The following is a 72,089-nucleotide window of genomic DNA, read 5'->3' as shown; positions in this document are numbered from 1 at the left end:
TTGTTTCATCCCAGATACTGTGAATAGTAAGATGACTGTATACAGATACGCTCCATCTTCCTTCAAGATATTCAGTGAATTCCAACTTCATGACTCAGTGAACTCGGTCTTGTTCTCATGAATAATACAGATTCAGAGTCATCTGAATGCTTAAGATGTGGAAATGGTTTGTTATTTAGCAGCAAGAAATAAGTATTAAATAATAAATCTTAGCATTACAGGGTTACAAAGGGAGCCCTGATTCCCTTACTAAAAGAATGATATTTAAAAACCAAGATCTAGATGCTAAGTGTGCTTATTGCTAGAGGGGAATAACTGCTTCTATTCTCTTTCAGAAGACAGACATACATATATATATATATATATATATATAAAATACATATTTATATATATATATATAAATATCTATTGTATATTTATTTCTGTATGTATGTATGTATATAGCTGTCTATCTATCTTCATATTGATACCTTCAATCTAATACAGTATAACATCTAAAGTATATGTGCCAATTTGTTCAACCCTAGTATACATGTAGTTTAAAACATGCTAAGTCATAACCCTGTAGGAAACAAACTGCCAACAAGAAAACATCATTTGGGTGCTTTTCCTCTTTTAGCTTTACAGTATGCAGCTAAACACTATTTTCAAAAGTTAGGGCATGTCCCTTCTCCCAACCTACTCTACTGTGGTTATGAGATTCATTTATAATATGCGCATAGACAAATTTGTTCACTAGAGTCTGTGCTCCCTGTTGGGTTCTCTCTACATCATAGTTGATTCTGTTAATTTAAAAGTACAAGTGGTAAATATGCTTTTTGTGGTATACAGTTGTATGAGTTTTGAGCGTCATTTCTAATAACACATTGCCTTATAGAAGACTTCCATCGACTAAAAATTCTTCCATACTTCCCATTTATAGTTAACCATGTCCCCAACACTCATTTCTATAGTTCTGTAGTTCTACCTTTCCCAGATTGTCATATAAATTGAATCACAGACTATAAAACCTTTTGGAAATGGCTCTTTTTACTTCATACAAGGCATTTAATATGTATCCAAGTCTTTGAATGAATAGTTCTGTCTTTTTATTGCTGAATAGTATTTTGCATGATGTACCACAATTTGTTCATTCAGTTTAAAAGGCATCTGGGTTGTTTCCAACATTTAGAAAATACAAATAAGCTTTTATCAACACTCAAGTGAAGGTTTTTGAGTGGAGATAAGTTTCCAAGTTTTTGAACAAATATCTAGGAGAGGGATCGCCAGGTACTATATACCAAGCGTCTGTTTAATTTCATAGGAAACTGCCAAACTGTTTTTTCAAAGTGGCTGTACAATGTTCAGTTCCAACCAACAACATGTCACACTATCTCACTGTAGTTTTACTTTGCATTTCTTTATATATAACAATGTTGATAGTTTTTCATATGCTTATTTACCATACCTTCACTGGGAATATGTCTATTTATAATGCTTACTTATTTTTAGTCAGGTGTTTATTATTTTTTCCATTGTCCTTTATATATTCTGGATTAAAAATCTCCATGAGAAATGTAATTTACAAATATCTGTTACCCATTCTGTGACTTCTCTTTTCATTCTTTTAGCAGTATCTTTTACAGAGCAAATTTTCAGTTTTGATAAAGTCCAATTTATCTATTTTTTCCTTATAGATACTTTTGTTGTCATCTAAAAATTCTTTGACTAACCCAAAGACACACATATTTTCTCCTATATTTTCTTCCAGATACTTCATATGCTTCATTTCTATTTAGGTGTACAATCAATTTGGGATTAATTTTTGTATAAGGTATGAGGTATAGGTAAAGCTTAATTTTTCTTCATGTGGATGTCCAGTTTTTACAGCATCATTTCCTGGAAAAACTATTTTTTCTCCATTGAATTGCTTTTACAACTTTGTCAAAAATTATTTGTCTGTATTTATGTGGATCTATTGATAGATTCTCTATTTTATTACATTGATCTGTTTTTCTAGAATGTCAGGCCATTTCACACTCTCGTTATTACTGTGACTTCATAATAATTCTTAAAATCAATTAGCATTATTCCTCCATTTTTTTTTCAATCTGTTTCAGCTTTCTAGGTCGTTTGCATTTCCACAGGTATTTTGGAATCAAATTGTACAAAGCTATACAAATTCTGTTTTCCAACAATGAAAACTGTATATATATCTATTTATTTAGGTCCTCTTTAATTATTGCCAGCACTGTTTTCTTTCTCTGTTCCAATACATGCGCCTTTCATTTCTTTTGATTTCCTTATAGCACTATGATTTTCAGTAAGGATGCTGAAGACTTACTGGGTAAAGACAGCCTTGCTTTGCTCCCATTATGGGGTGGCAGTGATGGGGGCAATGAGGTGGAGAAACATTCAATATTTCACCATTAAGTATAATGTTGTATAATTAAGTATAGTGGCAAAGTTTTCGTAGATGTCTTTAATCGGATTTTATATCTGCCTTCTCTTCTAACTTTGCTGAGAGTTTTTAACATGAATGGATGCTATACTTGCCAAGAGCTTTTCCTGCATCGTACGTTGATGATCATATGAGTTTTTAATTTATGAACGATGAAACAAATTGATTGGTTTTTAAATGTCAAATCAAATTGCATTCTTGGGATAAACCTCACTTGGCCATGCTACATTATTGTTTTTACATATTGCTTTATTGGATTTTCTTATATGAGGTTGGGCATTTTTGTATCTATGTTCATTAGGATTACTGCTCTATAATACTCTTTTCTTGTAACGTTGGTGTTGTTTTAGTATTACTGTAATTCTGGATCCATCAAATTGAGTTAGAAAGTGTTCTCTTTTATTTTCTCTGAGATTCTGTAAAATTGGTAATTTTTCCTTGAATGGTTGGTAGAAATTCCCAATAAAACTACATAACTAAAGTTCTCTTTGTTGACATATTTCTAACTACAAATTCAATTTTCTTAATAAATATCAGGGTACTCTTGTTATTTGATTTTTGATAGTTTTTGTCTCTCAAGGAATTTAAATAATCATATTCATGGGCATAAAATTGTTCATAGCATTTCTTGTGGTAGTGATGTCCTCAGTTATTTTCACATTTATAGTTTGTATTCTCTCAGGTTTTCTGTCAGTCTGGCTAGAGTTTTATCAATTTTATTGTTGTTCAAATAAACTTATGATTTTATTTTTCTATTTTTAATTTTATTGATTTCCACTCTTGTCTTTATTACTTTCTACCTTTGCTTGCATAAAGTGTAATTTTCTGTTATTTTTCTAATTTGTTATGGTAAAAGCTTAAATTGTTTGAGAAGTTTCTTTTGTTCTAACATATGCAATTAATGCTATAAATTTTTCTCAAAGCACTGAAAGAAATTGAATATTTTAAGTTCCAAAATTGCAATGGTAAATGTAAATGTTGACTTTATTTCTTGTGTCTGGTTTTGATCAGAAAAAATCCATATAATCTTGAAAGCAGGTATGACCATTGACCAACTTTGTAATTTTGCAGAGTATAAACAATTTTAGATCAACAACATTTTAAAGCAGTTATTATGAATTTCTAAGATCTATTGTATGAGAAACGGAAAAATATAAACATATCTGTGAATATCTAATTTTACAACTCAATTAATTTTAATTTTACAACTCAATTAAGTTAGCACTCATAATTTATATCAATGATTCTTGAAAATGATAGTGTACTATGGAACTGTCAGAAGAATAATCAAAACCTAAGTGTGATTACAATGTGAAGCAGATTATGGTAATGAGGAAGAGGAAGAGAAGGAATAGGATCAATAATAAATACTATCCATTGAAATATACATCTCATTAACTGTCATAACTGAAGTATACAAAATACCCATGACTATAACGCCACAAAGTGTAAGTCAGAAGAGTTTAAGTAATTAAGTGCTACACTGTCCAGTAAGGAACAAAGATGATTTGAAACTAAGTCAGCCATACTACAGTGAAATGTATATGTTCATTAACAAGGGAAATGGAGAGAAGGTCCTAAATTTTACTGGCTACCCTTTATATTTTACAATGCAGAGAGAGCTAATTATCAGCTGTTTCCTGGTTATACATGTCATGATATTTGCTCCAAATTTTCACTTATTTGTTCTTTTTTTTTAAAAAGATTTTTATTGGAGAATTGGGGGATGGGAACAGTGCTGGGGAATTGGGAAAAGGGGAGCAGACAAGTTGCTGTCCTTTTGTTCTTCAGTCTAGTTGTGGAGGACGTTGCTTCACTGGCCCAAGTTGGCACCATCATTGCGCTCTTCCCGGGCGAGGNCTGGCCGCTCACGCTGGCTGCTGGCTACACACAGTAGCCCATGGCAACCCACTGCCACAGGGACTGCAGCCTACGCCGTCGCGCCGATGACTCATGGCAGCCCAGCTCCAGGTTGAGCTGTTGTTCAGCATCTTAGCTGTAGAGGGCAGTGTCACTGGCCCTCATATGTGGGATCCAAACCGAAGCCCTCTGGTGTCCCAAGCCAGCTCTTAACCACCGCTCCACTCGGCCGGCCCTCATTTATTTCATAGATAGATGTACATTTCTTTTCATGTCCCTCCGCTAATCAGGAACATAGTATTAATAAACCAAAGAGAATAAAGATGCATTAGATACAAAGATAGAGGAATTTAAGTCAGTGCCATAAAGCATCAAGAACTCCATAGAGACCCTAGGAATAGTTACTCCAACATTAGGTGGGGGGACCTCTTTTCTTTTCCTTGAGGGGTCTAAAGATTAAAATATACCATGAAATCACCATATCAATATTCATTTCATACGGACCCCATTGACAGTGGTATAATCAGACCAATCAAAAAGAAAGTATAGATTTACTTGATTACAAATCAAACATGGAATAATTCAGTTTAGTGTAAAATAAATTGGAAGCAAAATCACAGAAGGCCTCCCTCTCACTGTGTCTTCACATGGCAGAGAGGCCCAGCTCTGGTCGCTTAGTCTTCTTATAAGGATATTAATCCCTATGGATCATAGGGCCCTACGCTCATGACCTCATGCAAATTTAATTACCTCCCAAAGGCTCCACCTACAAATACCATCACACTGGAGATTAGGCTTCATTATATGAATTTGGGGGACACAAACATTCAGTTTATAAGAGATCTCATGACGTGTGCATTACTCTCATCTAATTAAATATTCATGGATCACTTCCACTCACAAAAATTTATAGAAATTAAAAATATCTACATTTATGCAAGGTAAAAATTTTGAACACTTATTAAAGCTTCTCTCCGTCACCTGCTCCTGCCAGATTCAGGTCAAAATCTTTCATTAGTAAGGAAAGCAAGGTTGACTTTTTTATCCTTCTTCAGGTCAATCCCTCACACTTGAGAGTGGCCTGACTGAGGCTTCGAAAAATCAGGAAGGTCTTTGGCTTTATTTAACAAGTATTTTAGTCATATCACACTGATGCTCTATGGCCATGGAAGATGTTTCTTTGGGAACCACTGTAGGTTCTTAAAATACCTCTCATTGCCAGTAATCTTCTCCTGAAGGCTATATATGTCTGTTCTCAGAGTTCCTATTACTCCTCCTGAAGGAAGATTTGGAGCTAAATCCCTGCAAAAATGACTTATGACTAACTCTTCCTACATTGTTGCTCTCCATTGGTCCATGGCAAAAACTCACACATCCTATGTCCCAACAAACTCTGAAAGTGCCACAGACTCTGGAAGTGCAATAAATTCTTGGAGTTCAGGCATTACTAGTGAAGCCACCTCTCCTCATTTAATGCAGCTAGTAAGCTACGCAATCTCCTCTTCCTCTTTAGCTTTTTTTCAGTGTGAGTCCACTGGGTTCCCCAAAATCAATGAGTATATATTAAGTTGTCTGGTTAGTCTCCTTGATGATGATATCAGCACCCTCCATGTTTCACTTCTTATGGCAGGAAGGTCTCACAGAACACTATGACACCTATACAAAGAAATCACATTTTCAATTGTAAATAGAGCTGCTTCAACTCTTCCAAGTTAGTGAGTGGCTAAGAATTACAAAACTTGTTTCCAGACTTTTTTTTTTGCAAGCCCCCCACCTCCCAGGTGGTCTATCCTTCACTTTGGAATGTGGATGTACTTGGCAGCTACTGTTTTGTCAGGTTATAGCCTCAGAAAACGGAATTATAAAAGACCAAAGTTAAAATCATATTCTAGTGTTTTATAAACAGCTTGACAGTTTGCCACATTTTTTTCTATGTATCTATCAAATAAACATTTCTAACAACTCTCACTTTCCAGAAAGGAGATTGATATATGTCTTTTGTGTAATAATCCATAACTGGTTCCTATCCAACACAACATATTTATTTGGCAAAATTTGTTCCTTTCACATTAGACACCATATGACTGTTGATGGATTTTAGTGCCTTTTGGCATATGTCCTCATTTTTTGTAAATTATGTAAATACAAGTACTGTTTTAACTCTTTTTTTATTACTTTCAGGTGTACAAAGCAACATAATAGTTAGACATTTATACCTCTTACATGGTGATAACCCCCCCAATCTACTATCCCTCTGGCATCATACATACTGTTACAATGCCATTAACTATCTTCCCTATGTTGTACTCCGCATCCCATGACCATATATGGTCATGGGATGCGGAGTACAACATATATAGTTGACATTCAATATTATTCTATTTCAGCTTCAGGTGTACAGTGCAGTGGTAAGGCATTTACACAGTCTATGAAGTGATCCCCTTGATAAGTCCAGTACCCCTATGGCACCCTACATAATCTTTATAACATTATTGATTATATTTCCCATACTGTATTTCATATCCCTGTGACTATATTGTGACTATTAATTTGCACTTTCTAATCCCTTCCCCTTCTCCCCCACCCCCACACCCCTCCCATCTAGCAACCATCAGGTTTTTTTTTCCCTGTATCTCTGAGTCTATTTCTGTTGTTTCCTCATTTATTCTGTTCTTTAGATTCCACATATAAGTGAGATCATGTGGTATTTGTCTCTCTCAGTCTGACTTATTTCACTTAGCATAATATTCTCTAGGTCCATCCATGTTGTTGCAAATGGTAAGATTTCATTCTTTTTTATGGCTGAGTAATACTCCATTGTATAAATGTACCACAGTTTCTTTATCCAATCATCTATCGATTGGCATTTTGGTTGTTTTCATATCTTGGCTACTGTGAATAGTGCTGCAATAAACATAGGTGTGCATATATTTTTTTGAATTAGTGCTTTGGATTTCTTTGGATACTTAACGTGGAAATGATGGGTCATAACGTAGTTCCATTTTTGAGGAACCTCCATTCTGTTTTCCACAGTGGCTGCACCAATATGCAATCCCACCAACAGTGCACCAGGGTTCCCTTTTCCCCATAACCTCGCCAGCATTTGTTTGTTGATTTATTGATAGCCATTCTGATAGGAGTGAGGTGGTATCTCATTGTGGTTTTTGTTTGCATTTCTCTAATGATTAGTGAGGTTGAGCATTTTTTCATATGCTTGTTGGCCATCTGTATGTCTTCTTTAGAGAAATGTCTCTTCATGTCCTCTGCCCATTTTTAATTGGATGTTTGTTTTTTTGTATTGAGTTGAATGAGTTTTTTATAAATTTTGGATATTAACTCATTAGCAGATGTATCATTGGCAAATATCTTCTCCCATTTGGTAGGATGCCTTCTTGCTTTATTGATGGTGTCCTTTGCTGTGAAAAAACTTTTTAGTTTGATGTAATATCACAATATTTTTCTTTTGCTACTCTTGCCTGAGGGGATATATCAGTAAAAATATTATTAAGAGTACTGTCTGTGAATTTACTTCCTATATTTTCTTCTAGGAGTTTTATGGTTTTGGGTCTTACATTTAAGTCTTCCATCCATTTTGAATTTATTCTTGTATATGGAGTAAGGAGGTAGCCCAGTTTCATTTTTTGCATGTGTCTGTCCAGTTTTCCCAGCACCATTTGTTAAATAGACTATCTTTACCCCAATGTAAATTTTTGGTTCCATTGTCATAGGTTAAATGACCATATAAGCATGGACTTATTTCTGGGCTCTCTATTCTGTTCCATTGATTCATGCATCTGTTTTTATGCCAATACCCTGCTGCTTTGATTACTATAGCCTTGTAGTATGATTTGATTTTGGGTAGCATAATACCTCCCACTTTGTTCTTATTTCTCAAGATTGCCATGGCTATTTGGGGTCTTTTATGGTTCCATATAGATTTTAGGATTATTTGTTCCAGTTCTTTGAAAAATGTCATTGGTAACTTGATAAGGATTGTATTGATACTGCTTTAACTCTTACTCTGTCCATCTCTGTAGCTATTACATTTTTTTAATGGAGAAACACATTATAGAAACATGCCAAATGTAATTTAGAGCAGAAAATGAAATACTTGAGTACATATTAGAAATATTTTAGGTACATTACCAATGTTTCAAAGTGTGAAAATAACCAATTGAGTAGTACTTTAAAAAATAAAATATTATTGGATTCCTCCTTTGGGTGGGTGACTATCTTGATATTATTGTGTAGTTTGGCAAATGGCTGACAGATTACTTTCATGATGAATAAAAAAGGGGAGCTACTTCACCATATAATTTGGTGAGCATCAATATTTTCTGAATTATTTTTATTTTTAAACATTTGCTGACTTGTGAAATATATGTTACACAATGAGATCACTTATTAATTGCTATTTACCAGAAAATCAATCACCTTTTACAAGCAAAAGCACAACAATATTAAATCCAATGTCCTTATAAAACCAGATACTCTTGAGAAATTTAAAAATTACCTTCAAATAGTTCAAACATTTAAAAAGAATATCAGCTATTTGTAAAGTTAACTAAGATATCTGAAATTCCTTATGATAATGCAATCATTGCATTTCATGAAAGAAGTAGAAAGCTGTGAACCAATTGATATAAAACCAATCAAGATATAATGTGTTCCTTTGGTGTCTTTCATCCCCAGGGCAAATTATGGCTTGATATACAACTAATGTCTATAAAGAAAACTTATAAGGAATGCCTTCTACCTTTAGTATGATACCATATTTTTTTTTCTTCAGTATAATTCTTTTTTTTTTTTTTGAGATTTGTACATCTTCACTCACTGAATAGAATAGAAATGCTATGCAGAATATTTATTTAAAGCAGTTCAAGGCAAAAATTACCCTAAGCAAACTGGCCACTCACTCTGTAGTATGTTAGTCATATATCTATCAAGATTAATTTCAAAATTCTAAAGCATTTGTTGGGGTTAAATTCCCTTTAATACAGAAATATAAAGTTTCTGTATTATATAGCTAAATAACTTATTTATGGATTACTCAGATTTTACTGAGCTGACATCTAATTTTTCTGTAACATAACATTCTCTTGCTTTAGTTAATATGAACCCAGACAATGGAAAAATGTAAAACCAGCTAGAACCAAGCATTATTATAAAAGTAAAATCTGTTGGGAATAAAGCATCACGGTATTTTTCCACAGTAGTCTTTCAGTGCTAAAAGGAAGGATAATGGTAGGCAAAGGAGGCCATTATTTTCCTCATTAACATCTCAAGAACATACACTTCACTAGATAACATTATCATTGATTTCTGTTATTAAAAGCTAAGGAATTTTTAATCACCAGGAGCCTATTTCTATTTGTGAAATAAAGTACTATGCTTTCAGAGTGCTGGTTACTAACCTCCCTAACAATATCAAATTAGGGGAAAGTTGCTGAGATTTTAGAGTCACCATCTAAGAGCTGCAACATCACTTTGTAGAAATTGTTCTAATAAACCCATGAAATGCAATTCTTCACACAATAAATTTCAGCATAATCTCTATTCTCAAGTGTGAAATTCAAGACTGCATGTGTTCCTTGAGCATGAGTGATCGCGTAGATCCTATATTAAATTTGCTTCTCACTTAACCTTTTAAAAATGTTGTTATTATATGTTTTATCCCCTCAAGATTACATTATGTGCATTAGGATTTTTTAACCATTTTATAAGAGACATAAACAAATACAAAAGTAGTATTAATTCTTTGAAAAATGAGAATAATAACAGTAAAAAAGAAGAGGGTTGAGAATTAAGATATATGGGGAAAGCACTGGGTTCAAAGTCAGAACACTATTATTCTAGGTTGCCATTGATTAAGCCAATGGCCTGGTATAAATATTGAGTCATCATTTTGATATGTAATATAAAACTAGGAACCCTTACTTTGCCTGATACAGCCTTGCTGATAACTTCAAATTAAATAAAGAATATAAAGGTGCTGTTTCATTGCAAAGTAAGAAGTATACAGCTTCCTTCACCTCTATCTAGAACACCATGTTTTGCAAAATACATTTACATGCTATTTTATTTGGGACATGGATATGTTCATTAGATTTACATGTTATTTCAGGTCTCTAAATAACATATTATTAGTGAAAATAAAAAGTATTATGGCACCTTATTATTAATTAGACCATTCATAAGAAAGGTTGAGTAGAATTTTTAGATCTGCTCCATGATGTTTTTGTTTTTTTTATCTTCAAAGATAAGAAAATAGCAGGATAGTCTTTAATATATCTCCTATAGAGTGGTACAATCTAACCCAAATATAAGCTGAAGTCATAATGTCTTTTAAGATACATATAAAGTTCACAAAAATCCTATCCCAGTAACTCTGTCTCCATAAAGTCTCTTGTCTGAGGCAAGAACACAGGGAATGAGATGAATGGTTCTCTCTTTCACTGCAATCTATGTTTCCATTTAATTACTTCAGAAAACATCTAGCAAGCCCATGTATATGCTATCCCTTCTCAATGGTTGGTAAACCTATCATGGGCATAATCCTAATTCCTCCACTCCTTCAAAATGCCATCAACAAAAAGCCATCCCAACCAATCTCTACTGGGGGTTCATGATAAGAGTGGGCTTTTTATTGGGAGTTCTGCAAATACCTTGCACTTAAATATTATTCTGTTCTTAAATGCATTTTGGTGATCCAAAACACATTAATTTCTCTTTCTCTTATTCTTTCCTCAATCCCCCCTTGTAACACACACACACACACACACACACACACACACACACCTTTATTTTTTCTCTTAGAACTGACTTGGGAGTAAGAACTTATGCTTTTTGAGTTGTGTTTTGACCTGCAAGATTCTTTGTAAATAGATTTTTTTTTTCTTGAGAAGAAGAAAAAGAGGCCTCAATAGCACATACAATTTTACATCAATTACAACTATACGGACAGGGCACTAGTCATGAAGTTGAATTTGGATTTGAGTGTTGGCTTTATGACACGCTCTCTGTATGGCTTTAAACAATTTAGCCTCATAGTCTCCTCATCTGTGAAATAAGATTAATATTATTAGTTTCACAAGACTGCTGAGGCGATTATCAAGGACATGTAGGTGAAAATGCATAGAGCATAGCCTGCTTATATGAACAATGAACTTAAAAAACTACTGAATAAACTAAAGAGGTCACTGTGGTACATGTATTTTTACTTTTATATTTTATAAACATTTTTGAGCCCACATTTTATGTAAGGCACTGCCCTAAATGCTTTGAAGAGTAAGAAACTAAATATACCTGCCTTCCATAAGTTTAAAATTTAGAGGAAAAGACAAGTGCACATGAAAGGCTATGTGTAAAAGGCAGACAAAGTAAATTATAAATAATACTTGATAAAATTTAAAAAGACTTTACATAATAGGTGGAATTTGAACTGCGTTTGGAATTTGGGTGGGATATATAATTCACATGGATGGAACAAGTGGAGAAAGAAACAATTTTGTTTTTTTTGACTCTGTGTCTAGAAAGCATGTGGTCACTATTAAACAACCTATTGACAAGTATGAATAAAACCCAAAGACTGAGACTAGAGGTGTGACCAGGGTGGAGATTTTGCATAAAGTCACATTCCAGCTTTCTTTCCCTGCTTCCACCCCTCTGTGTACAGATTACATTTCCAGTATTCCTCCAAGCCAATTATATTGCACATGGTAAGAGGTCAGTGACCATTTACTTTGACAAAAAGTAGAGGTGTCATGTTTACTACTACCTTCTCTATCACCAGAACACCAGGGGGAAAAAAGAGGAAGAAGAAGAATTAGTATCTCCTGATACTCCCCAAAAAGTAACTGCAACTTTCTGTGACTAAGATACTGAATAGAGTATGCCTGAGAATCACATTAACAAATGGCACTATATTTAAATTTCATAGTTTATGTATTATTATTAGAGAGGAAATGTTATTGATTTGCATCTGTGAAATATTCTAATAACTAAGAAAATTTTCATTAAGGTATAATTATATTAGAAACTGATACCATTCTTCATATAGGATAACTACTGACCAGGGCTCGGTAAGGCAAATATTTTTCCAGGAGTTGGAATACGTTTAAGCCAAATCCATCCACATTTTTTTTTTGATCCATGCCTTTTGTAACCTATTAGCTAAGTGAAGTTTGCTTTATTGAAGCTGTAGGGTAATGAAACACTATGCATTTTACTAGCAAAATTTTATTTTTTAATTTAATTTTAGAAATTGTCTCCAGATTCACTAATTTCACATTTTTCACCAAATAAAGGGGGTTATCTAGCTATATTACTTTTCATATCATTAGTCCTGGCTTTGACTAATTAGAAACATTATATTTATTATTCACCGATAACTATGCAAAGCTCTATAAGCAATTCTGAAATGATTTTGCCCAAAATGACGTTTAAACAATTGTAGTAATAGTGTGTCCTCCAAAATAACTTGTTTTAAAAATACTACGATTATTAAGTACATAAACAAATGTTATATTCTTCCAATTTCTAGCAGGAATAAATCACATCGTACCATTGTTTCTTATCGAAGTTTTTGTCTTACCAGCTAAGTACAAAGCTCCTCATGAACAGGAATTGACTCACCTGTTTGTAGGTCTGCCATCGTATTCCAGCTGGAGGCTGTAGCAAAGCTATAAAGAAAAGAAGGGGGGGGATGCACCATTAGTCTTATTAGCATGGAATACTAAAAAACTGAGCTTTCAAAAAGATGAAATAAAAACACAAGTTCCTCTCTTTCAGCTGAAACGATTTTGTAGAGTATCATCTGATGATCAGTCAGTCACACAGTGGTCCCAGCCATGCGGTACTAGTTTGGAGAGGGTGCTATTGTAGCTCTGTTCTTGTTCACTTTAAGTTATGCTGTGCTCTCAGCTCCTGAAACACTCTTTAGACCAATCTGAGGGTGAAGTGATTGTAATGTGATTGCTCTCTCAGCAGGACGGAGTGCATGATGGTACCAAGTTTCTGTTTTTTTCTAATGAGTCATACTAATGAATGGGGAGTTGTTGCCTAAATTATTCAGAATCCAGCTGGTGTTTCACTCAGTGGAAGGTGTTAAGCCTCTTAGAATATATTTTGTGCTATCGAGCATTTCTTCCTCAGAACCATTTCATGGTGTGAAAGGAGATTTTTAGAGTTTTGCCTAAAATATATATGTGTGTGCGTGTGTATGTGTGTGTGTGTGTGTATTTAAGTAAAAAAAACAGTTTTGAAAATATTGTTGAAATGTATAATGACATTATTATGTATAATCTATTATTTATTTGGAGAAAGATACTATGAAGAAGTAAAAACTATTAATCATGGTTTTCTGTATGTCTCTATATTTTATACCATTAATACAACACTATCTAGCTAATACATAATAGTATTTGTGCAAACAATAAGATAGAAACTCTATTAATTGTAAATATTTCATATCTACAATGCTTATTTTTATATTTAATTATGAATAGCTTTATCTTTAGCTAACATTTCCTTAGAAACATTATATATAATATATAATGCTATATGTAACCTTATAAATACAATATATAGTAAAATGTGTATATGGTTCCATGATGTATAAGGCTCTGTATCATGGGTCTTTTGTTCTCTTAGCCAAGCATTTAGTACTTTTTAGATTTCTAATGAGAATATTAGGCTAGAAATAATATGATATCGTGAAAAAGAAACTAATAGTGTCAGCCCTTAAAACTATCTTGGGAAATGAGGTACAACCTCATGAAGAAATTATACTTCCAAGCAATGCAATTCCACTTGTTGAAAACTAATCAAACATGAGATTTTTGTCTCAAATAAAACCTCTTCAAGAAGGTTTCCCTTGGATTCTTTTCTAATTTTCACTTGAAGTTTATCTCTTTTCCTCCAAATTCCATGGTATTTTGTTAGTCTTTTATGATATAACTTACCACTTCTACCTTGAATTATTTGTCCGTATGTATAGTAACACTAACAATAGTATGTAGCACAACCTACTACAACACCTGTTTATTTTCACTTTCTTCAAAGAATAACTTAATAAATTGACAGGGGCTATAATAGACTATTATATGTAAAGCTAAAATCAATTAACATATAAAGTACCTTAAATTATGTAGTAAAAACCTGCATAAAAATAAGAAATTATTTCATCTATAAACATGAAATAACTTATCTAATTTTTCAGTATAAAACCTAGAATATTTAAATTCTATAAAACTTCAGTAAAGGTGACCTACAATTACATCAATTATATACAATTATATTTTTTCAAGTTAATGGTCTCATTCTTTCTTATGATATCAGTCGATTCCAAAATTTGACTTAAAAACCATTATCAATGCATTAAATACCTAGAGTTAAAAATTTGAGAATATTTGCTGTGCTATCGAACTAAATTCCAAATTTAAATCTTTTAGGATATTCATATTCTCATAGTCTACTGTACACACAAAAAACATTGTTTTATTTACTATACAATCTTAAATGTTTCCCCTTGAACATGTTTTCACACAGATACATTCATTTTTGTTGCTCAACTTTTTTATTCTCTATTTTCACCTTCCACTATGAGACCCATTTTCTAAAATCCATTTCAATTGCAGTCTCTTTGAATCAGTGAAATCTGGACATCATTTTCAACATCCTAATCTAACTAGAAATATGAGGGTAATAAGAGGAGGGAGAGACTGTTTCTGATTGAAATCAAGTGATTTCAATAATTTCAAAAAAAAAGTAAATAATTACCTTTTATGGGATCGTCTAGTAAGTAATTTAATGGAGAATTTGCACATAAATTTTAATCCCAGTCATGATTTTATGGTCAAACTAAATTCTAGTTGTGTGACTTTTAAACACTGAGAGGTACTGATATCAAAATATGCTATTTCACCAAATTTCAAGTTAACTTGGTGAAGGAATATGTGTAATAAAAATTCTGACCATCTATTGAAAACTTTAAAAACACTAAATCAGCAATGATTTCAAATCATATCTAGCACCTCTAATAAAATATTAATAACACCACACAATCTATGGCTTCGAGGACTTAGATTCACAAAGCAGCCAGAAGAAACATAGCCAGAATCTGTGTGTGGGGGTGCACACATAAGACTTCCTCAAGTGCTCTGATTATGTGCCGTGAAGCCCAAAGCCTTCCTCAGGCTTTAGGTTCTTTGCATCTTATGCTGCTGTGCTCTTTTCTCCATATGAATCTCTAAAGCAGCAGTTCTCAACCTGTGGGTCGTGACCCCTTTGGTGGTCGAACGACCCTTTCACAGGGGTCGCCTAAGACCATTGGAAAACAAAAAGATATTTACATTACAATTCATAACAGTAGCAAAATTACAGTTATAGAGTAGAAACGAAAATAATTTTATGATTGGGGGTCACCACAACATGAGGAACTGTATTAAGGAGTCACAGCATTAGGAAGGTTGAGAACCGCTGATCTAAAGGTACACATGCTATTTCTTTTTTCACCAAGACACAACCCAAATAACTCATTCTTTTCCCTAGCTTCTGCACACATGCACACACACACAATCCATACACAGTACCTTTGAACAAATATAATGAAAAGTTAATGAATAGTAGAAAGAAATCACAGTGACTAACTCTACCTCACTATTCATTCTTTTTACTTGCCATCTCTCGTCCTAAATTGTTTCTTGGATATCCAAACATTCTTCCTTTATGTATGAGAACAGTTCAATCTCCAAATTTGTACAACCAGTCCTATTCACATTCATGCTTAACAAAGGAAGCCCGGTTAACAGGACTCATGATTCTTAGAAACCTGGTACAATTAGAAATAAATATTTTCTGATGTGCTACTGGTGCTCCAGTAGGATGCGCTACACTTCTGGCCCATCATTGAAAGCATCAGGAAGAGAGAAGACAATTCTACTAGAGGCATCAGAAAGGACTCCCTGTAAAAGATGACACCGGAGCTAAAGTTTGCAAGTTAAATCTTGAACAGATGTTCAGCATAATCATAAGATGGAGTCAAGAGATAGGAGTGTGGAATGGGTGAGGAGGTAGAACTGAATGAAGAATGCCACAGAAGTGAATTTTGTTTGGAGTATATGTCTGTGTGTGTCATGGTTTGGGAGAGAAAATAAGAAATGAACCCACACAGATAGTAAAGGACCAGGTCACGAAAAACACCGTTTACTCTTTTGAAATATTTGATTGAATCTCACAATTCCTAGTCTCAGTCATAGGAATGAGTTGCAGTATGCACCGAAAATACTGCCATTAATACTAATGAGCCAAAATTTGAATGTCTTTTTCTATTCTATAGAATTCATGTGTTGTCTTATAATATGACAGTCTCACTCAGTTTTATTATAATACCATATACTCTGTTGAGTAGGCAAGAATGGAACGTCATTAAGGCTAGCATACTGTGATGTGTTCATAAACCTAGATGTTCTCAGAGAAGTTTCTTTCATGTGAAAATCATGCATCCTGTGGGCTGCAGTAGAAAACAAATATCAAGAAGCATTACTTTGGGCATTAAGGATTTCAGGCATGCAAAGACAAACCATGGGTGTATCTTTTAGAAGGGTCATTGTGGCAATGAAAACAAATTGGACCTACTTAGCAGCTTATTGTATATAACCCAAAGGAAAAGTGGCAAAAGCCTGTACTAAGGTAGTAGTAACAGAAATTAAAAGTAGGGGAATCATATGAAAGCTACTTTAAGGATAGGACTGACAGTGTTGTACTGAAAGACACATTAGTTGTGGAAAGGTAAGAGAGAGCAATAACATGTTTGTTAATCCATCATTTAGTATTGGTTATGTTTAAAGCCATTGAAAACACTTCAAATTAACTTGGATCAGATATGAGCCAGAGGAGATTAGGGTAGCTAAAGACCTTCCTGGGGGAGATTAGGGCATTTGGACCTGAGCCAATGGAGATCCAAGGACTCATGCCCCAAAGATAAGTAAATAGGTGTACCTGGCTCCAGAGACGTGCCCTATGAAAAGAAATCCCAAGATTTCTGTAGAATTTCCTCTCAGGGCTCTAAAAATTCTGAAATAACTGGCTATCTAGCAATCTTCAAGTACACTAAAACTAAAGTTTCAATGACAATGAATTATTCATTAAACAGGCATCAAACAATCAAATTACCAACTCACATGGCTAATATTTCAAAGTCTAAAAGGCTCAAGGCACTCAAGTTGTCAATATGAGTGTGATTCAAAAGCCACTTGAGAAAACTAACTAAAATGGGGGTAGCCTATGAGGGTTGAATTTGGAGGGATATGGGTTTATGGACCCTAGCCACTGGACTAGCTATGAGTAAATGAAATATGATACATGTATTGATGTACCTATTTCTATAAGATTATGAAAATAATTCTATCAACCTTATGAGCAAACTATATATGATTGTCTTCAGTCTGTATTCGGTTCCATATAATAATTTTGAAAATGTTCTGTCAGTTAAAGAAATCTATTCACTATTTACTCAGGGGACATATTCTAGAACCAATTTTAAATCTACAAATTACTCATGCTCTTCTGCATAGTGAGTTTATGAAGCAGTTTATTGTGTCTTTTAAACAGGAGTATTTTTTATTCTTCTGTCAAAACCTAAATTCACAAATGACTAGAAACCAAGATAATATTTTGATTACCTTATAAGAGTTTAAATCAAAATGACAGGCATTGGAATTTATTTTGCCTTAGATGTTATTTCTAAATATGTCAATTTTTAAAGCAATAAAAATAAAGTATTTTTACCATATACACATTATTTTTTATGTCAAATTGGAAAGTGTCCAAATTTTTCCAAAATTTCCAATCTGCTCTAAGACATGAAAAGATCAGGAACATGTACATAAAAAAGAACATTGCTTTAAAAAGTATGTGTGCTAAAAATACACCTGAAATGACAGCCTCTGACTCTTTCAAAAGGTTAAACTACAGTTAGTGGGTTAATTTAAAATATATATCAAAAATTAGTAAGTTAAATGACATTCAGTTAACCAAGCAATCTGTATTTATTAAGAACATACTATTTGTGTTAACTCAAGTGTGCTTTATATCTCCACTAGGTTTCTAAATTAGCCACCCCACAACCTGTATCACTTCTTTTTGTTTCATCCTTTATATTATTATAGCCTGTTACTACTGGAACTCAAATCAGATTATTTCATTTTCTTGCTTAAAAACCTTTAGGTTTCCATTAGTAAGCACGTCTTTGCCATTCCTCACCTCTATCTTTTGCTTCTCAAATAAGTCACATGTCAAGCCTTACTGTATTCCCATTTCTTACTTGTTCACACACATCGTTGGGGAAATTTTGCCCCGTCAACCATGAACATCTCCCCCCATGACACCCTCTTCTCCTGGTTAATTCTTATTTGTGTGTCTGATTTATTTGTCTCTGTTCAAGTTTTCCTAATACAAAATAATAAATATAATGATTAAAAGAATCTGAGTGATTCATGTATGTTCTGTACTTGTAAAAATTAAAAAAAATTATCATGTTAGTTATATATAAAATATAAAGCCAAGCCATTCAGCCAAATATCTCATTAAAAATGTTTTAAAGAAATAATTAACTGAAGTGGCATCACTAGTAAATGAGAACATTTTAAAAAGAGGTCTGACTACTTTGAAAATCATGGTATATATTTGATATGCCTTCTGCAGACAAAGGACATAAAATATAATTAGAAGAATAAGAAATGGAATCATAGAACAACTACTTGGTACAGCAATATATTATTAAACAATAGTATATATGACATAGCCAATTCCCAACTTTAAGAACAGGTATCAAATAGGAAATCATAAGGTACTAATTATAAATAAAAATGCAGTGAGTTCTATTAGTGAAACAAATGCTCAGTATGGACTGATTTTATCAGAGAGACTGGTTTGGGGTATTAAGAAATGCATAGAATATGGCCGAGCACAAATTTTGAAAAGAGAAAAAAAATCCAAAGGAAAGGCCAAATTACCTTAAAATATACGAATATATATTTAGAGCTATATCATAGTCACTTGAAAAGAGCTTAATGGCCGAAAGCAATTAATTTTTTTTTCAAATATTTGTTTAATTCAGGAACAAAGTTAAAACTGGTAACTGTTTCAATAAACTTAACAGGTCAGGTCAGTCAAAATGCTCATTTAAAGATTGGTGGTTGCTAGGGCCTGGGACGGGGGTTGTGGGGATGGCAATTGGGAGATGTTGATTAAAGGGTACCAGTTACAAAATGAATAAGTCCTGGGGATCTAATGTACAACATGGTAATTATAGCTAACAATACTGTATTGTATAGTGTACTTGAAAGTTCCTAAGAGAGTAGGTCTTAAAATGTCCTTAACAGGAAAAAAGAAAAAAAGAAAGAAAACTTTGTGAGATGATGGATGTGTTAACTAAATTTATGTGTCAATAATTCACAATATATACATATATTAAATCATCACAGTGTATACCTTAGACTTACATGCTATTATCTATCAATTATATCTCAATAAAGCTGGAAAATATGATCATTAAAAGATAAATTCAGTATGCCAATGACAAAATAAGTAAAAGGAACACTAAATATGTGCTTTACATGAAATAATGTCAGACTTGAGCTAATTAAAGCGTAATTACTGGCATAAAAATGAATACAATGATTTCATACACTATACAAATGACACAAATAGCAAATGCTTACTAGAATAACCATGTTTTGTGAATTACTAAGCACTCACTATTTTTTATTTTATACCTTTAGTGTTGACTTTCCAAAACATTTTAGTGTATTATTTTAGGGACAAATGACAAGGAGATTAATTTTAAGTGGCAAACAGATGAGAACTATAAAGAAAAAAAAGTAATTTTTACATTATATTGCAAAAAATGAACTGTACTAGCAATTTGTAGAAGGAAAAAACTATGAAGAAAAAAACTGTGGACTCTTCTTTTACCTACAGATTGTGTCTGATGAATCACTATAGATATTTCTAACTTTCCTTATCTATAACTTTCAGAGCTTTTATATATATATATGTAGGTATATATGCACACACACACACACACACACACACACACTAACACAAAGGTATATAGTTTCTTTTTATAGAACTTACTCATATAAAAAATTAGGGGGATCCTAGTCTGGTCATTAACGAAATGTTTTGCAGTGAATATTTATACACTCTGCTTAAAATTGCTTAGATAACTTACACATATTCCACAGTACGTCTTATCGTTTTTGAATATATTTTCTCTTTTGTACTTTAAAACAGCCCCTATGGCTGATAGCACTCAGCAAGAGTAAGGTCACTAAGGGAATAAATGGTACTGTCCACAAAAAAAAATGTGTCCAATTAAGTCTTCTAACTCTTAAAATAGGGGAAATAAAGTTCTCTCTTTTCCATGCCTCAAAAACCTTTCATTTCCCCAATGAAAAAAAAAAAACTGAGAAAGAACTACATAGACAAAAATAATTTAGTAAAAGTCACTGACAGATAAAAGAAAAAACTTAACATTTGATGGTATGGCTGTTATTTCAAAACTTTATCTCTTCAACTCCTCTAGAATTATAAGATTCAAAATAAAACACTTGAGGTAAGGAGAACTCAACTTATGAATTCACATTAGAATCTGCTATTCAAACTTAATAAATAATAAAAAAAATCACAGTATATTTTCCTAATAGAGCCTCACCCAATTGTGACAGTGAATAAAGGAACTAGAACTCATGATGTCTCCCAATAAATAGCTTCTAGAATTGAGAATTGGATCAAGGAAACAATAAATTTGAGAGGGCAGAAGCAAATTGGATTCTTGTTTGTAAATGCATGAACTTTAGCAATATAAGATGCACACTATGTTCTTATTTTAATTATATATGTACACCTGTCCATATAGGCATTTAAGAAGAATGTTTCACTAATACGGTTGTACTTCTAAGTATGAAAATACAGCCATATCGTAATTACTGTATAGTATTCAGTCTAATTCAAATAGACAATTTCATGTTTACTAATATCAGTCAAATGGAATTCAAACTGAATTTAATTCTTAGTTTCAACTCAAGTGAACATTGCTCTAATCCTCCAAAAAACGTTTCATAAATATTTGGTATTGGTACATGTACATTTCTCAGACTAGAAATTAATGTCCAGTCTTCTCATCAATTAATTAATTGTCTATCATTAGAAGTGAGCAATAGAATGCTTCATCTTCAGCTAAAATGTTATTGCCGTAGAAGAGTTCAGTGCATGCCTGAGTTCTCAAGGCCTAGTAGACCTGTTTGCTATGGAAAGGCATTTTTTTCCCCAGTGTTTCTGGGCACAGTGACAGCAAACAGAGGGAGGCCTTCCCTTCTTAATAAATTTTGTTTGACAGTTCTCTTGTGCTGAGTATGGTCATATGGTGCATAGTCCTGGCTGGCTGTGTCTGAAATAATAGACCATGTGGATTCAAAGCCTAACTTAAATGTGCTGCCATTTTATTTTTGGCAAGAGAGAGAATTTAAATGAAATGTCAGTCAGGTTTTCATGTTTTCCTCTGCGGCTGCAAGCTTCAGCTAAAAATTCTCCACCCTATGTATATCATCTAGGTTTTTATGGATCCCATAAACCAAATTCCAATATTTTAATTTTTTCTAATATTTTAGGGCCCCTTATGTATAAAAAAGCTGTGGTGGTGAGTGCCACTTCTAATTAATATAAATGACATGAATTCCCCCATCCAGTTCTCTTTTCAGTTTCTACAAAATAGCCTCCAACTCCTAAGAAAATTCTTGTTTATTAAAAAGATATATATGTATGTGCTTCTCACATTTTTCTACTATAGGTTCTAGTATCTAAATTTCCTACGTGAATGACAGATGCCAATATAGTAGAGGCCAATGGACTTTTTAAACAATCAACCAAATTTGGTCTCTGCAATTAACATACAATTAACGCATTTGTTTAATAGACCTACGTGTATATCTTAGAGTAATTTAAACATATAGAATATACTTTTGTTTTCACTTATCTAAAAAAATGTTGAAATCTTTCATGCAAATTACTGCCATCTCTTCTCATGGACTCTTCTCACCAGGTACAAGGAACCATCTTCCCAGCTCCCAATTTCAATCCCATAATGGATGCCCAAATGCTAGGGGGAGCCCTCCAAGGATTTGGTAAGCCTGATCATTTCTATCATCTTTTATTGTAATTTGTTTATTTATTTATTTTTTGCTTTGCCTTGTTTTAAGACTGTAATATGGATGTGGCTAATGTCTAACAGAAGACAAATGGATTAGTTAAAAGCTGGGCAAAGTAGCATAAGAAGAAACATAATAGAAAAGGACAGTCATGGTGAACAGGTTTGCTTCTCTCAAGTGCAAATTTCACCTTGACATGGTGTTGCCTTAAGTTCTTAAATACCTCACCACTAACTACTAAATGAAATCCCAAACCAAAAAAATCTTCATCTAGGATAAAACATCCTTCTTCGCCCTTGTTTGTTTTCTAGCCAGTTTCTTCTGCTGCTTCCACTTCCAGGAACATCAAACTGCCTGCTGTTCCCCCAAATGGATTTGCTTTTCCAAATCTCTGTAAACTGGCCCAATAATCCCCCTGTCTGTGGTGCTATTTTCTTCTGCTGTCTACTTTGCATCCAAATTCTCTTCCTTCAAGAAGCTCTTCAAATGAACCCACCCTTTCAATCATTCATTGGGCCCTCCTAATTCAACCAGCCATTCCAGATCCTACCCACCATGCTTCTGCCTCCTGTGTCACTGACCTCAGTTTCACTGGGCTGGCCCTTTCTGTCTCCCTTGCTGAGGGCTGTGGGAGGTCCCAGAGCATGGAGTCTGGCATGCAGGTCTTTAATAAGTGGATGTTCAATGAATGAAACCAGAGCTGAGAAAAGCAATATATAAAGAAAGGAGGAAAATGGTTGGGTTCTTTTAAAAAAGGTTGAATCTTTAAGATATGATATGGCACTGTCAAACATCCATATAGTTCCGTTAAGCAAAAGCCATTTTAAGATGACTGCTGGTGAGCACAAAGATCAACAATGACAACATAAAGGAAATGTTTGCCTTAAACGTGCAAAGCCTTTCTTGAGAAAGCAAGCTCTTAACTGGAAAGACAAGGTCGCCTTTATGTGAATGTGTTCAGGCACATGTACACGTACACACACACACACACACACACGCACACACACACACACTTTATTCACTTTGTGTTTTATACACTAACAGAACCCCATAGGAAAACAATAAAGGACTTTAAACATGCTCTCTAAAGTCGACTTCAGGAGTTTACAATGCTTTCATGCCTTTTAAAATATCAACAATCTCTAGCAAAAAAATATAGAGACAAGGTACTAATAAATTATGGATTAAGTTCCTCTTCAGGAGAGAAGTTTTTGTTTTAAAACTGTAGATCAGAGCAATCTATTCACTGAAAAAAATTTTCTTTGCTGCAGTTTCAATGTCCCTATTATAATTTCAGGGACAGAATATAGATTCATTTTGACCACGATAATTTTTTTGTTTGTCAGTATCTTAGGCTGAAGAAATTCAGGAGGTTTTGGGTTTGATTGTACAGTGTACTCTCTAGGATGCCTGAGCAAGAACACAGCTCAAAATGCTTTAAAATCTATCTACCCTGATAACCCTGGTAACGTACAATTGAAAAAGACAACTGCTAATATTTTCCTTGGCAAATGTGATTTTTCCCCATCTTTATCAAGCTATAATTGACATATAACATTGTGTAAGTTTAAGTTAAGCAATGTGATTATTTGATATATGTATATATTGCAAAATGATTAATATAGTAAAGTTTAGTTAACAACCTTCACCTCAACATATTGCTATTTCTGTTGTAGTTATGGTGAGACATTTAGATTTACTCTTAGCAACTTTCAAGTATACAATACAGTATACAATACTCACCATGCTGTGCCTTAGATAGCTAGAATTTATTCCTCTTGTAACTGGAAGTTTGTACCCTTTGACCAAATTCTCCCTATTTCCCCCACCTGGACATTTCTGAGTTCAGCTTTTTCCGATTCTACATAAAAGTGAGATCATACAGCATTTGTCTTTCTCTGTCTGACCCATTTCACTTAGCAAAATGCTTTCAAGACTCATCCATATTGTCACAAATAACAGGATTTCATTCTTCTTTATGACTGAATAATATTCCAGTGTGTGTGTGTGTGTGTGTGTGTGTGTGTGTGTGTGTGTGTGTGTGTGTGTGTCATATTTTCTTTATCCATGTAGCTGATGATGGATACTTAAGGGTACCTAAGTGATTTCCATATCTTGGCAACTCTGAATATTGCTACAATGAACATGGGGAGGTAATATCTCTATAAGATAGTGATTTCATTTCATTTAAATATCCAGAAGCAGGACTGCTATATCATATGGTACTTCTATTTTTATTTTTTAAGGAATCTTTGTTGTTTTCCATAGTGGCCACACCAGTTTACATTCCCACCAACAGTGCATAAAGATTCCTCTTTTTCCACATCTCTTAACTTTTTTGATAATAGCCATTCTAACAGGTGTAAAGTGATATCTCACTGTGGTTTTGATTTTCATTTCCCTGATGATTACTGATGTTGAGTACCTTTTCATGTACCTATTGGCCATTTGTATGTCTTCTTCAGAAAAAATGTCTATTCAGGTCCTGTGCCCATTTTTAGTCAAATTATTTGGGTTTTTTGCCATTGAGTTGTATGAGATATGTATCTATTTTAGTATTAACTCCATATAAGATATACAGTTTGCAAATATTTTCTCTCATTCTGTAGATTGCTTTTACATTTCTGTTGATTATTAAAATAATAGGAAAAGAAAAAGAAGAGAAAATTCACTGATCTGTGTATAAGTCTGTCCAGAAAATGCTAAAGTAACATCTATTCTGTTATAAAGCTATGGAAAAGCAGATAAATTTATGACTTCATGGGATGATAACATGATGATGATGATGATGATGACGATAATAATAATAAAAAAATAGAATGGACTTTCTTTTGAAAGTAGTGCTGGATGGTTTGCATGTTTCAAAAGATGATATAGCATAAAAACTGTTAAACTTTCAGGTGAGAGAAGTCCTGCAGGTCAGGAGGCTACAGAAAAATACCTCCTTAAGGTGTTCTTAAAAGGTGCTTCCTAACTTTTATATAGGAAAAGCAAATGTGGAAGAGAGGATTTTCAATACTTATGAGACTGGCTTGTTTTACAAGGACATTGACAAACAAACATATATAATGTACTGGCATTTATGTTGACAAAAATGTTGTGACCAAAAGGTAGTAGAAACCGAACCCTATATTTCCCCCAGGAGCAATAGTTAAGCATTTACTAATTCAATGCTCATGGTTACTTTGTAGAAGACCACCACAAATAACAGGAATCAACAGTACATCATAAAGGTCTAAAAACTGCTATGGTTCAGGCCTGCAGAGTCATGCTGGGTAAGAGTTGGTTTGGGACGCCAGCTCTGAGCTGTAGAGCTCTGGTTCGGATCCCACATGAGGCCCAGTGACGCTGTGCCCTCTACAGCTAAGATGGTGAACAACAGCTCGACCTGGAGCTGGGCTGCCGTGAGTCGCCGGTGACCGCGTAGGCTGCAGTGAGGGTGCAGTGGGCTGCCATGGGCTACTGTGAGCGACTGGCAGTCAGCATAAGCTGCTAAGAGCCGCTGTGAGCAGCCGTCCAGTGGCTGGCGACCCATCTGCCTCACCCGGGAAGAGCACAATGATAATACCAACATGGGCCAGAGAAGCAACGTCCTCCACAACTAGACTGAAGAACAAAAGGACAGCAACTTGTCTGTTCCCCTTCCCCCAATTCCCCAACGCTTTCTCCTCCCTCAATTACCCAATAAAATCTTTAAAAAAAAATTTTAAAAATAAATAATAAAAACTGCTATGGATCATTATGCCAGAAAATACAAATTATCTACAAATTCCTGTCCTAATATAATAGGGCAAGAGACAGGAAAACATATGGTGATTCTAAAGAAGAAATTAAAATTTTTATTTATAGAGAATATCATCTATCTCGTAATACAAGGTAACTGACCAAAAAGTTATTAAAAATTATGAGTTCAATAATTTTTCTGAATATAAGGTAAACATAAAATTCAGTATCATTTATTTAAGCAATTATATGTTAAAAACAAGATAAAAATAATGTAACTTGAAGTGTCAATAGAAAGGCAAAATGAATAATTTTAGCAAAATAAAGTTCTTTGTCATTTGCAAAAGTTCTTGTCATTGGCGAAAAATCTTTACTGTTTTTTAGAAAAAAACAACACAACTAATTTGGCAGATACATAATGTTAGTGATAGAAAGGCAACTCTTCTAAATTGATTTGTAAGCTTATAGTTAATTTAAACATTTTTAAGTTTTTGAGATCCATATAAAATTTTTCTGAAATATCTCTGGAAGGATAAATGAGCAAGAATTGCAATAAACACTTTGAAAAATAAAGAGTAATTCAGAGAGGTAGGTTGTAGATAATCTCAACAGAACAATAAAAAACAGAAGACTTTAATGATTATATAAATGGGATAACAGTAAAAATAATAATGAATATAATTGAAAATTCTTCTAATTATTATTAAAATATATTAATTTTGGAATGCCCATTCTGCAGCTAACGGACTCCTCTAGAACTGCTTAGTGTCCTTTGAGCCCTGGGTACCAGGCTAGCCCCATGGTACCATGTTGCTCTACGCCTCTTCACTGGAGGTTGCTTTTATCTCACAAACCATAAAGTCAGTCTTTGGAGATGATTCTATGTCTTCCTTTTTCCATTTTACAGCTTTCAGACAATTTTTCTCACCTACAAAGAACACCCTGCTCTTCCTTTTGTTTCTCATTGGTATAGTCATCTATGTAAATCCTAGTCACTTGTCCTTGTTCACTGGATATTTCAGTACCTGACTCATAGCTTCCCTATGATCCTAAGGCCATCCAGGATGGCTTTCATTCCCAAAGATAATCTGCTTAACATCCTAGTCTTTCAATTCATGTTACTCCTCATCTCCATTAACTATCTCCTTTTGTCAAAGAAAAATTGTACCACAGAATTAAACAGGCAAGGAAGACTTTATTCAATTCTATTGCAAATAGGAATCAAGATTTTTGCAACACAGGAAAAAGATTGAACTCAACTCTTCTGAAACAAAAGATGAGAGAGTCTTTAAGCACTAGGGTGAGCTAATGGAAAACTGCTGGAGGACACTGAGGTTTGGGGACATTGATCAATGTGATTAGCCCATCTGTATTTGCTAGTTGGCACTTATGGAAGTTAGGTTTCTACCCTCCAACAGAAACTGAGAGATAGGGATTCTACATTTCTTTTTTTTTAAAGATTTTTATTGGGGAATTGCGGGGATGGGAACAGTGCTGGGGAATTGGGGGAAGGGGAACAGACAAGTTGCTGTCATTTTGTTCTTCAATCTAGTTGTGGAGGATGTTGCTTCACTGGCCCAAGTTGGCACCATCATTGCGCTCTTCTCTGGCAAGGCAGATCAGTCACCGGCTTCTGGACGGCCGCTCACTGCGGCTGCTGGCCGCTCACGCTGGCTGCTGGCTACACACGGTAGCCCATGGCAACCCACTGCCACAGGGGCTGCAGCCTACGCCGCTGCGGGCGACTCATGGCAGCCCAGCTCCAGGTTGAGCTGTTGTTCAGCATCTTAGCTGTGGAGGGCAGTGTCACTGGCCCTCATATGCGGGATCCGAACCGGGGCCCTCTGGCGTCCCAAGCCAGTTCTTAACCATCGCGCCACTCGGCCGGCCGGCCCGGGATTCTACATTTCTTGATGATTATATTTTAAAGAGATGGCTCCCAAGCACTTGGGAAAGATATTTCTGGGTTGTCAAATTGCAAGTGGTTGGGACAAGATTTAAATCTCAAAAGAGTAAAGAAAAAAAATTCACAACTGCAAGTTTTCCAAAGTGAATGCTCTCAGAAAATGGAGATCAAGAGCCTCTAGTCAAGAAGAAACCTGTCTAAATTTGAGTCAAGCTGAGGGAAATACTAAGGCTTTCTTGATCACTCTACTTTGACTACAATTACAGCTAAATTTATCTAAACTAGTTGTGCATTCAGGTGTTATATCAGTTCAATGAGTTGGTATACAAGGAAGTGGAGGCCTCACAGCCCAGAAACAGAGCTTCTATTATGAGAGAGAGGCCATGTTCCATGCAAATCAGGAAAGGTTCACCCCATCCCTGAGAAGGGTGCATATCCCTTGTACTTTCATAATTTTCTTCTCTATTTCTCTTTCTTCTTGTGGAGGTTCTGAACTACAGCAGTTATTTTTGTTTTAATGTATGTTCATTGTAAGTTATATCTTTCTCACTACAAAACAAGAAAGCTATTGTGCCCATTTAAACACTAATCAGCTTAAAGCCTTTTTTCCTTTTTTGGTGGGGTAGGAGAGGTGGTCGAAGAAAAACTATTTTTCTATGTTCCTGTAATTTTATTGGATCTTTTTACAAGAAAATCTGTAGCAATAGCACCAAAATGAGAGACAGGAAGAACCTAGGCTTAATCAAGTGTTATTCTGTAATTTCTCGTCTTAGCTAAAATTGCTCACTGCTTTAAAGTACCATCACGGATACAGCTTGCAATTGGTTTTGATCCTTAGATAATGGATTCTTCTTAACTACGGAGTAGCAACTTCACTAATCTTCAGCGATTATTCTTTTCCAGGCTGTGACAAAGACATGCTGATCAACATTCTAACTCAGCGCTGTAACGCACAAAGACTGATGATTGCTGAGGCATACCAGAGCATGTACGGCCGGGTAAGGTCTCTTCATCTTGACCTGTGTATTTCTAGGGCAAACTCCTGAGAAATGGTAACACTCTTGGAGAACAGGTACTATTCTTCTGTTCTGTCTCACAGATTACAGAGATTTTCAACCTCCCTGTATGTCAGAAACAGTTCCTGTGTCTCTAACATGCTTCAAGGAATATAAGAAAGATATACCATAAAATGTATCTAGGTGCGAGGTATGTTCATACTCACAGGGACTCTACCAGTCCTTTCCCGAAAATCATTCAGCTTCATAAAATGAGAGTTCTGCTAGCCTTACACTGCTGGTTGGTCCAATTAGGCTGAAAAAGTTGCGCTGGCAACACCCCTTGTGTCAAGCGTTAGGGAAGGAATAGAAAGAACTAATGATCACTAGGTCAAAAGTAAGATCTTTTCCTGCAATTCTCCACAGGTCCTCACCTAACTCGCAGCCAAAGTGAATTCTCTACTTGCTTTTCTTTACACAGCATGCAGTTAAATAGACCATTAAAAAAGAATGGCAGTTAAAAATAGTTTAAGGCAATAATAGTATCTATAGTGTTTTAAAGTAATCACATTCTAATTTCAAGCAAGTACCATTAAAGGTCCCTTTCATTTGTTATGCATTTAAACCACAGATTCAGAATAAAAACTCTTCAGGCCAGAAGGGCCTGAAATAGCAATTACTTTCTCAACTGAGCATTATTGATGAAACACTATCACAAAACTCTTCTCTATACAGGTAGTCCATATAAATTTATTTCATCTCTAAACGTCAGTCTCTGAACACCTATAATACATGAAATAAATCATAACTCTCTGTTGTAGAATGAATTATCCAAAAAAAAACATACCACTAGTGAAATTAGTTAAATTAAGCCATAGAAGGAAACAAATTTTACTTTTATTTTTACTTTTTTTAATACAGGTAAAACTGTTATCTTTGCTTACGTTCCTATGACACCAGTGCTAGTTTTCTTTTGAAAGAGAATGTAAAAACTATAAACGTTGTAGCATTAGTAATCTAATATTGTTTTAATATATGTAATGCTATAGGGTGATGATTTTTCAGTAAATTTTTTTTTATCAAAAGGCTTACAGATACCTTTGCTTTTTATACATCAGGTTAATTTAGGTTAAAGCACTACTTCATCAATCTTTACCATATTACACTAAAACATATTAAAACAATTAAGAAATGAAGTACTCCCACTCAAGAAATGTAAAATCCATTAAGCAATTTATACTCTATGAAGCACCGTTCACTATACACAGAAGGTCTCAAAGTTTGCTAAGCTCTCATTTTTGCTGAGTAATCCATATCACGTGGGAAAACGTGGCTACTACACTAAATTTCACCAACTGGAAGATAGGCAGTCCTGCTGACTCCTTTCTTCTGACATACCCTTGTCAGACAATCAGTTATCAAGTCTTGTAAATTATTTTCCTCTCCTATTTCTCTCTTTTGCCCTCCCTTACACAGTCCTGATTCAGGCCTTCATCATTTGCAGCCCAGACGAATGAAGGCTGAAACTCCTAGCTGGTAGCTGCTACGCCCAGCCACTCACCACTCTCGTCTGTCCATACTGTGGCCAGATTGATTCCAAACCTAAATTTCCACTCTCCCACTTTAATCCCTGAATGTTTAATCTTATCTCTCAACTCACAAATATCCATATGTCCATGGAATAAATCCAAATGCCTGCCCAGGGCATCCAGAGCCTTGCTTGCTGTGTTTCTGATCTCCATCGTAAGCCCTCTCTGCTTTCTTCACACGCTACCAACTGCAGTCAAAGGGACCTACTTATAGTTCCACAAAGTAACCCATTCCTGCTTTCTCCCCCATTTAGTCACCGTGTTTTCATCTGTCTTCAAAGGTCTGATTCTCTCTCCACATGCTGCACACTTACACATCTTCCCAGACATTGAACACTTTTCCTGACACCATTACTCCCCCCAAAGAGCGGAACAGACTTGTGCTGCATCCGCATCCTTTACGTCACTTCCCCTTGGTACCTGATGACCTACTAGAGAGCTTTTTACGTTGGTTTCCCTGTACCAGAGTCTAAATTCTTGAAAGCTGGAATGCATCTCATTCATCCCTAGAGTTGAGCACAAATGTCTGTCCCACACACTAAGATTGCTTAATTAATGTTTGTTGAATGGCAATGAGAAGGCATAGCTAAGAGAATCTCCTCCTATAACATGTAGTCAGGTTTGGGCTGTTCCAGGAAACCTTCCTCACTGGTCACACTCACCTGCTCTGGGCTAGATGCTTCCTGTTGGCTTCCCAGAGTTCCCGAGGTATGATGCTACCGTGGCCTTGCCACACTGGGTTGGGTTGGTTTCCCGTTATCTCTTGCTGACTAGACTGTAATCTGGAAAGTCAGGGACTGGGTTATTTGCTGCTGTCCCTCCAGAGATCAGTCCAGAGTCTGACATAGAAGAAGCACTTTATTTATAGAATAAGGGAACCTCAAGAATTATATTATATTTCCTTTTATTTAAAGTGAAAAGGAAAACATCTCTTTATTACCCACTTTATAGTTAAAATGAATTTCTATAAATCGCTTACATTTCTATTTTCCCTCATCCCCTGCTCTAGCTGCTCCCAGGTGAATCTGCCTGACCTTCAGGTAGGGCTTCTTGACCTCCCCTGTACTCACTCTCAGAATTACTTCTTCCATTTCACCAAGGTGTATTTCCTGCTACCTTTCCCTTTCTCTGGCAAGAGTTCACAGATTTCCTGTATCTTAATCATTGATATATTTTTTTATTAACATGGATATTCAAGATTTGACAGAATTATTTTCTTAGCTGCTGAGTAAAGCGCAATGCTAGGCCAGCTCCCTAAATACTTATTACTCGATATTTCACATTAGTGAAGAGCTGCTGAATTTCATCAACTACTGTGCCTCATCCAAAGCAGAAACTAATCCCTAAACACAAATTGGAGTGCCTGGTTGACATATTTATCAATATAATTAATGAGGTCACTCCTGATCTTCCACACCAAAAAGAAAAGAAAAAAAGTGCTATCCTATTGACAGTGCAATGAAAGCAAGGGAACAATGTAATGCTTGTGAGGCTGGGGAGAGAAACCATCTATACCTGATATGGATGGCGATTAGTGATTCCTGAAGGAGCTCAAATTCAGCATTGAAGCAATTTGTTTTCCCAGTTTTCATTTAAAACAGGGATGATCATCTCTGAAATATCCTCACATCTGGAATCCATTAACCCCGTGGGGTTGGTTATGTAATTTAGTATAGATGCTGACTTGCCCAAAATCACACAAAGTTAAAACTTGAACAAGGTTATCTGACCCTTAATCAAGTCTTCCCAAGCTTCTCAATAATGCCTGTTGTTTTCAACTGAATAAACACCAGATTTAACAAGGGCAGATAGCTACACTGCTAATTCCCTCATATCCTTCAAGGCTTTACTCAAAGTCAGCTACTCAAGAGGGCCCAATCTGACTGCCCTATTTGAAACTGTCACACACCCCAAAGCCTATGCTAGCACTCCACACCTCTCACCTACTCTTTTGCTTTTTTTCCATAACACTGATTACTTTCTAACATATTACATCATTTATTACATATTATAATTAATATTGAGTTATCCACTTCCCTCTAGAACACAAGCACCCCAAGAGGAGAAATTGTGTCCCCAGCACTTACAAGAGTGGCAGACACATAGTCGGTGCCACAGACTGAATTGTGTCCCCTCAAAATTTCTGTGTTCAAACCCTAACCCCCAATGTAACTGTTTGGAGATAGGGTGGTTAAGGAGATGATTCAGGTTAAATGAGGTCATAAGGGTGGGGCCCTAATCTGATACAACTGGTATCCTTATAAGAAGAGGAAGAGATACCAGGGGTACTGTGCACAGATTAAAGGCCATGTGAGGACACAGTAAAAACATAGCCAGCTGTAAGCCAGGAAAAGAGGCCTCGCCAGAAACCAACCCTGCTGGTACCTCGGTCTTGGACTTCCAGGCTCCAGACTGTGAGAAAACAAACAAATTTCTGTTGCTTAAACCACCCAGTCTGTAGTATTCTGTTATGGCAACCTAAGCAGACTAATACAGTTGGTATTCAATAAAGAATTGTGAACGTATGAAGAGTTCAAGTTCACTCTTCAATTCATCTTGTTCTCATAACATTTTTTTTTTCCTACCATCTCTCAGCTTCATGGTTAAAAATACTGATTTTTGAAGTATCAACATACCTAGGAGTGCTGGCCATAAAATTAACTTACCTACTTTAGAGGTAAAATTATCACATCATTAGTACCAGCAATAAGTATCATATCTTCTCCTCTATCCTCACTTTTAGTTTAGAAATGAAGGGGCAGACATAGTTTTAACCTCAAAAGCTGCATTTTATTATACAGTTGATCACAGATCAATTTTATAAGCATGAATTAAATAATTTAAAATGGTACAACTATTTTATCTTTCACATATATTATGGGTTAAATATATTCTTTTTGGTGAAACTGGGAACTTAACTACCTAAAAAAATAATAATTTCGAAAAGATTTTCTATAGAATCAATCAAGGTTTTATAGGTTTAGTAAACCCCTTGTATATGTTTATTACAGCCTGAGCAATTATTTCTCTTCGACATCACATGTACAATCTCTGCCAGAGAGGCAGGGAGGAACAGAAAACTGGAGGGAGAGAAGAAAGAAGGGAGGGAAAGAGGGAGAAAGAAAATTGATACTGCTAAATCCAGGCTCATTAAGCTTCAAAACACTCTTTAAAGCACTTTTAAAAATTTATACTCCCACATACAATATATAATGGTTCCCATTTCCCTTAAATTCTCATAAAACTTCTTAGGTTTTGACCAATCTAACAGGTGTAAATGGAATCTCGTTGTGGTTTTAACTTGCATTTACCCTAATTACATGTAATGTTGAGCACCTTTTCAAATGTTTCTTTTATATTCTGGCTCCTACTTCTTTTAAGTTAACTCTTTATACACTTTGTGTATTCTTCTTTCAGTAGCTTGGCATTTATTTATTAGTTTGTAGTTATATAATTTGGACATTAGTTATGTCTTGTGAGTGTAGACTGAAAATATTTTCCCCAAATACATGGATTAATTTGACACTATGTTGTACAAATCTTGTGTCAAGAACCGTGAAGCATATGAGGCTTCAATGTATTTACAAGATAGCAAGTTAACCAGCCAAAATAATACAGACACTGATAGAAGACAGGAGACTCCTGGGTCAAAGACAAAGAGAGTTTACCATTCACAGGAGTGGTGGTAGACAGAGCGTGAGAGTTTTTGCACCAGTTCTCAGTCCCACGAGTTAATGCAAAGATGACCAGATAATACCTGTACATGCAGTGAGTTTCACTGCAGAAGAAAAACCATGAGATTAGAAATCTGAATCACGTATAATGGGCAGAATGCATAGGGAGACGCTATATCTTCTGATGCTATTCACTATACAATCATCCTTGGAAAGGTAGTCCAGAACACAGGGCTGTCAGTGGCTCACTCTACATAACATTTGGAAACATGAAACCTTCAGAAAAATGTCTCCCAACAATATCACCCCTCATTTCTATGCCACTTTCACTACTGACTTTTTTTTTTCCTGTGAGCACACCAATCCCTAAGCCACTTCGGTTATTGTGACCAACAAAAGCTGAGACTAAATCCATCAATTTTGTCTCACACAGTATTTAATTATCAAAGAACACCAAGCTGTAGGGGGAGGTCAATTGCAGCATTGATCCCAACCGTGCCCCCACGGGGTCCTGGATCCAATGAGCTGAACAAATCTCATAAATCATCAGGGCCTATCTTAAAAAGGGGAGTGGATTTCTCTCTAAGTTTCAGTAACGGCCTTTCCACTGAGTTTGAAGTTTCCATGTATTAATGGAATTAATGGAATTAAAGCAGCATGTATTAATGATTGCACAGACTTCACCTTGGCCCACAAGGAGTAAGTCTAGGGCAAGTTTATCATCCATAACAATCTTGGCCAGTGAATTGAGGCTGTTCTGAAAACCTTCTAGGGTCAAAGTGGTGTGATTTGACATTCCATCCTCAGGTGCCAAGGTTGTTGTTCATGCTCCATCACTAAAAAGCTGTCATTATTCTCGTAGCTATAACTTCATCATTGCTCCTAGTATTTCCAACTTACACCCAGAACTTTCTTTGGAAAGGTCAGGTGCAGGAGGGACAATGGCATTTTAATAAAACTTCAAGAAAGTCGTTATGTCCCACACACAGGCAGAGTGCTCAAGTAGTCATTTTCGTAATGATCTAGAACTATGAAAGTCCAGATACAACCTGGGTGCATAAACCAGAATTGCTTGAAGTCCTATGCCTACTTTTGGTACCAGTGCACTCTGAGGTTGACAATGATAGGAGAAAGAAAGCGTCACCATGTCTAGGAATGCTCAGGATAGAATTCCAAATCTTCAAAATATATCTACATAACTTAAAGGAAAACTCCTGTTTCTCTGCAATTACACAATGCAACACTTCACTTCTGATGCCAAATGTGTAGAATTCTTTTCCTCAGATTAAACAATTCTGATACTAACTAGCCAAAGTTACCACAGACACCGCAGGTTAAGGGCTCAGACTCACAAGACTGCCTCCCACTTCAGATGCCAACTACAAGTCCCAGATTGTCACCTGTACTTCTGATAATATGCTAGAATGGCTCGTAGAACTCAGAAATGTGTTGTACTTACCATCACTGGTTTATTATAGAGGATAAAACTCAGGAAGAACTCAGTGGAAGAGGTGCACAGGGCAAGGTATGTGGGAAAGGGGACAGGGTTTTTCTGCCTTCTCCAGGTGTGTCACTTTGATGTGTTCACAAACCTGGTTGCACCCCAAGCCTCTTTAGTTAGAGTTCTTACGGAGACTTCATTACATAGGCATGATCAATTAACTCGTTGGTCCCTGGTGAATCAGTCAGTCTCCAGCTCTTCTCTCCTCCCTAATAATCAGGGATCAAGCTGAGGATTCCAATCCTATAATCACAAGGTTGGTTCCTCTGGCAACCAGCCCCCTTTCCCTAAGATGACCTCATTAGCATAAACTTAGGTATGGTTGAAAGGGGCTTATTATGAACAAGACTCTCCTCTCACTTCTATCACTTAGAAAATTACAAGGTTTTAGAAGCTCTGTGTAAGGAGCTTCTAAATAAATAAATAATGATAATAATAATAATAATATTATTATTATATCACATTCACTCTCCCCCTTTATCATGACCATTATCCAGGAGGGACAACTTCATTCAGTGACCAACCTGCTTTACTAAGCCGTGTACATCAGAAGAAGGTCAAGGAGACAAGGTCAGAAATCTTGATTTGATCTACTCAAATGAGTTGATCATTTATTGCCAATTCCAGAAGCCTCCGGATGCTGGGGAGCATGAAAGATCCAGCAAATACTTGGTCAGTCTACTCTTGAGTGGCTTTTGTAATAAAAAACATAAAGGGTCAGACTGCAAGTAGTCTGCAAAGCCAAATACATGACATAGATTAATGTTAAGGACCATATGGTGTGTCCAGAGATGGCTGACTTCACAAGAACAGCAGCACTGTCACTTGAAAACGTGTCAACTGTTGTGAGGACTCTTAGTAGCTCTATGGGGGGATCAGAGTCCGATTTGGCCCATCCGCCAAGGCTGTGCAGGAGCAAGGCCCTAGGAGCTGTGACTTCCTTCACCATGAACAAAGCAAGGCAACTTGTGACTGCAGTCACAACGCTTTGGACAAGCAGTGGTAACCTTGGCATTAGACACATACACTACGTTATATATACCCAATTTATGATGATTTGTGATGATAGATCCAGGTAACGATATAATCTGCAGGCTTGATCAGCAGCTGGGTGCCAGTTGGTCTCATCAGGGAATACGCCCTTACTGTGGACATCTACAAGAAGGACACGAAAGTCCTCATTGGCAGCCACAGTTTGTTTCCATGGATTCCAGCCCCAACTAAATCCTTTGTTTCATATGCCATCTCTACTTTTCCAAATAGTAGACCAAAAAGATAGTTTTAACAGCCCAAGAGTGGGTTAAACAACAAAAAGTTTATCAAGGGGTGTAAACACTGGCCAGAACTATGAGAACAGACTTGATTCCTGCCCATGGAAGAGAAGTTGTCCATTCTTAGTTCTCCGTGGTTGAACAGCCACAGCTTCCTAGTGGGCACCATCAGGTTTCAGTATGTCTGAACCATCAGTAAACCAGGTCAAGGCATTTAGGGCAACTGATTGAAGTCTTCACTGATTTAGCAGTTGGTTTCAAACAGCAGAGTAGAGGTTAAAGTCTTTCCAAAAGAAACAGCTGCCCTTTTCCATAAAAAGTCAAGATGTTCCTGGGGCCAGGCCAACTGTTTCCTTCGGTGTGACATTTCCATCTGATAAGTGAGGCTTGTTGACTTCTCCCCACCTTGCTAGCCACTAAGCCCCAGTTGTCCCACCAAAACGGGTCTACCAGGCACAAGAGTCACAAGTCTCCATAGACCAGGTATTTAGTTTCTACAAGAGTTCAGGAGCAAGCCAATAGCTGGTTTTCAAAAGTACCTGGAAGCTCCATGAAAAAGACAACTTTAAAACACCAAGAGGTACTTCTGGGACGCTGCCTCCTCTTGCCATATTCTAATCAGCAAAGCACGTGTCACGGATTTGTGGCAGAAAGTGATCATTGGGATTATGGGACCCTCCTCATATATGGCTATAGGAAGAAGCACTTCCCTATATGTGGTTCTTTTCCTATCATGAGCATCCCCTCGGGCACTTATAAACCTTCACAGTAGAAACAAATAAAACGTAAATACTAGCTATATTCAACAATGGAAGTTACGATAATAATGCAGTGAATCAGCCCAAAAAGTCCCAATCTCTTTTTTCCTTTAGCTTCCCTTCTCCCACCGCAAACCTTGCCCACACGCATCATATGAATTTGGGTCTTCCCCAAATTCAACCAATAGGTCCACACAGAATAGTGACTTGGTAGCTGCATTCAACAGATTCATAAAAACTTGAGTCCTTCTACTCCCCAGTCTTCCCTAGTATAGTCAGACAAGTGTGAATGACCTTCAGTTCACAATGAGACAGGGAGACCTTGGCCCCACCCTAATGTTTTCTCTCATAAAAGCAGCAGGGGTTGGGGTAGAAGGGAGGGGAAGACATGAGAGGAGAGAGGGGATCAACATCATTAAGATATTTATTTTCTGTATGTCAGCTGTACACACCTCAATAAAACGAACGTTAATGTTTTTAGCCTATATCATGTGGCAAGTTGATCGCTCTGACACCGTATGTTTCAGCTTTGTACACTTCTGACTCAGTGGTCAGAGCCATGTTTCATTCTGGCCACAGCCATAGAGTCAGCGCCTTTTGACTGATTCGGAGTTAGTTGGCTCACACTTGGCAAGTTTTTTAATGAATTTGTCTTTGAAATGTATTCTGCACCACTTACTGCCTCATCTTCATCATGTTCTCTCTTAAGTTTTTGCCTGGCATTAAGATAAAGGCTAGAGCAATTTTCCAGGCAGCATATTACTATTATCAAATATTTTTATTCTACCTTATTTCATACTCCCCCAAATAATCATTATTTTGCTTTTAAGTTACTCTTTCTTTAATTTTACTCATAATTTTCAACTTCTTTGCTCATTTTTCTTCTAAGATCCAACTCCATGTTTCTGAGGTCAATGTCATTTTTCCAACAGGACATTGCTTCACAGTTTTTGTTTTTTCATCTGTTTTTTCCCCCAGAAATAACAAATAATTGTTAATTATTTCAGACTTTGCCTTAAAAATATCTTTATTTTTTTCTTCAGTGTTGAACATTAGTTTAGATGGCTATAGAATTCTATGCCGCATTCTACACATTTTTCCTTAGGTCTTTGCAGATATTTTTTTTTCCTGATCTCTTTTGATGCCTTTACCTTCTCTCATTAAAAGTTTTCCTTTGTAGTTTCCTTGGTTATTCTTTCTTTGCTTTTAAGATATCTTCTTTATATTTGGCATGCTGCAATTTCACTGTGTTAATCAACAGGTTTGTGTCCTTTTTAGCTAAACAGCTAAGGATGCACATATTACATAGTATTTAAAATAGCCTCCTCTGGCATTGTCTACATTCTCTCCTGCTATAAATTCTATGTGACAAAAGATTGTTCTTGCCACTTCAGTCTTCCAAGTTTCTTAACCTTATGTTCATATCATCTATTTCTTGTCTCTGGAATTTTTATCATGTTTTTCCAGTTATTTTTCCAATGTACTAATTCTGTATTTAGCTGCTTATTAGCTACTCTTCAAAATATATGTTGCATTTATTTTAAATTCAAGAAGTTTTTAATTTCTAAAGTTTTATTTGCTTTATTTTCAATTCTGCTATTTTTTTCATAGTGTTCTTTCAGATTGTTATTAAGTGCCTCAAATTTATGGGGTTTTAATTCTGCTATTTGCAGAGTCTGTCATCCATATTCCTCTGGAAAATTGATTCTAAGTGCATACCATGATTTTTTTTAAAAGATTTTTATTGGGGAATTGGGGGATGGGAACAGTGCTGGGGAATTGGGGGAAGGGGAACAGACAAGTTGCTGTCCTTTTGTTCTTCAGTCTAGTTGTGGAGGACGTTGCTTCACTGGCCCAAGTTGGCACCATCATTGCACTCTTCCCTGGGGAGGCAGATCAGTCGCCGGCTTCTGGACGGCCGCTCACAGTGGCTGCTGGCCGCTGGCTACACACAGTAGCCCATGGCAACCCACTGCCACAGGGGCTGCAGCTTACGCCGTCGCCGGCAACCCATGGCAGCCCAGCTCCAGGTCGAGCTGCCATTCAGCATCTTAGCTGTAGAGGGCAGTGTCACTGGCCCTCATATGTGGGATCCGAACCGGGGCCCTCTGGCGTCCCAAGCCAGCTCTTAACCAATGCGTCACTTGGCCGGCCCCATATCATGATATTTTTGTTGTGAGAACTTTTAAAGTGGGGCTTGTTTTCTTCATATATATATATATATATATATATATATATATATACACACACACACACACATATATATACATATATATATACATATATACACACACATATATATGTGTGTATATATATATATACACACACACACACACATATATACATATATATATATATATATATATATATATATATATATATATATACACCCCCCCCCGGAGAATTAGAATTCCTCTAGATTTATTTTGTATTTGCTTCATCCTGGTGTCCCAAGAGAATCACCAGCTCAGGGTCAACTATCATGATGATTTCTCTTCATAGAGTTCTCAGTTCATTTGGAAATTCAATCCCAAGGGAGATACAGCTCTATTATTTTGAATTCTCATGGAAAATATTCAACTCAAAACCCAGGCAATGAGAGGTGATCTTTCTGCCCATCTTGCAATGCTGAATGGTATGCACTCTCAACCCAAAGTTGAAAATCCACATACAGGAAGGGCCAACTTAAATTATACATGGACTTCCCACTACTCAAAAAGTTGGCTCCCCTAACTGTCCATGCTGTTCAAGGGTCAATTGTATCTTTTTCCTAGCTCACACTGTTATACTGGGGGTATAATCCTTTGAAGGTGTCAACCTCATGCAAGAGGTTTCAGACTTAGTTTCCTTACACTAGCTCCATAAGTGTTCTCTAATCCTCACATAATGTCTCACATTGGGCATTGAAACCCAAAACAAATAGTTCCAAACCAACCCCTACTCTTCCTAGTCACCTGCAAGGTCATCACCAAGGTCAGCTCATTTGGTTATCTTCTGATTTTCATTTATCTCCTGGTTTTTACACCCAGGGATTTTTCTTTCTTCAGAAATCAAGTATAGTTTTGAAGGAATGCTATATTTATGTTTTGGAGGGGGGAAATTTTAGCTTTAATGGACTGATTTTCCCAAAGATTCTCCATTATCATCAGACAAAAATTAACAATTCAAATTTCCACTGAAAAGTGAATCATTAAACTGTGAAAACATCTCTAAAGAGAAGCTGTTCAAAGGAATATTCACTTACCACTGTGAAGTGATAAAGCAGCTTGCACAAATGTTCCCATAATATAAAATTGTGCCAGTATTTACACAGTAAATATTGGGGTGGGTAGAATTAAGACAAATTCTAAGTTACATTTTACACGGGCCTACATCACTGAGTGTTTAAACAGCCAGTATTATTTTTTACGATGATAGAGAAAGGCATATAAGTTAAAAGCATATAAAACTGTTCCCTTGAGCATATCCAGACATGCAATATGTCAGTCATACTTTCACTTCTTGCCCCTGATCACACATAATTAAATAAAGGAAAGAGGAACAAAGAAAAAACTGCCATTTTAATTTTAGTTTTAATGGAGTGGTCAGAAGAGCCGCAACATGGGTAATCTGCAGTTTCATCAGCAGCCTAGAACAGCTCAATTTGAAAAGCAAGTGCTCATTAGCTTAATGCAAGGCCAAGCTGTGATTCCCACAGAGTCCCTTGAAGGCAAGGCTTTGGCAAACAACTCAGAGGCAGTCAGGCTGGAGAAAGTCACACTCCAAAGGTTGCCTCTGTAAAGTTATTTATATAACTCTAAGTGAGAATTTAAGACTCTAATTTGAGACCCTATTGGAAGGCTCCTCTTTGAACTTCCTAAGTTTAGCTATTTAAACATATTATTCAATATTTACCTTCCCAACTGAAAGTAATATCTCCTCTCAATGCCCTGATAATATATTATTAATATTTCCACTGCTATAGCACTTAACACTTTTTTGCATTGCAGGGAAATTTTAATTCCTGTGTTTCCGACCCCTCCACTGAATAAAACTGCTTAAGGATGGGGACTTTTCACTTGTTTATCTTTGAACAGCCAAGAATGACTCCAAAAAAATAACTGTTGAATTTCAAGTGGTTGTCATGCTTTCATTTATTTTATACAGATTTTGCAAGTGCTTACTATGTTGCAGGCACAGTTCTATGGGCCAGAGAAAGAGCCATGAATAAAACAGGCCAAATGCCCTGCCATGATGGAGCTTACATTCTACCTGCATGACACAGATAAAAATTAGCACATGTGTCATGTCAGAGGGTAATAAATGCTGCGGAGGGGGGAAAAAAAGTAGAAGAAGCCTGCTGAGAAACAAAGGAAGTGTTGGGGGACCAGGTATAATTTTAAACAGTGTGACTCAGTCAGGCTTCATGAAGGCAGAGAGAGGTGAGCCATTTGAATATCTGGAGAAAGGACATTCAAGGAAGAGTGACAAGCGAAGGAAAGACCCTGAGATGGGAGCAGGTCTGCTATTCCAGCATCAGTAAGAAGCCCACTGTAGGTGGAGCAGTGATATCAGAAGCAAGGGAAAGGGCAGTAGGAGGTGACTGCAGAACAGGGAGCAACAACATGTCATGTACCTTGTGAGCCACTGTAACGACTTTGATATTTGCATGGAATAAAACACCTGGCATGTTTGCTTTATCCTGAGACCAACTACACAAGAGTCATTGTGGTTTACCCTGGAGTTTAGAGTTGGAAAAAGGGCATTAAGAGCAGAGCGGTGACTAATCTGATCTGTATTTTTACAGATCACACTGTCAGATGTGTTGAGGGGAGCCTGTAGGGTGCAAGGACAGAAGGGAGGCTCATGTGAAGGTTATTACGTTAATATAGGAGAGTTATGGTGGTGGCCTGGACAAGGGCCGAAGCAATAAAAATAGTAAGAAAGTTTCTGGATGTATTTGTAAGTTAGAAGCAATAGAATTTACTGATAATTGGATATTGTAAAAGTTGTGAAAAACACAATATAATTAAATTCTGAGGTGAAGGAGGGAAAGAGACAGGGAGATAATCTAGCTATTTTGAATCTGCAGCAAGTTACTTAATTTTTTTGGAAAAAAAAGAGTGCCTAGTATGTGCCAGAAAATATTTAAAGACTTTCACCTAAGTTAAATATTTTTATACTTAGCTCAAGCCTCTGAGGTAGGTGCTGCTATCATTTTCACTTTGCAGATAGGGAAGCAGACACACAGAGGGGAAGTAACCTACTTGAAATCGCATAGCTGGTATTCTGCAGAGCCAGGATCAAACCTAAGCACTCTACCTCCAGAGCCTGTACACTCTAACGGCATTACGTGATATCTGATACTGTTTCTTTCATTGAAATTATATAATTTCATCGAAATCTTTTATAAAATCAATTTACTATAACCATGTATACACACACACACACACACACACACGCACACGCACACCCACACGCGCACGCGCGCACACCTGAGTTACAAAAAACAAACAAAAAACGATATACCAGCCCCATCTAGTGGCATTGCTAATCTCGGTCTACAGTGCAATACATACAGAGGTGCTCAGTATTAGCACACAAAGTAAATAAAGATTGTTGTCATAAATGTTTGAGAGGGAAGGTCATCAGAGAAATATGACTAAAGATTAGATAAAAGACTTCTGCAATGCCCAGGTAATCTTCAGCTTGAACATGTCCTTTATCTTTTAAATACCAGTAAATTAGGGGTTTTCTCTTTCCACATTCATTCGTTTGTTTATACATTTATGTATTATATATACTTTATACTCTACACACTTTGTATACTCAGCATTGTGCTCGAGCAAAATGATGAATTTAAGAAAATTTATGAGAAAGTCCACATCCTGACAGACTTTTGGGGGAAATAAATGCAAATAATATGGTCATTAAAATCTAGTGTAATAAATGTAAAGATTGAGCCATGCTGGCAGAGAAATAATCAACTTCACTTAGAATTAAAGGAAGGCTCATAAAAGAGATGATAATTCTAATATTTCTACCTTTTCATCAACTGCCAAGTATCATTATTGATCTATTTGCATTTAAACCCTCAAAGTACTGCCACTAAATTAAAATGTCCATAAATGCTACATCTACTACCTATACATTATGTTCATCACATTGTTAATATGTGACTAGTAGCTTTCTATGGCCTACAGAACATATTTTAAAAAGGCTAGAAGGCCTTGATTTAAAATCCAGGCTCCATCAGTTATTTGTTGAATTTTATGAAACTTGCCTCAAACTCTAGTTGCCACAGTTTTCTCATCTATAGAGTGGGGTGGTTACAGTTCTTAATTCATAGGGCTGTTGTAATGAATCATTACAGTTATTCTAATGCTCTGAATCTTGTCTGACAGACAGTAAACAATAAATATGAGTGGTTATTAGTAACATCACACTCTCCTGCCTGACCTGCTTGAATTTCCATTATTAGGATCTTTCACTCTGAACTAGCATGGACATAGGGATACCTGACATCCAAAGTCTCTTTTAAAACACTTAGATTTCAAATCAATTCCGCATTTATTTAGAACTAGCTTATCCCTTTCATACGCACATTCTGTTCTACCCAGACCAACGCCTTCTCTGTTTTTAAATATTGTCTCTTATTGATGTCTCCTATGCTTTGCCTAACTAAATCCCACCTCATCTTTCAAGATTTAGCTCATATCTACATTTTCCATGCACCCTCATTTTATTGATATTATCTCTCTTTTATGAATTTCTATAAGTCTATGAGCCTCAATGCACTTCCCAAAAGAGCCTGACTTTGGCCTTCAATAATATACTAGATTATAGCTTTGCTTAAGTGTGTAAATACTGTTTTATTTTTCCATTTCAGTGATGTTTAGTTGGAGTAAAAGAACAGAAATCCCACCTCCAAACAGGATATCATATTAAACTCACCTGAATAACTTTACAAACTCTTCCTCCCACCTGGAATTCCCACCTGGCCCCCAACCTCAGCCCTATTAAACAAGCATTACTTTATTGCACCAATATTAATGCAGCATGTATAATTTTCCTAAGGTATACTAGTATGGGGGGAAATGCTAAAAATCTACTAAATTAGAAGACATCTGATTCCTTTTAAATAGCTTTTTCAAAAAAGTTTATACTGGAGGGTCCATTAAGAAAAGAAACAGATGTATCCTAGACTTTTAAAACAACAAAGTAACTAACTGGAAATTATTTAAGGAAATCATTCTAAGGGCACAAGTCTTTTCTTATATAAGAGATACCACATTTTGAAATTTTGAAAGGGACATTCAAGTTAAAATAGCTAATATTAATTAAGGCCCATATCTCTTGGTGATGCATATTGAGAATATCATCATTTCAGGAGTCATAATTATTTGCTGAATTAATGGAACATAGGCTTAGTGTTCCTTTGTCACCAAAAGCTGCCCTGGTTCCTGAATTTCCACAGGGACAAAGATCCACAATCCCACACAATTTTGCACCATAAGGCTAATTTAGTGGGGGGTTTTTTGTTTGTTTTGTTTTTTTTAGCTGAGCCATCCTGCCACCTGTTGGCAGCTCAGCTCGGGCCGGGCATGGGACCGCTGTTGCTCAGAGCTCCCCTCTTGAGCAAGCTCTTAACCAACTGAGCCACTTGCCCGGCCCCATAAGGCTAATTTAATATCCATCTTCTCGCCAAATGGATCTTTCAGTCTAACCAGATTGACTTATTAACACAACAAATGCAAACACACAGACACAGGATTACTCCTGACCCCGCACTTTTACCGACTAACTTACCTTCTTGGATGGTGTACACGTCAAGGTTTTCCAGAGAAACGTAACTAAACAGAATATGTACATGTATCTGGACACATTCGCTTGATAGGTGGCGGGAGCCAGACTCCTCCGATGAGTCTGGAACAAACAGCCTGCTCCCTGCGGCACCCAGGTGCTTCCAATCGACAGGAATGCCAGGCAAGTCCCGTAGAACCCCCGAGATCCCACGAGATCGGGCTTCCACCGGGGAGAGTAAAGGGCGGCAGCTGTGCTGCAGGCCAGGTCTGATTCGCGGTTCTCTCAGCTGCTCCTGATTGATGCTCAGTGCATCCCAACCCATCATCCTCTCCCTGCCCCTCCACACACCAAAAAATACATACATACATACATACATACATACATACATACATACATATATACGTACTCTCACTATTTCTCCATTTCTTCTTCTCATATATCTATCTATACTTATCATAGATATAAATATACAGAAGGAGAGATTTTTAAGGAATTAGCTCACGTGATTGTAGAGATCAGAGTGTGGTAGGCTGGCAGACTTGAGACTCAGGGATGAGTCGCCGTTCAGTTCCACAGTCTGTCTGCTGGCAGAAGTCTTCCTTCTTCCATGGAGGTCAGTCTGTTTCTATTGAGGCTTTCAACTGACTACTGAATGAGGCCCACTCACCGTACCGAGAATAATACAGTCAAAGTCTACTGATTTAAATGTTAATCTCATCTAAAAAATACCATCATAGAAACATCTAAAATAATGTTTGACCAAATAGCTGGGTACTATGGCTGTGACCCATAAAATGAACCATCACAAATGGTTTCTCTGTCTCCTATCACAATGCTACTTGTCCTTCCTTGTCTTAAACATATCCCACTCCCCTAATCCTATAAATCTATTCTGATTTCTTAACTGAATTATTTTAACCCTCTTTTATTACTGCTTTAGGATCTTATAATGTAAAAAATAATATTGAGAGTCTTGGAAACTACATTAACTCACACTGTTATGTATGTTATCTCGGGTTTATGCAGTGTGAATCTTGAAAACAGAGACTGTGTTTTATTTCTCCCGCATTTACCACTACGTCTGGGAAACAGTAGTAAATAAATACCTGTTGAGTAACTGCAACCTTTCATTCAAAAGATGTTCAACTCCTGTGTACATGAGAATATAAGCTTTACAAGATCATAAGTTCATATCTGTTTTATTTATTGCTATAGCCCCAGTAACTAGAAGAGTGTCTGGCTCATAATAGGACTTTAACAACTATTTGGTAAAGGACTTAGAAAAAGCCAATGGTAAATAATGAGGGAATTAAGTAGAACATAAGCTCATGAAAGAGGAGGTTTCATGCTTCTTACATATGCTCTTAGCACCTAATACAACTCTGGACATAATTGCTCATTAAATGAATTGCATTGACCCTAGCAAAAATTCAATAGATTCTCTGTATTACCGGTTACCACTATGTGGATGCATGTTTTCATTTGCTGAAAAGGAAAGTTACAGTATAGAAAAGGTGCTGTCAGATTACACTAAATAAAATAAAAATTATAACTATTTTGTTTTTATTCTATTAAAGTGTATTATGCCTCACTGGGATCTTGCACTTGAATTCTATTATTAAACCACCTCAGATCTAAAATATTGCATACATATTTTAAAGTAAAACTGAATATACTCTATACATTTCAGCAAGAAATGATAAATTTTAAACATCTTTCAGATGTTTGTAACTTTACAGAAGATAAATTTAATATATATGTTTTTAAATATTCACTCTAGACTAGTAAAAAAAAGTCAAAATAAAGTTGTCTATTTCATACTTTCGTATCTGTCTTCCAAGGACAAAAATTCAGCATGTTTGTTTTTCTCTAAGAGTGTTTAACTTTCAATATTTTTAATAAATGTATTAATGCGACTATTTGGCTAAAGCACTAAAGTTACTGAAATCATTTACACAAGCTTTTTGGCAATAAGTATAACTAGGAACCCCTTGCTAAGAGAGGCTGCTACAATAATGGAATAAAATAAAATAAAATGCATATTTTATTTAAGGATTAATGTTTCATTAATTCTATACAAAACTAAGTCCTAACTAAAATGTTTTTAGGTTTTAACTTTTATTTATTTTCATAATGGGTCAAAAGAGGGTTGGAGTTGAGATTAAGGAAATAATATTGTTCTATGTTTATGTGACTAAATGTCCACATAGATGACTTCTCATGGAGAGATGTGATTATATCAGCCATTTTCAAACCCTGAAGTCCATCATCTTGTGTGATACATATACATACGTGTGAATCAAAACCAGACTTGTTGTTATGTAAAATGACATAAAAAAGGAAATTTTACTAGAAGACTTTTTGCAGTTATCCTGTTTCTCTTGTAAAATTGGTCCTTGATATAATAAAAGTATTTATTATTTTTTCCCTTCATAGGACCTGATTGGTGACCTGAAAGAGAAGCTTTCAGATCACTTCAAAGATGTTATGGTTGGCCTCATGTACCCACTGCCATCTTATGATGCTCATGAACTCTGGCACGCTATGAAGGTAGTGGTCTGATGCAAAAATATCCCTGTAACAGGTACAGGCTGATATTTCAGCAGAGGGGGAACTGTCCCATGATGTTGCTACATGTAATCAGGGAAGGGGAAGGAATATCTGAACAAAGATAAAACAATGGAAATGCTGTGGTGAGGGAATGTAGCCCTGTTAGGAAGAGGGTGTCTCTAGAGCCCACAGGCTGGGATTAGCCTGTTCTTTGGTTGTACGAACTCAGACTCATTAGTTCAGTTTAGCTACCAAAAGGAAAAAAAGTAAATAAACTTCAAGGGCTATTAAGATTTGTCACTCCCCAATAAGTATTCATATATTAGGGGGAAATGTTATGTCATGTGAACCTCTTTAAATTATCTGTAAAAATTGAGCTCATTAAGTAAAAATAAGATACTGAGTCAGGGAAAAATACATTATAGATGACATCTTTATTTGAATATTTTTCTTATATTAAGTTAGTCCTTCACAAAAATTATTGCTCAAATGTATCAAAATTTTACTTCTGAAAGATTAAAATCATTCTTTCTCACAGCAAAGTCATTTCTATGAAATAAATTGACTACAGATTTGTTAGAGATTTTGTTGGCCAGGGATGGGGGACAAAAGGCTTTTTGCATCTTTCCAAATGTTGATATAAAACACCTTCAGAACTGTTTAAATCAATCCAGTATGATGACTACCAATGACCAGATTACCACAATCTGTGAACAGTGTTTGACAGGAAAGAGGTAAGGAGAAGAAAATTCAGGGAAACTGGATTTTGGTCAACATACATTTGCAAATCAGAATAGCCATTGTATAAAATTTACATGAATTTTAACTAATCGCTTATATTTAAAGTTGCCTAGGTCAGTTCCTACCTCTTGCAAAATTATGTGACTAAAAGCTATAAGAAAGTCGTATGTTACTGTTTAGACAAAACTGTGATATTTTGTCAATATCTGTTAGAATGGTAAGGATTTCTGAAGCTCCCCTGAAAAAGATGTTTGTCTTTAAAACCACTGTTAAAGAAGAATATATGCATATGGTTGTAAGAGACTACAGAAACTACGCAGTCTGAATGTTTAGGCAAGTGGTACAAAATTCTACATCTAGGGAGAGGCAGGGAGAGGTCCCTCAAACATCCTTGAGAAATTAGGAGACTCAGGTTGTAGTTTCAGCTTGCCAAACAATTGATAACTTAGCAGAAAAAAAAATCGGCTTTATAAGCATTGTTTAAACATCTGTTTTTCCACACTAGTTAGTAATGCGTATGCTGTTTTATTCTGAATGAAAGAATAGAGCTTCAGGTAATATTCTCTTCTCACCGTCCAACAGCTGGTAAATAGCAGAGCCAGAACTGAACTGGACCTATCTTGGTCCCAAACACACCTTCTTTCCCCTCTGCCACTTCTCAGAATTCCAGGAATGCTGTATCCCTTTAAGACAACATAAGGTGCACTATTATTCCCAATACAAATGCCTTTATATTTCTATCTTTCTCTGTCTTTCCAGGGGATGGGCACTGAAGAGAATTGCCTCATTGATATATTAGCTTCAAGAACAAATGGAGAAATTTTCCAGATGCGAGAAGCCTACTGTTTTCGTAAGAAAATATACATATGTACATATATCTTACACACATATAAACTTTATATTTTTCAAATAACACACAACATATTCCAGTTTATGTATTTTGATGAATTTTAATGACACTCTTATGTTTCAAATAGCACTCACTCAAGACCAATTAACTCACTAAGCAAAATATATGATTAAAAATAAAACAATTACCCACACAATCAATTAAGCAAAATTTCCAGGAAAATAACTACAAGTTTCTGTCTGGTGAATGTTTACAGTAAGATAGGCAAATGCCCAGCCCAGTGGTTCAGGGACCATTTTATCTCTTACCCAGGAGAGACCAGGTACATAGTCAAAATAAAGCAAAGTGTAATAATCAACGGAATCTACAAATATGGGAATGGCTTCAGTTCACATAAATTTCATAACACTATAATCTAACGCAAAATCAGATATTTACACATTTTAAAAATAGAAAGGTTAATTATTTTCATTTTTAAAAAGGCTTAATGCCGTAAGTTCCATTCCATCATGTATTATGTAACACTGAATGTCAAGAAAATGTTCCAGACAGTCAGCTATATTGCATTTGAACAAAAGTAGGACTTTCTCAAGGGGAATGAAGTAAGAACCTTCACTTAAAATATTAAAATGAGACAAAGCACTTGGAAAAAGCTCTGGGCTGAGCAGCTGTCTATGGAAATAGAATGCCTAATTCTGAATTTTGAGAATCAGAGAACGTAAAATGACTTCTAATGTTGTTTTTCAACTTTGGAATAAAGATAATACTTCTTAAGAAAACAGATCGGTACCTATGTTATTGTTAGGTGTAGGACTGCTTTGGTGAACTGTTTACTGGCTCCATCTGAGTAGAAGGTGGTAAAAGGCAAAGATATATCGCCAACTCATTACATTTCTTGTACTTTTCACTTGCAACTGGAGAAGTAGCATTAACTTATTCAAAGTACATTGCTAGGAGGTTCTATAATAAATCATACCTTTAACATGGATGTTTTCTTCTCCAGAATACAGCAGTAACCTTCAAGAGGACATTTACTCAGTGACTTCAGGACACTTCAGAGATACTCTCATGAACCTGATCCAGGTATGACACTCCAAAATTCACACCATTTTGCACTATTAAAAAAATATATGCATTTATTTTTTTTTAAAAAAGGACAGAATACTCCAGGTTATTCCATTTTAACTGTAAATTCTGTATAATAACATTTATTGAATATCAGCTAAATTCAAAGGATTATAATAGACACATGAGTTGGATATAGAGACAAATATGAGTAATACACCATCTCTGTTAGTGTTTTGCTCTCTTCCTCATTTGAAGTGGATTCACATGTCCAATCAAACATAGGAGGTGTGGTTTCCTGTAATGTGTGTTTAATGTGATTAAAAACTTCATACTCTACACATATTTTCTATGATTTAATTAAAGAATGGATAAATATATTAGCCAGAAGCCAAGTATTAACTCCCCCAGATTGAAGAGAGTAGCAATTTGTGCTGATTAGAGTCCTTCAAATTGTTTAATTGAAATAAGTGGCATAGTAGTAAGCAAATCCATTGAACTTTCCTTTAAAATTTCAAATTTTAAAAACAAAACCAAGAATCTGTTTTTATTGTGTTTGGTTTTGATTTGGTTTGATTTGGATTTGCATAATTTGGTTGCATAGTTCAAAAACTGCCCATATCACCAATTTCAATTAATTAAATTCTATTCTGAGCATTCTAATCTCTAGGATTATAACATTAGTTTATTATTCCAACTATTCTATTACTGCCACTGGCTTGACTATCAAAAAAAAAAAAACATAACCTGAGAGTAGTTTGGGTTTTTTATAGTCCAACTTGAAATTCTGTGTAAAGTGTAGAAATAAGCTTATTTTAATTTGTAAAAGAATTTGAAGTCGTTACAGGAAAAATGTTTTTAAAAAAGTATTGATATTTAAAATTAATCTCACTTAACATGCTAATTGAACATTTTCTAACTTTTAAAAGTCATGAGATTAATTTCAACTAAAACTTTCTCTATTTATAAAGGTCACTATTTTTAAATTTTCATATAATGATGCTATATAATATAAATTAAAATAGCACTTTCCAGTTGGAAATTCATGTTGGTACATGTATTACTCCTAATAGAGGAGTTAGGCAAATAGTCCCATTGTAAATCCATAAGCTGCATTCTATTAACACACAAATTTTTATTTTCTTAATATCCAAATAAAAACTTATTTAATTATTGAAGAAAATATGTTACCTGGTAGGGGGGAAAAATGTATGTATTTCATTAGGACTACTTTGCATTCTATTAGGACTGTGTCGCAATCCAGTTTCTCCTTCTGTCAAATTCTGCTTCTCCTCTCTCTTTCACATAAGTGTTGATCCCAAGCACATTCCATATAAACATGATGCATGCTGATCTCTAGCTCAGAGTCAGCTTCCTAGGGAAACCAACTGGCTGTATCCCTTCCTTGGAGAGATGAGGAAACTGAAGCCCAGAGAGGTTAAATGACTTGCCGAACATGACATATCTACTGAATGAGAGGGCTAATATAAAAATACACCTAATTACCCTATACCTCCATTGTTCAATTTCATTACTCCTACATCCAATTCCATTTGATTCCACTCCAGTTCTACTTCGTTTGGTACAAGGTCAATGACCAATACACAAATAACCTCTTGGAAACTCTGCACCTTTTTAAAGGTTGAGCTATAAACCACCTAAAAGTAACTGATATCCAAGAATCAAGATCACAGTGTATTTTTATAAAGCAAACATTCTTGTATTTCAGAAAAAAATAACACTTCTGAAAATTAAACATAAGAGAAAATAAATCAGAAAGGGAAGTAAATCAATGAACAATGTTTTCCCTTGATGTAATAGAGCAATCTATCTTATTCATAATTAGAGTTCCTTTTTCTTGAAATTAAACAACAATGCATTATTATTGATAGAGTCTATAGGTGAGCATGTGTATTTGTATATATAATACTATCTGTATGCACACACATATTTTAAAATAACACACAACAATTTATTTCATCACTGAGTTTCACCTAATTTGTATTATGACTTTACAGGATACAGTATAACTTCTTACATTCAATTTCTAGAGTGTGAACCTTAAGTGTGTATGTGTGTATATGCGCATGTGTGTGCTTAACCCTGAAATAGCTTTTCGGTGTAGTAAAAGTTTCCTTTCACAGAATATTAAAAATGAGGGTGAATAGAGACCTAGATTTTATTAGGAGCCAAGCAAAATTAATAAGGTTTACTTAAAGATTACATACTTATAAAGTTTCACAGTACATTTCTCTTAAAATTTAAAACACACTTTACGTGTATGAAATACACAGAAATATCATAGAAATTACTCATAATAGAAAATTGAAGTAAAAAGATTGTAAAAAGATACATCTTCATATAATCCCTTTTAATAAGTCTTTTTGAAAATCAAAAGTCCCATGAGAATTCATACTTCTTAGTAAAATGTGCAATTTATCTGAAATTTTTAAATATTTTGAAGATTTCCAATTGTCTCCTGACTTCTACATTAATGGTTCAGTTTGGAACTCCTGACTTAGGATTTGGATCAGTAAATTTAGAAGATTGGAAAAAAAGATATAAAGTTAAATTAGGTAATTGAAAAAACCCATCACTTCTCCGGGCCGCTGTCTGTGTTGTACACCATTTCAGAGAGAATCTGTCTAAACTTTTGGAATTCCTTCCTAAAGGGTTGTGAAACTTAAAACTTATGAGTTCCAACCACAAAACTGAGGGGTGCTACAACGTAACCAAATCTTGTCTACCCTTTACTTGGGATTATTATCTATCTATCTATCTATCTATCTATCTATCTATCTATCTATCTATCATCTATCTAATTTCTGTAACACAGCCAGGTATATACAAGTATCTACATATCGGCTTCTCTTGGCTCTGCTATAAGTCAGTTGTATGTCCTTGGATTTATCATTTAACCTTCTGTGATTCAGATTAGAGAGATTCACTCTGTAAATTAAAGGATGTGAACCCATTCTTCTCTCAATGCCCTCCCATTACAAATATTCTAGTTCTTCAATTGTCATAATTACATTCTCTACCTCCCTCTGCATGGTCACTTTCTGAATCAAAGGAAAGGCTGTTCATGGCTTTCATCTTTTTCACATCATGAAAATTAAGATACACCACTTTTTGTGAATTAATAGAGATTGAGGGAATTAGAGCACTGGGGCCTTAAGGTATTCATGAAGTGGAAAGTGTTGAAAATTACTGTCATATTTTCTGGGACAGAAGATCTTTCACTTAATCTATAAAGTATTTTCCTACAGGGCTATTTCTAATAAGGAAACAGCTCAGCCAGAACACATTCTTCTTGAAAACTAATGCCAATCATTAAACTGGCTTACAATATTTCCTGTGTTTTATTAAACTAGATTTACAGGAGATCTAATTATCTGTCAAATAATGAAAAATTAGTCACTTTGAGATTAATTAATCAATATGTGCAAATCATACTGGAGATGATAAATGTTTTCACAAAAAGAAAAATGGAAACTACCCAACTGGATGCTTCCTCCTCATCTTGGCTGTCAGGATTCTCCTTATGACAATTTCTCAGACTTGTACAGAAAGGCCTCTGAGGATGTTATTGCCAACAGCTCTCAGTGATCATCTGTAGTCTACTTACCTGCTCCAAATATTTTCAGCTAGATTTTAATTTCCTTAATTTCTTCTTGCCACATTTTTATTTTGCCAATTCTGTACTCATTTAAGCCATTTCTCTGGCATGTACATCAATTACACATGCCTTGCTGCTATTTTAGGCTTTTTATAAGCCAATTCAGCTAGATTCTGCCTTGGTGGAAAAAGCTAAATCACAAACATGCTTATTCACATTCTTTTAATTTACCAATCTGCTTTAAGTGCTCTTAGCAATTACGTACTTCACAACGAAGTAAATAGATGGACACCATTTCAAGCTAAATGTCAAAAAATCTTATTTTTCAAAAAAATTTCAGATGCACAGAACTGCAGATACTTCTTAAACAGTTTTCACAAACTTTGCAAGGGTACATGTTCACTTAGCTGTATAGTTTGATTGGAAACCACTAACAGGGAAAGCACTATAGATGCAGACAAGAATAAAACCAATATTGGGAAGTACTACAACTTCCCAATATTAAGAGATTGAAATGTAATAGGGAACCAGTACATAAGATTGAGAAGGACTAACCAATGAAGTAGAAAGAAACAAAAAGAGACTTCAGGATCCTGGAAGCCCAGTGATGAATGTATAGCAAGGATGAGAGAGTGATCAGCTGGTTCAAATCCTACCAATAGGTCAAACAAGATGAAGACTAAGAATTACAGTGATAAGCTTATGTTATAAAATAAATGGCATGTATCCATAGAAGACATAGGATATGAATTGCTTTCAGTCATTTGTTTCTTTAAATTAAAACCATAAGAGTGTGGCCAGAGAAGATTGTCTGAAAATAATGAGTTCTTTAGGCTAGGAGCATAGTAACCGAATCTTAGGGACAGAAATAGCACTGAAATCAAATAATCATCCTTTCTAACAATCAGATCTTGGGTAATTCACTTTATATATGTAAGCCAATGTATTTTTTTATCTTCAATGGGTAAAAATATACAACCACTAAGGTCCCTGCACATCAATACTTCTGTAATTTGAAAATAAAATAACACCCATAATCCTACCACTCAATAAAAGCATGTTCACTCTAAATGTTGTCTTTCACTCCTTGGTCATACTCGTATATATAATATATATACAGTTTTTAAAAGAATTCCATGTGTAAATTCTCAGTCACCTGATATTTTAAGCAAATGAAACAAAACAGAAGAAATATGTCTAATAGGCTTAAATCAACTTCCCCTTAGCTGTACACCCTTAGATGATACACAACTTCTGAGTTGTGGTTAAACTTATTTAATTTTCCAGGGCTACAAATTTAGTCACAAGAAAACATAGTTTATTTCTCTATTAATATATTGATCTTTCACATATGCTTCCAGCTTTTGATTAGGAAGGGGAAAAAGCCAATATTTAATCTAATATGGCAAATTTAATCTGTACACTATGTGGAACAGTCCATGTGAGAGTACATGGTCAATTTCATTTACAAGTTTATTGAGTTAAAAACTCAACTGTCAGATTTCTGGCCCTGCCCATTCCTTCTCTCTAAGAGGGCACTTGGTGGAGAGGTGTGTATATATGTGGTTTATGTGATGTCTTGGCAACAGGAGAATGATAGTATGCTCAGGTCTTTAAGATATTTTCTGCATCCTTGTGCATCATGGCTATGGAATGACAGCTCTAGGCAACTCTGGACATGTAACAATGAGGCATAGATGTCTAGGATATGAGCATTTTTCAGTGTCAGCTGTCAAACCATATGGCTAGTGAATTTATGATCCTTTTTCTGTCTCCATTTGGTCAGAGCCAAGTAACCTTTCATGATGGTTTAGCCTTACGTTTGTTCTCACTGGAGCTGAAGAATCCCCCTAAGGCCTAGCTGTGTCTCTCACACAGTTCCAGCCAATGTGGGCTACCTAGTAGCCCTTGGCTACTGAAACGATTTGTCCCTGCCATCATCATAAACAACTCCATCAGTCAAGCTCCCCAACTAGGTTCTCAGCTACCATACCAGTTCCTCTGTCAGAAGCAGATAAAAAATTGGGGGCCCATTTATGCTACTTAGGGATTGAGATTTACTCAAGAGAGTTATATTCAGAACTTCCCTCTGCCCAATCTTGCTTATTACTGAGTTCATTGCAGTAGGGGTATTTCCAATCTAAAAAGATGATAGGATCAGAAAGCACTTCATTTTCAATGTTGTCTAAACATAGTTTGATATATAAAGCCTACCCTCCAGATCTTGATATAAAGGAAAAGTTAAATAAACTGACCACATGTCTCTCCTACCTCTTTCTCCCCTCTTGTCCTCATAATCCTTGGGGACCAGAGGGTCTTGCATTGGTTAGCTACCCTTCTACTGTTTCAATGGACATTTCTTAGGTCAATTTGGCCATGTCTGTTCTTTCTATGATAAAGGAATGGGGGTAAAACAAATTTACAAAATATAATCATTCCACAAAATCTGGATTTCATGATTTTAGTTTTGCATATATGCTATTTTATGTCACAGACTGAATGTTAATCATTCGTTCTGTCTGCATTTTTACTCTAATAATGTTAAATCTTATCTCTACTACTCACAACCAGGCAGTGGATGGGAGAGAAGATACTACACAGAGATTTGGAAAAGTGAAAAAACATTTCAACATCTTGAAGTAATACCACTGCTGCTAAGAAAAAATAAAAAGAACCCACATTAAAAAAAAAGACATTTCATAAAGTATCCAATATATGTAGACTAACTCAATAATAGTAAATGATAGAACTTTCTTAGGAATTACCAATGTGTTTGGTGGTTCAAAGACTTTTGTCCCAATACTTCTATATGGGTTGTCAGTTAAGAACAGTTACAAAGGGAAATCTGTGCTTATTTTACAGGGAACCAGAGAGGAAGGATATGCAGACCCTGCTATGGCTGCTCAGGATGCAATGGTAACTAGAACCAGCTCTCAAAATGACTGTAGAGAACGTTTATTAAACTGGCCTAGGATGGTCATGGTGCTACCTCCTGCATGTATGATGTTTCAGGTCCTGTGGGAAGCCTGTCAACAGAAGACAGGGGAACACAAAACCATGCTGCAAATGATCCTGTGTAACAAGAGTTATCAACAGCTGTGGCTGGGTAATTATTCATCAGGTTTCTTTTCAGATACTTAGCTGATTATATAATAAAAAGTAAGTAGTTAACTGGAAAAAAATAGGGGTGGAAGGAATATTACATATAAATAGAGGAAAGCCAATTATTTCAAAGTTACTAATTTTGAATTATGTTTATACAGGCATGCCTCTCATCTAATGACATTATTAAGGAATAAAGTTTCCCTATAATTTTTTTCCAATAACTGAATTATATAACATTTAAATACTGAACCTTTTAAAACTATCTGTTTTTGATGGAGAACTTAAATATATTAGCTATTTACTGTTGGGCATATTTTTTATTGTCTTGAGAAGAATATAGTGAAAATAGCTTAATCAGTCCATAATGAATCAAGATCACTATTATTGACATTACAATTTATGTGAAGCTGCCTTGTTGGTCTTAGATATATGCTCATATTAGTTTGTACTTTGATTTTCTCCATACTGCTGTACCTTTCTGTTTCTCTTATTTTTTAAATTCTTTTTTCTACCTATATAAAACACATAGAAATTTATAAAAATTTTTTTACAGATAGCCTACTTCAACCCAACCCCACCCCATACTTTATTTACCTTCACTCTGTACAGCGATCTGATCAATATTTATATTTTAAATTTATAATATTTACAAAATTTCCATTGAATTATATCAATTTGTTAAAGTTTTCCAGGAATTTCAAAATATTTCTGGGCAAGACATAGTAGATGCCATCAATGAATGTTATGATGGATACTTTCAAGAGCTGCTCGTTGCAATAGGTAAGTAATAAGTTATTTGGTGAACAGCAGACCTTTTATTGGACAACAAATGCTGATCACAGACATTGTCTCTGATTATATTAAAGATGCCTGAGTAAGCTCTTGATTGAGTTACTTCCTCCTGAATTTAATTATTTAGAAAAGATATTAACTCTATAGAGGAAATGCACACGAGCCACTGATACAATGCATTAAACTGGCAACCAACCGATAACTTTAATGAACTAACACCCTTCCCTAATAGCTGGTTCTACTTGCATACTAGAAAACACTGGATTCTCAGATGCTCTCTCTCAGGTAATTGGGATCTAACACCTTTAAATTCATTTTATATATACCGACTTCTATTCCCATGTTGAAGAGCAGATGAATGCCAGCACTATGGGTTCCTTTTCTCCACAAGGAAAATAGTTTCACCATCTCTAATAAATTTGCCTTTAGGGCTAGGTCCTACCATATAAATAAATACATAAATAAATAAATAAATAAATAAATAAGATTTACCAAGTTGTTACTTTAGTCATAATTTCTGCAGGCTATTGTGAGAGAAGTGTATTCTTCCTAATTAAGACAAAAGTATTCCTCCATAAAGGGGAAAACAGTGGTAGCTATCCACAAAAACTACTGTTAAACTACCCATGCTTTTTGCCTGTGCTGTGCTCTGACTTGACAGCTTACATTGCAGGGAGTACAAATGAGGGGTCATTGTGAAATATCCCCTTGTAGGCACGCATCAAATAATCACTCAAAAATTTGTTGAATAAGTGCACATTGTGATTTTTCTAGTTCCAGAATGACACAAACCCACAGGGGCATGGGAGCGGAGAGATAACAGAATTTTTGTAGTTTATTTTGTAAAAGAGTTTTAACCTAGGACTCCATAAAAAGGGGTTGGTGGGCTCTATGAAATCCCTAAAATAGTATACAAAATATAAATATTTGTGTCTTTTTCTGAGAATATGGTGCATATATTTCGGCAAATTCTCAATATAATTTAATAATAATAATACACATCAAAACTCCTCATTTTCAAGATGCAGCCTTGGAGGTTAAGTGGCTACTCCAAAGTCTATCAACTAATTAATTAGCAACCAAGTTATGACTAGCACTCATGTCATCTGAATCTCAAGATTGCTCTCTTTCCACAGTAGACCATGGCCACAAAGAAAGCCATGGGCAAGAGAAAGAATTAGTGGACATCAGAAATACCAGAAAACAATTTAGCTGATTTGTTCATTCATTCAATAAACACTTATTATTTACTATTCTGGTAATTGATTTAGGCACTGCAGATGGGACAGTAAAACAACAACAACAAAAACAACAGCGGGAGTCCTTATCCTTAAGGCACTTACCTTCTAGCAGCAACTCAAGAGTGCCTATGGGGTTCATAGTTATAAATAAAAGGAAAAGATGAAGGCATGGTCTCACCATCTGAAATAATCACTTGAACTACAGACAAAACACTGTTATGATGATTTTATTTTCGCCTAGAAGTTAGAGCCTATATACATTACTCATTCATTCATTTATTTACTTATTTAAATAAACATTATTGAATGTCTACAATCACCAACTGACCTTCATCAAGGATAACTATTGACGAGGCTCCAGGCTGCTCTAATGCTATAGGTTTTGATTAGATGACTTCTAACCCAGGGACAGGCCAGTTAAGGTCCAAAAAATTTCTCCTTAAGAAACCTCAGGTTTACTCACAAGTCTACAAAGGACTAAAAATAGTGTTTGGGAAGATAAACCATTTACTCAGGACTATGTCACATTGAATCCTACAATAATAAAAATCTATAATAGTGTTGATAACCTGGGTCTCTTTGAAGCTCTACTTAATTTTCAAATAAAGAGCACACAGTTTTCTTCATTAGGCTCTACAAAGGAACTAAGAGAGGTCCAAGAGGTAGAGATAAATGAAACTCTTAATGAAACATTTTAGTAGTGTTGTTTTGTATCTTTCTATAACTTATGATTTTACTACTGTTCTAAACGTTAAAATTTTAATAAATGGACAATGAAGGGATCCCACTTAGAACTCACAAAGTATCACTTTTTTAGAATTGTAACAGAAAAAACAATAAGTTTCTTTGTTTCTCAAATTTTGAAGAAAATATATGTCATTCAAACATTCTTCTATTCTGATTATTTTCTAGTTCTCTGTATTCGAGACAAACCAGCCTATTTTGCTTATAGACTGTACAGTGCAATCCATGTAAGTATGGCCCACATATTTTTAAAATTTCTCCAGAAATCATGTCTACTCTAAGGATTAGTTTTACTTCCATTACTTAAATATTTTCATTTTTTGCACTTGTATGTAAATGTGCATTTAAAAGAAAATATGCTCAAGTGTTATACACCAAAATGAGACTCATCAAATAAAAATAATGTTCTGCTTTCTATATTAAATCGAGGTCACAAAGAAGTATGATTCCTTGGGGCCTATCTCTCCCACGTGCTTTAGTGTTTCTTAGCAACTGAAGAAACTGGTAAAATCCAAATGCTTTTCTATCTTGCCAAAGACTCCACCTCATACTCATGCAAGTACAAAACATGGCATCAAGCAAAAAAATGTCAAAACATTACAAACTCTCAGTAAGAAATCGCTCCATTCCTGCAGTTTTACAACACAAAATAATGTCAGTGGTTATTTTTAAATATAAAGAATTATTTTAAAAATAATACTTAAAAAGAGATATATAGACAACAATAAACTCTAAAGCTATTTTTGTAACTAAATCAGAATATTTTTCGTAGTTTAGTGTGGTAATCTATCTTACATCCTTTGGTACATTCATTTTTAAAGAAATAAACACTTAAATGCCTAAGACAATTCACACCTTATCCATAATATACACAAAACATGTTGAGAAAAAGGAAATGTCTGATACAAATCATTATACATATGTGATAGCCTTGAAAACTCAATGAAAATTATTTTAAAAATTTCACTAATACAGTAATTTTCATCATCAGGGTGTTTTATCTGCAAAGAAATTTTTACAAACTTTGTAAAAGTAGCCAGCATACTCAGATAGTATGTAATTATCAAGAACACTTCTATTATATATGTTGTGTAAAGAGTATTTTTTTAATATGTACAAGAACCTATGTATCCTGAGAACACAGGAGGGAGATCAACACTCATCATCCACTGTTTCTCTTTTATTGTATCTCCAAGCAGAAAAAGTTGATTTAATCAAAAAATTGTTTAAAACATTGTATTGGGCATGCTGCTTCATGATTTCAAAAGTTTTTTCTCCAACAACAGAATACAGCTTCCCTTGTGAGTGACCATGGGGAAAACGATCACAATTACTCTGGTTCCAATTATGCCAAGTGAGGGCTATTTATTCTAATAAGTAAACATTGTACCCCTGTTGTGTGTGTTACAATGCAAGAAGGAAGGTGTGTGTGCTCACAAATGGTTTGGAGGTAAAGAGAAGGATTGCATATTTAAGTCATCAAGCTTTTGATATATGAGGCCTTCAAATGTAAAATATCGGTGGTGTTTTCATCACCTCTAACCATAGAAAATCTCCATGTTTTTCTCCAGTGGACTGTAAGTGAATGATATGCAACTTAAATATAGAAACTTGGGTAGATTGTTCATTTGAATCACCTCAAATAATGGAAAGCTTGTTAGTGAGTCTGCACACAAATACTCAGACATCAAATGTTAGTTTATCTTTACTGGCCACTGGATGTCAGCATTACTCCACCAGAAAAGATGATTTGCAATTTATTCGTTAAGCAGTATTCTTTCTAGAACTAGTAAACAGAAATCATTGTAAATTTTTTCAGTATTTGAGTTTAAACCAGCAAATATTTCAAGTATTTGGAATTTTTACAATCTTCAATAATAAACACGATAAAATAAAAATGTGATTGTTGTCTTAGATATGTCAGCATTCATCTAACAGAGTTCAGAATCCCCTCCTACTCCCCCACTCCTCCCCCTAACCTCCCCCCACACACACACACATGAAGAACTTCTTATGGAAGAAGGGGCAACTATTGCAGAATCAGGGTGAAAGAAACGATGATAAGGGCTAGCAGCAAGGCAGCGACACTGGAAATAGAGATTACAGAGCACTGAAGAAGTAAAAGAGGTAAAATATTGCATTGTATGTACACAGTAAGAGAAGGGAAGACAGAGGTGACTCTCAGAACCTGACGTGGGCGCCCCGCTGATGGCGACGCCAGTGTGTGAGGGATACAGGAGGAAGAGTAAATTGCTACAGAGAAGGGATGAGACTATTTTATACAGATGAACTGTAAGGCATGGCTTTCTCATTTTTGTCTTCTTCCCTTTTCTGTATATTTTAGGACTTTGGTTTCCATAATAAAACTGTAATCAGGATTCTAATTGCCAGAAGTGAAATAGACCTGATGACCATAAGGAAACGATACAAAGAGAGATATGGAAAATCCCTATTTCATGATATCAAAGTAAGTCTCCCACACATGATTTAGTTGGGCCCACAGTCTGTTGTTTTTGAAACTGAAATAAGAGCTTTAATGTAAATAACTTCATGTTAGAATCTAAAACATCAAATATTCTGATGAGGGTAATAATCTCCTTCAGTACATCAGTCAGCCGTCAGGGCATCAACAGTGCTAACCAGAAATCCCTTGGGGTCAGTGACAGAACTTATTCCTCTTTCCTGTGTTTTAAGCAAAAATCATTGACATATTCATGTAAACCATTCATCCCCTAGTTGAATAATTGGGCTTTACAAGCTAAATTCCCAAGTATGATCAACATTGAGAAAAACGCGTTTGTTTTTTTTTTCTTTTTTTAGCTGAGCCATCCCGCCACCTGTTGGCAGCTCACGGCTNCTCAGCTCGGGCTGACTCGAACCGCTGTTGCTCAGAGCTCAAACTCTTGAGCGAGCTCTTAACCAACTGAGCCACTCAGCCGGCCCTGAGAAAAACGCGTTTTGCTAAAAGGCCACCTTAATTGTGAAGAGGCTTCTTAGATCAGTTCACCTGTCCTCTTATATAGTCATAAAAGGCGGGGTAGCCAGTCAAACCCCATGAATGGTAATTTGGATGAAGTTAACATTGATAGTTATCTAAAATTCTATATATCCCTTTAGCCCTTGGAGGGCAAAGAACAATAATTCAGAAGTAAACAAGCCAGATTCAACATTCCGATATGTCTAAACGTTACCCTGGATTTTGACAAAACCTAGCAAAGAATTATCAGACTATATAGAATCACCTGTGAAAATGCTTGATCCCTTTTACAAAAAAAAAAAATTATAAAGAATTTCAAGATGGTACCAGCACAGTATTAAAGCAAACACGGGGCCCTGAAACTATTTTATATCTCAATTTCTATTTCTCACGTACCTATGCTATTACCTTATTCACATTATTTTTCATTGAGATTTTCAATTGCACAAACAGGTTTTTAGTTTATGGAAAGAGTGATCCAGAAGCAACTTGACAACCTAAAGACCAAGAGACCACAAAACCCAGAAAACCTTGTAGGCCTTTGGGTAGCCAAAGAGATTTCTAAAAGGAAGACTTAGTTGATGGACCACTTAGCTAAGAGAAGTCTTACTCCTGTTTCTTTGATAAAACTCTCCTTACATCCACCTTCAAAACCCTAAACTTTTAGTGGTGATAAATATTTCTCATTGAGAAATGTGTGTCATTACTCATTTTCTAAATCAATAAACTAATTGTAGTACAATTACTGCAAATAATCACAGCCACCTCAAAATCTAATATTTACCTATTAATGCAACTTTATTTTGTGAATTTAAATAAATTATAATTACATGACTTTATATAAGAGAACATTAATATGATAGTTGATTTTTAACAAAGATAGGCTTTAGAATTCCATTTACTTATTACTATCATTGTTTTGAAAAACTTAGTAACTATAGGAGACCACAAAAAAAGGAAAAATTACCCTAATTCTCCAGCACAGATAACCAGTAATAAAATTTGTCATAGGTGCTTTCTGTACTTTTGAAAAATAAATATGAACATTAATATGTTTTACTACTTAAAGGAATATTTTTATTGTATGTTATAAGGTACATAAACTACCCACTTATTATATATTGCTTTTTAATTTTTCACTATTATACATAATATTATGGTGTATATTTTTAAGCATAAATCTTTATGCTCATCAGTCATTGATAATTATTTCCTTAGGATATGTTTCTTAAAGTAGAATTACTGCATTAATTAGTATAAACATTTTTGTCTCTTTAAGACATATTGTCAATCTGTGTTCCAGGCACTACATTGATTATAGCAATAATATTAGTACACCTTTCTAAAGTTGAGGAGATTTCATTCTACTGCAAGTTATTCCTCTTATAAATACACATTAGAGTTTAATCAACTTTATATAATCCCCATTCTATTGGCTATAATGATGGTATTATTTTTCAATAACTTCCCCTGGGAATAGTTCTCAGGACATATTAAATCTTTAGATGAAAAAGTAAATAATTTTGGAAAAACTAATAGCCCATGGGTGTTTCATGCTGTAATTCAGAGAAATTATGGTTCTTTTTAGAAATACTATGACATTTTATTTCGAATATATTTTTTCTTTCCAGAATTTTGCTTCGGGGCATTATGAGAAAGCTCTGCTTGCCATCTGTGCTGGGGATGCTGAAGACTACTAAAGCAAGGAAAGGCGTTGGAGGACTGTGCACTCCTCTGCATAGACATGTCAAAATTTAGATTTTGTCATAAATTTGCATTGGTAGTAGCCTTGTAACAAAACAACAGAATCATATTTCCTCTTCTATCTTTAAAATTATTCTAAGCCAAAGACAACTCTATTAATAAATTTATGAGACTGGACTTTCACTTAATATCTAAATCAATAATTCATTAAATTGTGTTTAATGGAATCATTAAAAAACACATTGCATTGAATTAGATTTTATATAAATGTGAACCGTTGAGTCCCTACAATAGGAGACTGCTTACGGCTGCCCTTAGCATGCTTTGGGAGATCAACGAACACACAGTGTGTGGCCATCCCCCTTAGAAGAATTTTCAAGACTTGTACAAATGTAACAAAGCTACAGTGAACATCTAAAGCCACCTTTGAAAGAAAATAAAGGTATAGAATAGTAAAATGCAATCAGATATATGCTTTTCAGGCTTAGATGAGCAAGACACTTAGATGTAAAAATAGGTGTGTGTGGTGTGTGTGTGTGTGTGTGTGTGTGTGTGTGTGTGTGTGTGTGTGTGTGAATGTGACAACCACTCTAATAAAGACATTTTTTTTATGTTGCTACCTAATCAACCACTTTCCCATTGCTTTTGTCTTCACTTCATAACAATAGCATTAAAGTCTTTTGGAAGTTATATGCTTTGTGCCAGTCGCTTGTGTGTCTCAACATTCAGTAAATTCGGAGCAGCAAAAGAAAAATACTCACTGAGCTCAGATTTGAAGGAAAATGTAATGTCACAGTCTAGCCAAGAATAAAAGCAGAGATAGGGATGGATGAGTCCACATAAGAGGGTTCTCAACAAAAGCAAGGGGAAACACAAAAGCCGAGATCATAGGAAGCAGTGATTAATGAGGTAAGGCAAGGAAACATGGACATAGAGGCAATAAATCTAGATAAACTAGTAAAGCTGATAGAGGTGCTCTATTCCTCACGAAACATTTTTCCATAGCCTATAGCCAATCCCCTGTTTGTATTGGAAAAATGAAAAATGTTTTCAGACCGGCTGTCTAATAGGAGAATACTATAAGACATTTAGCACACAATAATTGGGTACAACACGAGACATTTCAGACTTCTGAGACCATTTTCAATACTTCATCTTACTGCTGTGGTATATGATACATGTCATTTTAAATTGGGTTTGGTTTCTACCTTTTAAAAAATCACATTTCAAGGCCAAAGAAGTAATTGTTTGAGACATTTGGCATAGCCATTACATAAGCTAAAATTCTCAGGAGAAAAATATTGCTAGAACTCCTGATGAGAATTTAGATAAAAACTTTCCTCACTAGGACATCTTTCTATAAGTTGTCAATAAACTGTGAAGTCTGTACTTTAGCTAGGTAATGCATTTTATCTCTTTCACGCAGCATGAAAATCAAATCAAAAACAAATCTGGACTTAGATAATGAGAGACTTTATTCAAAAAGACTATTGTAATGAGTGGAAAGGCCTGTTGCAATAGGGAAAGGTTGGGGGCGGGGGGCGGGTGGTAATACAGTCAGGGAAACGCTCTCACTGAGATTTTCAGGGGTCTCAAACGTCAGCCAGGAAAGATTTCTAATTTATCGGGATGAGAAAACAAGGCTAAAAAGCATCAGGTGTAAGGGAATGGGGGGAATGTATACTGTGATCTGGGAATGTCTTTGGCTGATATTCCCAGTCACAGTTGATCTCAGATTGGACAGTTGATCAGGGACAGTTGATCTGAGAATGCCCCCAGGCAGTTTTAAGGAGGAGCCTAAGGATTCAAGTTCAGGGCCTGTATGGAGGGGAGAAGCCTGACTACAGTTGGTTATGTTAGCTGCCATTTTGTCCAGATTGGTCAGCAGGGAGAAACGGTGTAATTAATCATTTATGAAACAAAGAATGGAAATTTGGTGTGCTGAAGATTGTCATAGGTATACAAAGGGGCCATATGCAAGTCTAAATCATATAAGAAAGAGTGGTTCTTTGCAATAATCCATTTCCTGAAACACAAAAAGTCATCTTTGTTTTCTAGGAGCACAGTACTCAGGTGAAATTTAACTTTATCAGTCTATTTTTTTCCCAAGTTTCATCCTGAAATCGTCACTTAGTTGTTTAAATGCTAACACAACGTTGTCATCTTCATCATCACATAAATCACCTAGTGAAATCCTGAAAAAGATTAAGGGTTGAAATTATGACCATTGTTATTTGTACTAAATGATGTTTAGCTGGTTATGTGATCTTCAAAAGCAGAAATGTTTACTATACCTGATGGACTGAACAGTAAGTGCGAAACTTCTGATTAAATGAAAAGCATCTCCCATATTTAACCTATAGAAAAAAAAGTAACATTTAAAGGAATAAATCTGTTTTTTTTCCAGTATTATCAATCTACAGTAAAGAAATAATAATTAACCACTGAATTGCTGGCTTTTCCAGAGACAAAATAAAACAGATATGGAAAGACTGCAAAGATGTGTTTGTATACTTTGCATCAGTATTTTTCTATGCTCGTTTTAGCCCTAAATTGACTAAACTAGTAAAGAGGCTAATCATTTGTTTAACAATATGACTTTAGTGCATTTACATAGTAACACATTATTATTACCAAAGTATTTCATATATGTTAAAAACAGTGTCATATATACAGATATCACTAAAAATAGCAGGTAGGCAGCTCCAAGGGCCTATCTCTCCACAGAAACATCAGAAAAAAAAGAAAAGTAAAATCAAGCAAAACTGTCTGAGTCAATTTTATCAGAGCTCAGAATCAATTTTATCAGAAAACAGTCAAAGGTTTAACTCAAATCATGAGAAACGTTAGACAAGGTAGGAAAGCTTTGTGACATTTTTATTTGCCCATTCTCTACCCTCCTTCCAGCTTAGGGTCTTAAAGACAGCATCCTATGTTCCCAGTGTGGCCCTAACCCCTGGTTGCAGAGAGAATAGAGCCAACTAGCCTTATTAATAAAGAATGTGCTGTCTGTCCCTTCTAAGCTGCCTGGGAGCTGGCTGAAGGACTGAGGTGAGGCACTTGCTTGTCTGTGTTTTACCTAGCTCAGAACTCACTAACGGAGGGAAAATGGTAAGGCTTGCAGCTACTTAGGGCGAAAGGTTACAGTTGAATCAATGAATGAAAACCTGTGAGAAAAATCTGGGAGAGAGTACCCACATATATTGGGGAACTTAGAAAGCCATGCTATTGCCTAGGGTAGAACACGTGCTCTGAAAAGACCTGATAGAACCCTAAACTTTCACCTCTGGCTGGTCCCTAGGATTAGTGCAAGAAAGAGATGCAGGATAAGGCATCTCCTATCCTGAGTTATAAATGGACTAAGTGCTGAAAGGAGTTTCACAGCACAGAGTCAGTCTGTAAAGAATGGGAGACATTTTTGCTTCATTTTTTTCTTCCACCTCCCCCCCCNCCCCGCCCCTCTCTTTCTCTTCTTGTGTTCAAAGAAATCTCTGCCAAACCACTGGCTGAACACAAACTAAAGAAATAAGGACTTCAGAGATCACACATGATGAAGAATACAGACTTTATAAAAGCAGTTTAGAAAAGTCACTAAATGAAACAACAGCTATGGTGGACAGTTAGAAACAAAAACAACAAAGCCTAAAAGGGAGAAAATTCCAGAATTACCACATTATAATATTCAAAATGTACAGTTCTCAAAAAAAATTTGAAGCATGAAAAGAAACAAGAAAGTGTGCCTATTGATAAAATTATCAGAAACTATCACTGAGAGAGAAAAAAAATGGTAGAAGACATATAAAAAATAAATACAAAATGGCAAAAGCAAGTCCTTCGTTATCAGTAATATTTTAAATGTAAGTGGATTAAATTATCCAATGAAAAGATAAAGACTGGCTGAGCAGATAAAAAATAAACATGATCCAACTATATACTGTCTGTAAGAGACTTACTTTAGATCTCAAAGCATAAAGGTATTGGAAATGAAAGGATGAAAAAGATATTCCATGTGAATAGTAAATAAGAGAGAGCTGAGATGGCTTATACTAATATCAAGCTTTAAGTCAAAAACTGTTATAAGCGACAAAAAATACGTTATAATTGATAAAAGGGTTAATTCATCTAGAAGATAAAACAATTATAAACATGTGGACCCCAAGCAACAAAGCCCCCAAATATGAGGCAAACATTGACAGAATTAAAGAAAGAAACTGACAGTTCTAAAATAATAATTGACAACTTTAATACCCAACTTTCAATAATAGATAGAACATCCAGAGGAAATATCAATAAGGAAATAAATGACTTAACATGATAAACAGCTAGACCTAACAGACATATTTATTCAATTATACCCAAGAACAATAGAATATATCTTCTTCTCATGTGTGTATCAAACATTTGCCTGAAGAGATCATATGTTAGGCTATAAAACAAGTTTTAATGTATTTAAAAATACTTAAGTCATACAAAGTATCTTTTCAGGCCACAATGAAATGAAGCTACAAATCATTAACAGAAGGAAAATTGAAAAATTTACAAACATACAGAAACTAAACAGCACAGAAACAATGGGTTCAAGATGAAATCACAGGAAAATCAGAAAACACTTCGAAACAAATGACAGTAAAAGTGCAACATACCAAAAGTTATGGCATACAGAGAAAGTAGTGCTCAACAAGAAATTTATACCAGTTAATACCTATATTGAAAATGATAAAAATTCTGAAATCAACAACCTAATTTTATATTTAAGGAACCAGAAAAACAATGATCTAACACTTAAGCTAGAAGAAGAAGGGAAATAAAAAAGATCAGTATAGTGATATATGAAATAGAGAATAGAGAAACAATAAAGAGAATCAATGAAACTAAGGTTGGCTCTCAGAAAAGGTTAACAACATCGACAAATTTCTACCTAGACTGACAAAGCAAAAAAAAAAAAGATGCAAATAAATAATATTAGAAATGAATGTGGGGACATTACTACCTATGCTATAGAAACAAAATGAATTATATAAGAGTACTATGAACAACTAACTCTACACCAAAAAATTAGATAATCTGGATTAAATGGATATTCCTAGAAATATGCAAATTACCAAAACTGACTCAAAAGAAATAGAAAACCTAATAAAACTTATAACAAGAAATTTAATCAGTTATGAAAAACTTCAAAGCAGACTTCAACAGCAAAGAAAAGTCTAGACCAGGTGGCTACACTGATGAATTCTACCAAATATTTAAATAATATCCATCATCCTAATTCAATCTATAAAGCATATATTACTCTCATAATAAAACCAGACTACGACATTACAAGAAAAGAAAACTACAGATCAATATTCCTTATAAATGTAGATGCAAAATTCCTTAACCAAATACTGACTCCAACAGAATGTTCAAAAGATTATGCACTATGACTTATTGGGCTTTATCCCAGGCCTTATCCCAGGACTGCAAAAAACATCAACATCAGAAAGTCAATCAACCTAATACATCAGATTAATAGAATGAAAGAAAAATTCACATGATCACTTCAGTAAATGTACAATAAGCACTTAAAAAAGTCCTTTCATGATAAAAATACCCAGCAAACTAGGAATATAAAGAAATTACCTTAACATGATAAAGGACATTTATGGAAAATCTCACAACTAACATCAAAATGATAAAAAAACAAACAAACAAACAAAAAACTGAAAGCTATTTCCTAAGATCAGGAACAAAACAAGGATGCCTGCTTACACCACCTCTATTCAAGATTTCACAGGAGCAATTGAGTAAGAAGAAGTGAAAAAAAAAGTCCAAATTGGAATAGAAGTAAAACTCTATTTCACAGATGACATAATCCCATATCTAGAAAATCCTGAAGAATCCACAAAATAACTATTAGACCTGATAAATAAATTTTGAAAAGTTATAGACTACAAGACCAACACTCAAAAATCAGTTGTGCTTCTATACACAAGCAAGCTACTTTCTGAAAAGAATATTAAGGAAAAAAATCCAATTTTAGTAGCATCCAAAAAAATGAAATACCCAGGAATAAATTTAACCAAAGAGGTAAAAGATTTGTACACTGAAAACTACATTGTTGAAAAAAATTAAAGAGGACCTAAGAAATAGAAAGACGTTTTATGTTTATGGACTGAAAGACTTAATATTGTTAAAATGACAATATTATCCAAACAGATCTATAGATTCATTGCAATCCCCATCAAAATTTCCACAGCCTTTATTGTATAATTGGGAAATACCATCCTCAAATTTATATGGAAATATAAAGTACCTTGAATAGCTAAAATAATTTTGAATATGAAGAACGAAATTGAAGACACACTTTCTTACTTCAAAAGCTATAATAATCGAAGCAGTATGGTACTGGCATAAGGATAGACATAAAGACTAATGTAATATAACTGAGAGTTCAGAAATAAACCCACATATCTAGGGCAGGGGTCGGCAAACTTTTGAGATGGAAGAGCCAATTTTGTCCCTCACAACAATTTAAAAATTATTCGAGAGCCATAAGACAAGTGAAATCACCATTATGTGAGTAATTACCCTTTAAAAATTTTATAAGTGAAACTATGATAGTTATAGTTTCATTTTCAATTTTACTTTAGAGCCACATGTATGTACCCAAAAAGCCGCATGTGGCTCGTGAGCTGCAGTTTGCCGATCCCTGATCTATGGTCAACTGATTTTTGACCAAGTGCCAAGATCATTCAATAGGGAAATAATTCTAAAACTGGTGCTGGGAAAACTGTATATCCACATGCAAATGAATGAAATTGAACCTTATCTCATTTTATATATCAAAATGTATTCAGAATGAATTAACAACGTAAATATAAGAGCCAAAACTATAACACTCTTAAAAGAAACCTATGGATAAATCTTCATGGCCTTGGATTTGTGAGTGGATTTTTAGATATGATACCAAAAATATAAGCAACAGAAGAAAAAATAGGTTGGTTGTACCTC

General features: G+C 35.2%; 2 protein-coding genes across 2 annotated transcripts in view; one reads left to right on the top strand and one right to left on the bottom strand.

Annotated features, from left to right (window-relative positions):
* The first annotated feature begins 22,409 nt into the window (after nt 1-22,409).
* ANXA10 (annexin A10) lies at nt 22,410-65,330 on the top strand. Its single transcript, XM_019650576.1, has 11 exons — nt 22,410-22,485; nt 29,042-29,136; nt 48,148-48,261; nt 49,762-49,852; nt 50,856-50,935; nt 57,399-57,452; nt 57,549-57,642; nt 58,326-58,421; nt 60,587-60,645; nt 62,763-62,885; nt 65,027-65,330. The coding sequence occupies exons 1-11, from the start codon at nt 22,446-22,448 to the stop codon at nt 65,093-65,095; spliced, it is 915 nt and encodes a 304-aa protein (XP_019506121.1). The 5' UTR covers nt 22,410-22,445; the 3' UTR covers nt 65,096-65,330.
* A 1,277-nt stretch (nt 65,331-66,607) lies between these two features.
* LOC109386945 (probable ATP-dependent RNA helicase DDX60) overlaps nt 66,608-72,089 on the bottom strand; it is a 44,187-nt gene continuing 38,705 nt past the window's right edge. The window contains exons 21-22 of the mRNA XM_019650573.1: nt 67,394-67,456; nt 66,608-67,294 (exon numbers count right to left, since the gene is read on the bottom strand). Coding sequence (XP_019506118.1) covers nt 67,189-67,294; nt 67,394-67,456 — 169 coding nt within the window. The 3' untranslated portion in view covers nt 66,608-67,188. The remainder of the gene's footprint in view (nt 67,295-67,393; nt 67,457-72,089) is intronic.

The sequence above is a fragment of the Hipposideros armiger genome, unplaced genomic scaffold (genome assembly GCF_001890085.2).
Source record: "Hipposideros armiger isolate ML-2016 unplaced genomic scaffold, ASM189008v1 scaffold_142, whole genome shotgun sequence".
NCBI lineage: Eukaryota > Metazoa > Chordata > Mammalia > Chiroptera > Hipposideridae > Hipposideros > Hipposideros armiger.
This window is presented reverse-complemented; position numbering and strand designations above follow the sequence as displayed.

What these genes read in the sequence shown, in the direction of transcription:
- ANXA10 (XM_019650576.1), top strand. Translation starts at nt 22,446, where the DNA reads ATGGATGCCCAAATGCTAGGGGGAGCCCTCCAAGGATTTG. An exon ending in TGGCTGCTCAGGATGCAATG is followed by an intron (nt 57,453 to 57,548) that starts GTAACTAGAACC and finishes ATGATGTTTCAG; the next exon opens with GTCCTGTGGGAAGCCTGTCA. An exon ending in TTATCAACAGCTGTGGCTGG is followed by an intron (nt 57,643 to 58,325) that starts GTAATTATTCAT and finishes AATTTGTTAAAG; the next exon opens with TTTTCCAGGAATTTCAAAAT.